General features: G+C 59.4%; 7 protein-coding genes across 10 annotated transcripts in view; 2 read left to right on the forward strand and 5 right to left on the reverse strand.

Moving 5' to 3' along the window:
* The first annotated feature begins 976 nt into the window (after positions 1 to 976).
* Positions 977 to 4,595, forward strand: GCGR (glucagon receptor). Its single transcript, XM_032429818.1, has 13 exons — positions 977 to 1,033; positions 1,113 to 1,210; positions 1,692 to 1,804; positions 1,885 to 2,006; positions 2,095 to 2,201; positions 2,285 to 2,441; positions 2,530 to 2,689; positions 2,760 to 2,820; positions 3,111 to 3,180; positions 3,476 to 3,564; positions 3,681 to 3,819; positions 3,898 to 3,939; positions 4,254 to 4,595. The coding sequence occupies exons 1-13, from the start codon at positions 977 to 979 to the stop codon at positions 4,449 to 4,451; spliced, it is 1,413 nt and encodes a 470-aa protein (XP_032285709.1). The 3' UTR covers positions 4,452 to 4,595.
* A 4,701-nt stretch (positions 4,596 to 9,296) lies between these two features.
* Positions 9,297 to 15,164, reverse strand: MCRIP1 (MAPK regulated corepressor interacting protein 1). Its single transcript, XM_032429839.1, has 5 exons — positions 15,114 to 15,164; positions 11,355 to 11,410; positions 11,139 to 11,257; positions 10,385 to 10,486; positions 9,297 to 10,204 (listed from the first exon to the last, which is right to left on the reverse strand). Exons 2-5 carry the CDS (start codon positions 11,360 to 11,362, stop codon positions 10,140 to 10,142), a joined length of 294 nt encoding a protein of 97 aa, XP_032285730.1. The 5' UTR covers positions 11,363 to 11,410; positions 15,114 to 15,164; the 3' UTR covers positions 9,297 to 10,139.
* Positions 15,165 to 18,295: 3,131 nt separating this feature from the next.
* On the reverse strand, positions 18,296 to 19,418 carry PPP1R27 (protein phosphatase 1 regulatory subunit 27). The gene is made up of 3 exons (XM_032429835.1): positions 19,115 to 19,418; positions 18,871 to 19,021; positions 18,296 to 18,554 (listed from the first exon to the last, which is right to left on the reverse strand). Exons 1-3 carry the CDS (start codon positions 19,302 to 19,304, stop codon positions 18,431 to 18,433), a joined length of 465 nt encoding a protein of 154 aa, XP_032285726.1. The 5' UTR covers positions 19,305 to 19,418; the 3' UTR covers positions 18,296 to 18,430.
* Positions 19,419 to 23,967: 4,549 nt separating this feature from the next.
* P4HB (prolyl 4-hydroxylase subunit beta) lies at positions 23,968 to 34,123 on the reverse strand. The gene is made up of 11 exons (XM_032429826.1): positions 33,906 to 34,123; positions 32,859 to 33,065; positions 31,412 to 31,545; positions 31,102 to 31,239; positions 27,001 to 27,105; positions 26,695 to 26,820; positions 26,369 to 26,569; positions 25,939 to 26,059; positions 25,649 to 25,830; positions 25,478 to 25,564; positions 23,968 to 24,853 (listed from the first exon to the last, which is right to left on the reverse strand). Exons 1-11 carry the CDS (start codon positions 34,054 to 34,056, stop codon positions 24,773 to 24,775), a joined length of 1,533 nt encoding a protein of 510 aa, XP_032285717.1. The 5' UTR covers positions 34,057 to 34,123; the 3' UTR covers positions 23,968 to 24,772.
* A 5,114-nt stretch (positions 34,124 to 39,237) lies between these two features.
* ARHGDIA (Rho GDP dissociation inhibitor alpha) lies at positions 39,238 to 43,283 on the reverse strand. The gene is made up of 6 exons (XM_032429856.1): positions 43,190 to 43,283; positions 41,527 to 41,742; positions 41,322 to 41,405; positions 40,968 to 41,044; positions 40,820 to 40,883; positions 39,238 to 40,619 (listed from the first exon to the last, which is right to left on the reverse strand). The coding sequence occupies exons 2-6, from the start codon at positions 41,714 to 41,716 to the stop codon at positions 40,420 to 40,422; spliced, it is 615 nt and encodes a 204-aa protein (XP_032285747.1). The 5' UTR covers positions 41,717 to 41,742; positions 43,190 to 43,283; the 3' UTR covers positions 39,238 to 40,419.
* A 12,909-nt stretch (positions 43,284 to 56,192) lies between these two features.
* Positions 56,193 to 60,062, reverse strand: ALYREF (Aly/REF export factor). Its single transcript, XM_032429617.1, has 6 exons — positions 59,803 to 60,062; positions 59,221 to 59,352; positions 57,553 to 57,700; positions 56,881 to 56,944; positions 56,612 to 56,786; positions 56,193 to 56,518 (listed from the first exon to the last, which is right to left on the reverse strand). Exons 1-6 carry the CDS (start codon positions 60,037 to 60,039, stop codon positions 56,504 to 56,506), a joined length of 771 nt encoding a protein of 256 aa, XP_032285508.1. The 5' UTR covers positions 60,040 to 60,062; the 3' UTR covers positions 56,193 to 56,503.
* A 67-nt stretch (positions 60,063 to 60,129) lies between these two features.
* Positions 60,130 to 65,053, forward strand: part of ANAPC11 (anaphase promoting complex subunit 11) — a 5,675-nt gene continuing 751 nt past the window's right edge. Inside the window, exons 1-2 of one of the 4 annotated variants that reach the window (XM_032429583.1) lie at positions 60,130 to 60,202; positions 61,231 to 61,350. In XM_032429583.1, coding sequence (XP_032285474.1) covers positions 61,242 to 61,350 — 109 coding nt within the window. In that variant the 5' untranslated portion in view covers positions 60,130 to 60,202; positions 61,231 to 61,241. Of the gene's footprint in view, positions 60,317 to 60,772; positions 60,915 to 61,230; positions 61,351 to 65,053 lie in introns of those variants that run through there. The other 3 variants (XM_032429581.1, XM_032429582.1, XM_032429584.1) reach the window with 3 other exon arrangements.

Below are 65,053 nucleotides of genomic sequence, written 5' to 3' on the forward strand. Positions count from 1 at the left end.
TCACTCCTAGAGGGCTCACACCCAGGCCCTAAAGGGCCCCTCCCTGCTGCCCCATGGAATTCAGTCGGAGTCAGAGAAAGCAAGAAAGGAGAATTGATAGGGCTCTGCTGCCCCAGATCTCCACTCAGACCTGGGCCAGGCCCAAGGCAGCCCTCCCACCAGCACCACCAGGGCAGGGGTCCCACCCCTGGGCCCCTGGCAGCCTGCACTCATCGTCTCAAAGCAGTGTGCTGCCAGCCACCTGTGCGACGTGCCCTGGGGGACCCAGGAAGCCAGGCCTGAGCCTTGCATGGGGCCCAGAGGGTGCACCTAGATACTCCGGTCCTCGGAAGGGGGCCTGTGTGTGACAGGGACCATCCTGAGCATGTGCGTGCACTCCTGGTTCCCTGGGCAAGGCTGGGAGCTGGCCTGGGGCCACCTCGATAACCACGTTGCAGTGATGGATGGCCCTGGCATCCTGTCCCAGCCTGGCAAGCTGCCTTTCCCAGGGGCTAAGAATAGGTGGGAGGACGGCAAGGGCCGAAGGGAGGAGGTGGGTCGCTAGGGAGGCTGCTCCCCCCAGCAGGCAAGATGGTGAGAGCTGCACGCAGGGGTGGGGCTCCGGGGCTGTCAGAGCAGAGAGAGCATGAGCAAGCGAGCCGCAGGCCGTGGGAAACCCAGCACCACCCAGGGAGACGCGAGGCCTCCAGGACCCTCGGCGGCACCTCCCAGCACAGGGCCAGACCCCAGCCCCATCACTGGCAAAGACAGACGACTTCTGGCGTCTTCTCTCCCAGCTCCCACTTCCTCAATAGGATCAGAGGCTCAGAGGGGCGGTCACAGCTGGGCCCAGAGGGGCCTCCTCACTTGGGGGGGGGTCCCTCCACAGACCCTGCTGCTCTGACCGGAAGTCCCCAGAGGAGCGTGCGTGCCCACAGGACCCCTCTGCCCCAGCTGTGTAGCCCCAGCCAGATGTGGCGGGTGGCCGCTCAGAGGCATGCACCCCACCCGGCCACACTGCCCCCAGCTCCTGCTGCTGCTGCTGGCCTGCCAGGTGAGCGCTACGCCCACTCCCCATCCGGCCCGCGGCTGACGTGGCTCTGTCCCACCTGTCCCTTCATCTCTCCCCCCAGCCTTGGGCCCCTTCTGCCCAGGTGATGGACTTCCTGTTCGAGAAGTGGAAGCTCTACGGTGACCAGTGTCTCTACAACCTGAGCCTGCTGCCCCCCCCCCACTGGTGAGCCCCCAGGGGAGGGAGACGGGAGACGGGCCATCCCTGGGAGGACTCGAGCAGGGACAGGGCAGCCCCTTCTGTACCAGCTCTGAGGGTCACTTAGGGGGCAGCAAGAGATGAGAGTAGAAGTAGCTGCCGGGAGGCCGAGAGCCATGTCCGCTCGAGGGAGGGGGCCTGTGCTGGGCAGAGGGAAGGAGGGGCTGTGGGCCACAGAGTTTGTGCTGGACCCTGGAAGGAAGCCAACAGATAGGGGTTCCGCCCCCAGAAAAGGAGGCACTGCAAGGGGGGCACTGAGAGGAGGGGTGAGCCCAGGTGGGTCTGGGGCCCTTTGGAGACGTGAGGTGTGCAAGGGTAGGCGGCTGGTGGGCATCCAGGGAGGTCTGGGGGGCGACGGCATGCTGGGGAGCAGAGGATGAAGCCCAGGGGCTTCTCGGAGCAGCCCAGCCCTGCTGAGGGGCACCTCCCGCCTGCCCTGCCTCACAGAGCTAGTCTGTAATCGAACCTTCGACAAGTACTCCTGTTGGCCGGACACCCCTCCCAACACCACGGCCAACATGTCCTGCCCCTGGTACTTGCCCTGGCACCACAAAGGTAAGCACAGAGGGGAAGCGGGGGGTGGCTGAGGGGGCCCAGGCTGCGGGTCGGGTGCTGACCGGAGCCCGGCCCCCCAGTGCAGCACCGCTTTGTCTTCAAGAAGTGTGGGCCTGATGGGCAGTGGGTGCGCGGGCCCCGCGGGCAGTCGTGGCGCGACGCTTCTCAGTGCCAGATGGACGAGAAGGAGATCGAGGTCCAGGTCAGCCCGCGGCAGGTGCAGCGGGAGCCGGGGGTTGGGGGACGGGGGCAGTGGCAGCCCGGCCCTGACCAGCCACCGCACTTCGTAGAAGAAGGCGGCCAAGATGTACAGCGGCTTCCAGGTGATGTACACAGTGGGGTACTCTCTGTCCCTGGGGGCCCTGCTCCTGGCCCTCGCTATCCTGCTGGGCCTCAGGTATGCCCACCCACCTGTGCCCCCCCCCCCCCCCCCCGCGGCGGGCAGGACGGCAGGCAGGCCCTGACTCCCCGTCCCCGCAGCAAGCTGCACTGCACGCGAAACTACATCCACGTGAACCTGTTCGCGTCCTTCGTGCTCAAGGCCGGCTCCGTGCTGGTCATCGACACGCTGCTCAGGACGCGCTACAGCCAGAAGATCGGGGACGACCTCAGCGTGAGCATCTGGCTGAGTGACGGGGTGAGCACCCACACCTGGCCTGCGGGCCCCCCGGCCCCAGGGCGGCGGGGGGCCGTGCGGCCTGAGCTCATGCTGCGCCCGCGGCCAGGCCGTGGCCGGCTGCCGGGTGGCCGCCGTGTTCATGCAGTACGGCGTCGTGGCCAACTACTGCTGGCTGCTGGTGGAGGGCGTGTACCTGCACGGCCTGCTGGGCCTCGCCGCCTTCCCGGAGAGGAGCTTCTTCGCCCTCTACCTGGGCATCGGCTGGGGTGAGTAGGCTGGCGCGGTGGGGGGCAGGCTGGCTGGGGCCACCGGACCACAGCTGCCCCCTCCCCGCAGGCGCCCCCATGCTCTTTGTCATCCCCTGGGCGGTGGTCAAGTGTCTGTTTGAGAACATCCAGTGAGTATGAGCCGACCGGAGGGTGGACTTGAGGCAGCCAGGGGCTCACCCCTCCTGGGCACAAGGTGCTGGGTTGGGTCTATGGGGAGTAGCCGGACAGCACTGGGGGGGGTGCGGGGGGCACCCTCCAGCCAGAGGTAGTGGTGGGTGGGGAAGCAAGACTGCCCCAGGGTGGGGGTCATTTATGACCATCTTCCTTCCTTTCCCAAGGCACTGATTAGATCCCTAGGATGTCAGGGGGGTGGGAGGCCGGGGGGGCTGGCAGGACGTGAGCAGGCCCCGCCCCGCAGGTGCTGGACCAGCAACGACAACATGGGTTTCTGGTGGATCCTGCGCTTCCCTGTCTTCCTGGCGATCCTGGTGAGGAGATGAGGCACCTGCTGGCCCCACGGAGAGGGGTACTGAGGTTGGCGGGGCCTGCCTGCCAGTCCCCTCCTTCCTTGTTGGCCTGTGGGGCCTGAGGAGACCGATGACATCCTGCCTGGGCAGATGAGGAGGGAGGCCCTGGCACTCAGCCGGGACGCTAGCCAGTGTCCTGGGCCTTGGGCTCGGCTGCCCATCCCTGGCTGGGTGCCCAGCAGCCCCAGGGACATGGGAGCCAGGAGGGTCAAGTGGGGATCTGGGGGTTGCCCTGAGCTGTGCTCTCCACACACAGATCAACTTCTTCATCTTCATCCGTGTCCTTCTCATTCTCATGGCCAAGCTGCAAGCCCGCCAGATGCGCTACACCGACTACAAGTTCCGGTGGGTGCGGGCAGTGCACAGACCCAGAGACCCTGCAGGGGCCAGGGGGGTGGGGGCAGGACACCAGGGCCCCAGTGGGCAGGGTAGACCCTGGCGGCTCAGGCTTCCACCCACAGGCTGGCGAAGTCCACACTGACCCTCATCCCCCTGCTGGGGGTCCACGAAGTGGTGTTCGCCTTCGTGACAGACGAGCATGCCCAAGGGACCCTGCGCTCTGCCAAGCTCTTCTTCGACCTCTTCCTCAGCTCCTTCCAGGTGCCGCCCTGCCCCCTATAGCCACCTGCCCCCCCCCCCCCCCCCCCGGGTGCTGCCCTGACTGCCCCCCCTCTCCAGGGCCTGCTGGTGGCTGTTCTCTACTGTTTCCTCAATAAGGAGGTAGGTGGGGAGGTCCGGTCCAGGCGAGCGGCTGGGCTCCCTGTTCTCACCCATGCGGGGGGTGAGCCCTTCACGCCCACCTGCATTTACCCGCGGCGGTCGCCGTGATGCTCGGTGCTGCCCCCCCCCACCATGGCCAACCTCAGCCGGGTCCTCAGGGAGCACACGGTGAAGGGGGAGCCGGGGCGCCGAACCCCCCGTGTTCCATGCTGGAGCCCGCCTCGCTCTACACCCAGGGCGCCTGGTCGTCCCCGGAGCCTGGGAGGCTGGGGACCCTGGGACTGGCCCGACGCCCCCCCCACCCCCCGCCCCAGGTGCAGTCGGAGCTGCGACGGTGCTGGCATCGCCGGCGCGCGGGGGCCTCACTGCGGGAGCGACGCCACGCCAGCGGCCCCCCCAGCGAGAAGCCGCTCCTGTGCGGGGCCGGCGGCAGCAACGGAGCCGGCCGGGGCCCCCCCGCACACCCCAGCCCGGTCGGCAGCCGCCCCGCGTTGGCCGAGAGCCCCTTCTAAAGCCCGGGGAGCCCCGGGAGCCCGGTTGGGGCCGGACAACCCAGAACCTGACGCCCGCCGGCGGCTGGAGGGGCGCCACGGGGGCTTCCCCGTCCACCTGTCCGCACGGCGCGGTGGTCTGGGGGCGGCGGCTCCGTGCTGCGCCGCGGACGGGGTGCGGGGCGCCCCCGCTCGAGGACACGCGTGTTCTCCGACAATAAAGGGTTTGAGCAGTCCCTGCCCTGCGCGGCCTGGAGAGCTGAGCTGAAGGAGGGGCGCGGGCTGGGGCTCCCCCTTTTACAGATGAATCGGGGCCAGAGCCCCGCACAGGCTCGGACGGCACGCGGCGCCTGGCGGTGCGCCCCCCGCCTCCGCTGCTTTAGGTGCGGCTCCACACACCCTGCGCCGGAGTGGGTGGCCCCGCTGGCTCTGGCCCCCACCCGCGGCACAGGCCCGCGATCGGGGTGGGTGGCGGCTGAGGGAAGCCGCCAGCCCCTCGAGAGGACGGCGACCTCTCTGCCTCGGGCCCCGTCAGGACATCGCGGGCCGACCCCGAACTGGAGGCCTTCTCCGGCCTCTACCCGATCTGGCTCTAGCCACAGCTTGCCGACCGCGGAGCAGATAAAATGGGGAGACGCCAACCCCCAAACTGAAGTGACCCGAGTGACGGCAGCAGTTTTCCCAAGACCTCTGCGTGGTCCTGACGCGACCACTTGGCAGAGCGGCCCGACCCGTGACACCCCACTCCAGCGTGTGGCAGGACAGCGGAGTGCAGCGGTGGGCACCCTGCGTGGCGGGCAGCGAGGGCTGGTGCCCACCAGGAGAGAGCAGAGGGTCCCCTACAGGAAGAGCCGGGCGGCGCACTGGGGTGGGGAACCCAACTGTTTGGGGACGCGCCCTGAGGCCCACGCTGCCATCTTGGGGAGAGCGCGTCTGCTGCAGAGGCCGGAGCGGGGGCTGTGCTCACTCCAGAGTGCCCCGGGACCGTGCTGTGACGCCTGTGGGGGGGTGTCGGGGAGGAGGACGCCATCGGAGGAGGGAGGAGCCAGAGCGAGAGCACAAGCTCCAGCGGCCTGCCGGGTGTCCCTGCTTCACGGAGCTGGTGGGAGGTGACCACGGGGCTCTGGGGGGTGGGCTGCCCACAGCCTCCGCAGGCCACGTGCGCTGGAGCTGCTCAGGCAGAGCCAGGCTAATTGGAGAAAATGAGAGGACAGAGGGCCTCTCAGGAAAGGTAAATAAAATTACTCACCCACCAGGCACCGGGGCCTCCTGAGGCGGCCTTCACCCTGCGCTGCCCACACCCACTGCAGGCCCGGATGTGGCAGGGAGGGAAGGGAGAGAGGTGGGCAGGGAGAAGGGGGCGGCTAGTTACAGGGGACGGAGCTCTCTTGCGGCCCAGGCGGGTGTCCAGCATTACTGTGATGGACAGTCTGCAGAGCAGGGAGGCCTTACCAGCCATGCGGGGGGAAGACTGAGGCCCCTGACCTTGAGGCTTCAAGCTACCTCTTCTCCCAGGCCCTCCCAAGCCCCTGCCCACAGGGCAAGCCCCGCCAGCCCTTGAGGCCTGGAAGCCTATGTGGGCACAAGTTAGCACAGGGAGAGCAGTTCTCCTTCACGCTAGCTGAGCTCAGGGGTGGTGACTGCCTTGGGGGGTGCACCACTCACCTAGTGGCCTCCTGACAGCCCTCCCTATCCTGACTCCCTCTGCCCTTCTCCTTCACCCTTGTCCCTGTCACCAAGGGAACTGCAGCAGACCGGCAGAGCTGAGGGTGGAGGCAGAGGCCTGGCAAGGGCTGGACTTGCCCAGCCAATAAACATTGACTCTGACCAGGCAGCCCTGCAGGTGGGGAGGAGAGGGGATGGGTGGGGGAACCCACTTTCTCACAGCCCAGCACCCACACATCATCTCTCTGTCCAGGAAAAGGAACACTCCAGGCCCTCTGCCTCTCCCCCATCTCCACTGCCGTCCTTGACCTCAGGCCCTTCCCCAAAATATACGAGTACTGCCTTGCATGTGTGCACATGCATGCGTGTGTACGTACGTGCTACTAAAATGAGTGTGAAGAACAAGAAAGAGGAAAACCTGGACTACAATAAACAGGGATCAAACCTGGGAGAGTTGAGAGGTCATACCCAGGACGGCCGCCGTGTGCCAGGCAGACTGCATCACTGGGGGAGGGGACCTCAAGCAGGGCAGAGAGTTACAGGAGGGACACCCTTCAAGGGGACCAAATGACTAAACACACTGAGGGGAAATTCAGATGACCTGGTGGAGAGTTCAAGACTTAATTAGTATTAATACATAGAAAACTAAGCAAATGAAAAAAGAAGGCCATTAGGAACTTCGAGGAAAACAAAGTTGGGCAGAAAAAAACAATCACAATTTACCACATGGTTCAGCTCTAAATACAAATATAGACATCATAATGTAAATACTCAACACTGACATAACCAAAGTCATGAGAGAAAAGAACTGTCTAGGGAGGATGGTGGATGGGAGGTGGCAGTGGGGAAGAGAATGAAATAGAAAAATCACGAAGGAACAGTGTGTGTATGCTACTAAGAAAGAGAAATACAGCTGAAAGTGGTTGTCTGTAGGTGGGGCCAGGAGAAGACCACCAAGGCTGGTCCACTCCCTGACCTCCACCTCTTCCTGGACACTTTGGCAGCCCTCAGCCCCAGGTCCTCCTCCCCCCACCCCCCTGCTTGCTTTTTCTCTGACCTCACTTTCCACTGCTCAGCCCTTTTTCCTGCTACCTCCTCCCCTCCTTGACTGTAGTGCGCAGGGATCAGGCCACCCTCCTCCCTTACTGGTATGTGAAAACTATCAATATCTTAGGTGATCTCCCAGTCTCATCTCCAGCCCCTGTGGCCCTCCCAAATCCACGCTTTAGACTCATCCTCCCATGCAACCCCTCCAATTCCACACATCCACATAGAGCTCCTTACATGCTCCCCACTGAGCTTCCTAGAGTTCACTGAGGTAGCCCCATAGGTCTGCTTCTACCCTGCATCTGCCTACAGCCTGTTCCCAAACTAGTAGCCAGAGCAATCATTTTACATCCCACCCAGCCTCCGTATCTCACCTCAGCTTACAGAAATGCAGGGGACAGAGGAGCCTGCTAACAGAAGGAAGTGACCGGCCAAATCCAGAATGCAGGACACTCCATCTTGAAGCACCCAAGGGGTCTCCAATATATAAATGGGAGGGGAGGTAAGACTTAAGGGACAAGTCAGGCAGACAGATGCAGCGGATACACCCTGCCTTCCCATCCTGAGTCCATAACCCACCTAGAATATAATTAGATGTTAATGGGAACATGGGCTGGGAATTAAAAGTTTGGGGATTACTATTCATGCTCAATACACATAAAGATGCTCAGAGTGCATGATCAGTATTTACTAAATCAAAATTTTGATAAAACTAAAACCCTAAAATTTGAATAAGGCCAGTCTCTGAAAGGAGGTAAAGGTAGGGTAATAAAACTTGCCCCATGGAGTTGTCAACATTGAATGAACTAGTGATGTGCACATGCGCAGAGTACAACGTGATGGAGCAATGGATGCATCCCTGTTCCACCAAGATGCTCACTGCCCTCACTGTACCAGAGGTAAGGGGTCTCCCCAGCCACTTGTGGGCAGCCACACAGCCCTGGGGAAGATCCCCAGGGCCTCAGATTGGGAGAAAGCAGCACAGCTGGGGCTGGGCTCAGACCAGAGGGCCCATGCCCATCTGAAAGCTGGGCCAGACCAACCGGGAGGACCTCCCCATTAGCTAGCATCCCCCCAACCCCATTTCTGCCCCCTCCCCCTGGTCCCCAAGACCCCCTTTATGACCGCTCAGAGTCCTCACCCATTAGGCAAAATCTCCAAATGGGACACATGGACCCCAAGTTAGGGAAGGGATGGCTCCACGCCCAGCCAGCATGCCTCCATCCACCCCCACCCATTTCCTGCCCCCAGAGGCTCCACCTCCAGTGCCCCCATCTGAGCTCCACCCTCCCTCCTAGCATGTGGCCTCTTCACCACATTCCCACCTCCGAGGTGGTCTTGGCAGAAAGACCACAAGCTGAGGGCCTCCATTTCACACAAAAGCTAAGTTGGCAGGGACCCGGAGTGAAAAGCCCCTGAGGAATCTCCTGTGGGCCACACAGTGGTGGTCGGGTGAACAGGTCCCCGGCTATCACTGCTAGTGCAGGAGGCCAGGGAGGGTAGCCGCGGGCATTCAAATGCCTCGGCCAAACACGCCACAGGTCCCCGGGAGCAGACAGGCCACGTGGTTAGAGACTTGGCTCAGGGCCTTGCACCACCAGCACCCGCTGGCCGCAAGCCAAGGCGGCTGCTTATTACATGACCTGTCCTTCCCGTGCCCTGTCCCTGGGGAGCCCCCCCCGAAGAAGATGCCTCCTGGAGTCACCTGTAGGCCCCAGAATACTCTTCCAGGAAAGGATGTTCCCAAAATAAATTCCAGTTTGGCGTCTCTGGGCTTGGCCTACCAGGGCTTTCCAGGTTTGAAGGTCAAATGCACTAGGGTCTCTCTCAGGCCCCAGCGGCCACCCCTTCATCTGAATGGCGGAGATGCCACTCCCCCCTGGGTCCAGTGTGTAGGTCCAGGGCTGCAGAGGGAGGCTATTGCCTCCAGGGCCCCCACCCCTAAGGCAATGGTCCCCTAAAGAGCACAGGAGAGCCACCTCAGCCTCTCTCCTCCAGAAATCCCCACCTCCACCTCCCACAGCACCGCCCCCCCGAGGCCTGAGCCCCACTCAAGGAACCCAGGGATCCGACGGAATTTCTGGGTTCAGGGGTCTGACCTTGGATCTTCAGCCCTGCGTAGGCTGCCGGGACAGGGGCCTGACAGACCAAGGGGCCGATCCAACGCCACCTGCCTTTATTCACTGGTCCTTGGGCTCCAGTCACAGACACTTGGCTTTTAGAGGACACAGGAAGAAAAGGGGACCCTGGTGACCATCCCAGCACATGGTACAGGGCCAGGGTCGACCTCATGCCCCTGCCCGAGGGGACTGCTGTGGCCACAGGGCCGCAGACAGCAAGGGGCTAGGCCTGGTTGCCCAAGACCCTTTGTGAGGGAGTGCTCGGTGGCATCCCAGGCCCGGAGAGCTGGTGCCATCCCGAAGCTGATGCAGGGAAGGAAGGGGCCAGGCTGGACAGCAGGGTGAAGAATTAGACGCTCCCCAAGGTGTCCAGCCCAGAAAAGCAGCGGGGCTTGGTGGGGGATACACAACAGGTATGGGAGGGGCCGCCCGCCTCCTGCCTCCTGGCCACCTCACGGACAAGCCCAGTCCCACCAGCCTGGGAGACAGCAGAGGCCCCCCTGTCTCCCTCCTGACCTTGGAAGTGGCTGGGGGGGCAGTCAGGGGGTGGGGACAATGGAAGGTGGTGGGAAGTGGAGAGGAGTCAGTCAAGGCCCTGGGGTGAGGGCAGGCAGAGCAGGCGCTCCAGAGATGCAACTCCGGGGGGAGCAGGGGCTGGTAGGGCCCAAACCCCTCTACCCCCAGTGACAGGGCAGCTTGAGACCCCCTGAAAAGAAAGGAGGGGGCTCGGGGAGGAAGGGCGGGCCTTGGCCATCAATCATGCCCCTCCTGGTCCTGGGGTTTACAGCCCCTCCCCCTCCCAGGACCGAACCCGCAGGAGACCAACATCAGGCGGCGCCTGGGTCTCCCAGAGGCCAGGGGAGGGACACCGCGCGCTTCAGGACTTCTTGGCGTCCGGCGTGTTCCGGCGCTTCAGATCACTCAGGTCGATGGGCTTGAAGGCTGTCGGGACAGAGCGCTCAGTGGTGGCATGGATGGAGAGGCAAGGTCTGGGCCCCCCATCCCGCACCTGCCCCTGGAAGCCCTGGGACCTGGTCCACTCTGCCACACTGCCTTCCAGCCCTCCCCCCAGCACAGCCCCCCCGGCCAGCCCCTCCCTCCTAGGTCATCTCCTCTACTCACTCTTCAGACTGGGGTTAGGGACCTTCTCCACGTACTCCTCCACCAGGCCCCGCTCGCTGCCTGACATCTGGCTCCGCAGATCTCGCTCCACGCCCTGCCAGGCTGCGAAAAACAAGGGGGTGGCGTCAGAGCCCCCAGCATGGCTGGGTAGTCAGGCAGAATCCAAGTGATCAGTGCCCTCATCCCTCCCCAGCCCTCAGAGCATCCTGGTAGCCCCTCCCCCATCCCCCAGCCCCCTCCTTCACGGCTTTCAGCCCCCACCTGGCCTGCTCTTGACCTGAGGTTGTCTTCAGAGCACCCCATTTCTGCTCTCTGCCCCCCTGACTTGGCTCTTAGCAGGCCTGTCATTGTCTGCACCATGACTAGGGCTGCACTCACAGAGACACGTGGGACCCATCAGCTCTCGATCCTCTGCTCAGGCGCCCCTCCTTTCCCACCTCCGGGCACACGTGTCACTCACGGACACGGGTGCACGCATGCTCACACACCCCGGCCACACCACTTCTCGACACGCCCGGGTCCTCCCGGAGCGCACCACCGTCCCGTCTTCCACAGCGGTTCCCCCCGGGAGTCAACCTGACCCGCTCCGATGCTTCCTCCCCTCGGAGCTGCCTGCCCCCCATGACCAGAACTGGGCCTCCTCACCAGACACGGCCCCTAAAGGCGGGGGGAGAGCCTATACCCTGGAACGGCAGGAGGGGGGCTCCAGGGAGTTTCTCGGAGCCCCAGTCCTGGCTGGGGGTGCCCCACGTACCTTCGTAAATGAAGCGCACATTCTCCTCATGGGCTGGGGTGAAGATCTCACTGCTGCTGGGGGGAGAGCGAGGGCTACTGTTCCTCTTGCCGTTGTAGACGACTCTGGAGACAGGGGAACTGGGGGGGGGGGGGCAACATGTAAGGAAGGGATGCGGACAGAGCGGGGCCCACCCCCTGCCCCCCGGGGGAGGCCACTCCACTGCCTAAGACCCACCTGGTCATTGCGGGAGTGTCTGGTCCTTGCGCTCCACTGGCGGGTCCCCTCGGCCTCTAAAAGGGAAGCCCAGACCCTGGGAGTGGGACAGAGTCACCCTCTCCGTGGGGGCTTCAGAGTGGGAAGGGGCGTGGGGCCCACCTTCTCCCTCAAGCGACGCCAAACTGCTGTGGGCTCATTGCCTACCGGGTATCCCCTCGGGGGTGAGGCCCAGCCACAATCCAGGCAAACCAGATGGAGGCTGGGGGCCAGCAACCTGCCCCTGAACTCAGAGCACCTTCATTCCAGGCAGCCCCCAGCCTCTGGACCACCGCCACCCAGGGAGCCCCTTCCCCCCCGTCAGGTGGCTTGGGATGGCACCAGGAGCAGTGCCCAGATTCCCTTTCCAGAGTCATGGAACACCTCTCAGGGAAGTCTGGGCCTGCAGGGGAGAGCTGCAGCGCCCCAGTGAACCCTGACTCTGCCCCCCCTGCCTGCAGGGCCTGGCGTGCTGTCTCCGCTGAGCCTGGTTCCCATCTGTAAAACAGGGACGGACTTCGTGGTGAGGAGCCCAAAAGAGTATGAGGCCCAGGGGGTGCAGGGAACCTGCCCAGCTTCCTGGTCCCGGAGGCCAGGGCACAAGCGAGTCAGGGCCCTGGATAGGACCCAACAGGGCAGGAGGCTAGAGGGAAAGTGTGAGCCTGCAAGAAGCTCCTGGGCCTGACCCAGGCACCAAGACCCCAGGGTGCTGCCCGTTACAGCCTCTCTGTCAGCTCAGATTTTATAGCCCTGGGGGGCGGGGGGGGGGGCAGTATTTTTTTTCCTTTTAAGATTTTATTTATTTATTTGTCAGAGAGAGAACACAAGCAGGGTGGGTGGCAGGCAGAGGGAGAGGAGAAAGCAGGCTCCCCACTAAGCAGGGAGCCTGATGTGGGGCTCGATCCCAGGACTCTGGGATCATGACCTGAGCCGAAGGCAGACGCATAAAAACGGAGCCACCCAGGCGTCCTGGGGGTCGGTATTTTTAGGCTCAGTCTCAAACTAGCTAGGGAACGCTGTCCCCTCTCTCTGGCTGACAACAGAGCACAGAGTAAGGAAGCCGCCTACACAGGGCCAGTCCCAGGCCTGGCCCCAGAACAGATGACCCCAGGTACCGGGGGCAGTGGGAGGGAGGTCTTGAGCACAAGAGCCTCTGCCCCCCTCCCTCCTGGAGCCCAGAGCATGGAGATGCAGCCCTTCCCAGAGGGCCAGAAGGGTGGGCTGCTGTGGGTCCTTGCTCTCTGGTTTATTCAGTCATGTCATCAAGGATCCAACCTTTGAACACCTGCACAGATAAACACAAGCCCAGGGAGCAAGACAAGCAGCACAAAAGAGCATAAAACCAGCTTCCTGGAGGACACACAGCAGCCCATGTCCCACCCCACCCCACCCTGCAGAAGCCCAGCCCCTCACAAAGGGACTTCTCCTTCCTTGAACTCAGGGGTCTCACTGCCCATGGTCCTCTTTCTCAGACATCAGCCCCCCGAACACTCAAGCAGAGGGAAAGCCCTCTCTGGCCTAAGGACACCCTGGGACACTCAAGGGGCTGTCAGCAGTGGGACAAGGTAGAAAGCTCCAGTTATGTGACACACGACAGGATGGAGAGACCAGGAGGACCGGCCAGCCGTTGCCTGCCCTCAGCCAGGCCTGCCTCTCCTCCCGCCCAGGTGCTCTTAGTCCTCCTGCAGTTTGTCCTCCTCAATCCAGAGGCCCCTGCTGCAGGGCACCTGCCCTCCCCACCTCACCTGCCCTGCTGTGGGCCTCTCCCCGCAGGGCAGCCTTTGGAGATCACCCGGCCTTTGTGGGCATGTGGCCTCATCTTAGGGTCCCCTACTCATCCTCTCCAGCTAACTCAGGTGTTCACCCCTTCTCGGCTCCCGTCACCCTACCTGCACACACATAGACACCTCACCTGCTCCTCTCTGTCTCTGCAGACCCCAGGCCTAAGCTGGGCTGGCCCCAGAGTAGCCAGCCTGCAGGAGCTGTGCCTGTGACCTGAGCCCCGGACCCACAGAGCACTCGGTCCCCACACTGAGGACCCAGCCCCGCTGCCCACTGGGCTTCCCGCCTAAACCAGCAGCACGATGAAGTCCCTGTCCCAGGCCTGTACATTTGTCAACAAACGCCCTCCCGTATGGACATCCTACTTCAGTTCAGGTTTCTGGTACCCTGGACAAACTGGACAGGGAAGCGCCTTCACATCACACATTCAGCAGCTTTTCACAGGCTGGAGGCTTGAAGAACAAATAAAATGACATTTTAAAAAAGAGCCACCTTCTGCCTCCTTTCCCAGCAGCAGATCATAGCCCACCAGCCTGTCTTCCCAGACCGGAGAAACCCCTGCGCCCTCCCAGCCCGCCCTCCAGCTCAGCCTGCCTTCCCTGGGCCTTTATCGCCAACATCTTGTACTGGCCCCACCGCCCCCAGACCCCACCACCTGGCAGGACTCAGCGGCACCAGGAAGCTTCTCCTGGAGAAGAAGCCTCCTGAGAGGCCAGAGGCCTGCTGCTCGACAGAAGGGACAGTGCCCTGCCACTCACTCACCCTCCTCACCTCCTATGGTGATTGGGCCTCCAATCCTGACGCCAAAAAAAGTTTCCATTAAAAAAAGCAATCAATATGCACCCCCTGACAGTGACAGCCATCCCAGTCCTGGGTATGTGCCCGAGACAAGGGCCATGCAGCCGCTGGGAGGGGCACGGGAGCGGCCAGAGAAGCACCCAAAGGAAGAGCCACTAAAGAAAGGGGTGTATGTCGAGCCTGCTCCTGCCACCGAAGACGACTCAGCTGGGAGCCCGAACCACAGCAAGCACAGGCAAATCACAGCACTGAGGCTGAGCAAAAGGAACTGACCCAAAAGGACAGAGGATGGAAGCCTGGGGACACAAGCCCACTGGGAGCAACCCCCAGCAGAGGGCCAACCACAGAGGCTCCGATGGGAGAAATCTAAGGGGACAGCTGGAGTACAACCTGGACCTAAGCAACCACTGGACCAGCATGACAAAATCTCCACTGACCTCAGCAGGAAGGGTCTCAGTGGAGTAAGGCGAGGAAGTGGGCAGTCAGCCAAGGTCTGCGTGTCTGTGAGGAGCAGCTATGAAGGGAGGCATGAGGCCGGGATGACCACGGGGCATGTCTGCTGAAGCAGAGGGACATCTGAGTGTGTTTACCGCTGGGGGAAAGTGCTGAGCAGGGCCACGAAAGAGGCAGGTGTGGAGGGGCCAGGTGACCAGAGTGCTGGGGAGAGTGGCATGGGCCTGGAGGAGTGCCAAGGACACCTAGCAAGACAGGCCGAGCCATGGAGGACCACGGAGCCTCCAGTCCAGCAGGATGGGGACCTCGTGCACAGATGAGGGGCAGGGGCAGCAGCCTAGGGGAGGGCAGGCCGGAGGCCCCAGTCAGAGAGTACTTGGCCTTCACCGCTTCCTAAACCACCTCCCTCCTTCCCCTCATTTGCTTTCCCTCTTCTGCTCACAAGGACTAGAGGCACAATTATTTCCTCAGCTCTGGGGTACCTGGATGGCTCAGTCGTTAAGCGTCTGCCTTCGGCTCAGGTCATGGTCCCAGGGTCCTGGGATCGAGCCCCGCATCGGGCTCCCTGCTCAGCGAGAAGCCTGCTTCTCCCTCTCCCACTCCCCCGCTTGTGTTCCCTCTCTCACTGTCTTTCTCTCTGTCAAATAAATAAATAAAATCGTAAAAAAAAAAAAAAAAAAAGGTAATAGGATCACATCTGGCAATTACCAGCACGTTGATGTTTGCAGCATCCTTCCAGTCTTGGTGACCATGATGTGAAGGGCAGCTCAGTCACTGGTGTCTCAGATCTAACGACGCAACGACGGTCTCCCCTCAGCCCACGATCCCACCATCGGCAAGCCCAGGGCCATCCTTCCCAGAGCCTCCGGTGTGCTCTCCAGCTACCTCTTCCCATTTCCAGCCACCGCCTGTCCGACCACCATCCCCCCAACAACAGCACAGCCTCCTGCACCATTCCCCCTACCCCAGTCCTGACACCCCTCCCCAAGTAATTCCCCCGCTCTGCACACCCTGGACCCTCTAATGCAATCAAGCCCTCAGCCTGGCCCAATCTATTCCTTCAGATGTGTCTGACTGCTGGGCTGCAGCCCACCCCCAAACATAGTCTCTGAATCAGAACCACCTGTGCCAGCTGCCATCACCACAGAGAACCACTCGCTGCCCCCGCGCTGTGCACTCTGCAGGGCTTGACCCTTGTCCACGGCTATCGAGCTCATGGCAGCTGGTGGCTACGTGCTAGGCACACGGCAGGCAGGGTCCAGAACCATTCTGTGGCTGGAGGTCATCCATCCTTGCTCTGCTGCCCCCAGGGAAATCCCTTCCCTCTCTGGGCCTCAGAGTACTCATCTAAGCCAAAGCTGCCCCCAAGGATGCTCACTGGGCACTTCTGGGAGAAGCACGGTCTAGGACAGTGCTGGGCACCCCAAATGCAGAGGCAGCCCATTCACAGGGAGGTGGAGGCCCAGGAATGTCCAGGACATGTGAAAAGGCAGCAGTGCCACCTGCCACAGCAAGCAGTCGCCATCCAGCAAAGAGGGTCTGAATCCCCAGTGACTCCCAGGATCTGGGCCTCCAGGGCTACAGCAGGCAGGGCCAGGCCCAGACAGCTCAGCTGACCTGAGCACCCCAGAGCCCGCCGATGCCCTTCCTGGCACCCCTTGGCAGGTCCCTGGACAGCCCTGACATCAATGCGGTTCTGCTCAGAGACAAGGAGGGAGTCTCTCGAGATGGATAAGGTTTGTACCTTGCTCTTGCGCAGGAACCGAGGACCTTCCAAGACCTCCTGGGGGGAGGTAGGGCATGGGAGGAACCAAAGCCCAGCCGTCAGTCCCCCAGTCTCAGACTCTTTCCCAACACACAGCCATATGCCTAAGAACAGGAGAGGAAAGGACACTCTGTTGTTCAGAAAAGTGACAATGAGTATTCTGGAGTTAGAATCAGTGATGCAAATGATGGTCGTTCTGTGTTCCTTTGGAATTTCTGATACTCATGTTTTCTTAGATTCCACTTTCCCATGATACTCTGTGTCTTTGCGGTACTCAACAGTTTCAGCCATTAAGACTTCCAGAAAATAATCTACTAACCAAGCAGGTGCCAGAATACTGCTGTACTGGATACCCAACAGGGGCATTCCCCTGAAGACCCCCGGGGCAAAACCTCTAAGTGCCGCACCCTCGCCCTCCTTCCTGCAGCTCCCATCCCAAGCAACAGCCCTGAGTGCACGTACCCACCACCACCTGGCCCAGAAACCTCACCATCCCCTCAGCTCACCCCAAATCAAGCTTATGTCCTGCCGGACATGGCTCCTGTCCTTTTCCTCCCCACCCCACTCCTCTCTAAAAGCTCTCTACCCAGAACTCACTCGCTGCTCCCCACTGCCCACTCAGGGGCCCTTGCTCAAGGTGTCCCCTCCGCCCAATAAGGTCTTACTCATCCTTGAGATTCAGCTAAAAGACCGCCTATTCTTGAAAGCCTACCTGGGGCTGGCCCGAGGACAGGATGTGTACACCTCCATACCCCCTGAGCTTTGTCACAACCCAGGTTGCTTTTGTAATTCGAAACAGCGCGCGCGCGCGCGCGCGCGCGCGCACACACACACACACACACACACACACACACACACACGGCTTCCGCCCCATCGGCCCTGCACTCCTTGGTGGCACTCTGTCCACCACCAACGGTGGCAGCCCCCGTGGGCGGACCAGGTCCTGCAGCCCAGTGAGCTAGCTCCCTGAGGGCCGGGCCCATCTTACTCCCTCTCCACCCTGCACCTAGCCCCGCACCACCTGGCCTGCGGAGGCCGGGACTGTGGGAAAGGCTGGATAACGGAAAGAAGGAAAAACTGCGGGGGGGCCTGGCCAGCTGCGTTCCAAGAGCCAAGAAGCAGCCCCAGGAATGTTCCCTTTGGAAAACGGGGAACGCAGGACATTTGTCCACCTCGGCGGCGGCTGCTTCAGAGACTGAAAAGGGCGGGCCCCTGGCTGCTCCTTCCGAGCCCAACTCCCCGGGGGATATGGGGCGCCCGGTCACCAGACCCGGCGCGGACCGACCCCGCCACGTCCCCACGCCCCCTCCTCGCCGCACCCTCCGCGGCGGGATGCGCGCCCCCCAGCAGGCCCAGGGGCTCGGGCGCAGCGAACCAAACGGGTCGCACGCCCCCGGCCCTCCGCGACCCCGCCCCGGCCCTCCCCTCGCCAGCCGCCGCGCCAGGGCGGATCCCGGCCGCGCCCGCCCCGCCCCCGCCCACGCCCCCGCCCCCGCGTCCGCCTCACCTCGCCCGCTCGGCCACCGCCGCCGCCGCCAGCTGGGGCCCGGCCGGAAGTGACGTCACCGCAGCGTGCGCAGGCGCGGGGAGCGTGAAGGCCACGTGACGGCCGGCGCGCGCATGGCGGCGGGGGCGGGGCCTCGGGGGCGGGGCCTGAGGCCGGTGGGGTGGGTTACGGTCCCGGCGCACCCGGTTGTGCTGGGCCGGCGTGACGCGGAGTAGGGCGTGGACCGGGCCGGCGGGGTCTGAGGAGCCCGGGGGCGGGGAACGCGGGGGCAGCGGGATGGGGTCCGGAAGCGGCGGTGTCTGGGGTTGCGGAGCCCTGGGGAGCGCAGCTGAGGGGCTGGGGACGGCGGGGTCCTGGGGGTCCGGGGCTGGCGCGGTCGGAGACCTCAGAGCCGGGAGCCCCGAGATTCTGGCTCCCTGCGCTGGCGCTGTCCTCTGGTCCCCCAAGCCTGGCATGGATAGCAGGGCCTGCTGACCACCGGAAGCGGGGGAACTGGGAGGGTCCCGTCCCCAGTAATCAGGCTACCACCAGGGGCTAGGGAATGACGTTTATTGAAAAAGTAAAAAGTGTCACAATAAAAAATTCACCTGGAGAAAAAGCCAGGCCAGAAGTGTGGGGGGTGGGGGTTGTGCCCAGGTACGGGGGTCCTGGCCGCCTGCCTGCCCTACCGGTGGGGCAGGTCCAAGCACCTGGGGGAGGTGGGCACCCAACTACTTTAGGGAGGGCCAGAGCCCTGGGAGGGCAGGGCTGGGCTCAGTCCATCTTGGTCCCTTGGAAGAGCTCCACCAGGTCCTTGAAATCTGGGTCGATGAGGTCTGAGGGCAGGTCTCCATCGTTGTTGGCTGCGTCTCTGTCTGCCCCCAGGGAAATGAGGTACCTGGGGTGCAAAGGTTGGCAGTGGGGAGGTGGCCCGCAGGGTGCTCTCACCCCATCCCCAGGGTCGCAGGCTGGAGTCCTGAGGTACACGTTTTTTTTAATTTTTCCAGGAGGGGTGAAGAGGAGGAAACCTGACCCTCCAGAAACAATGGCTGACTTTTCCAGTTTGCTCTAGGGAAGAGGGCAGAAAGGAGATTCTAGAAGCTCTTAGGGTTCTTTCTTAGCTGTACTCCCAGGGCCATCTTTTCGAGACCACATCCTGGAGGCCACTTGAGGCCAGAGCGTTTCGGACGAAGCCCCTGGCCTAAGCCTCTCACCTGGCTATGTCTGGGTATCCATCGCTGCAGGCAATGTGCAGGGGTGTCCACCCAGTCTCGTCCCGCTGGTGGATGTCAGCCCCGTACCTGACCAGCAGCTTCACACACTCCAGGTTTCCAGAGAGCACAGCCTCGTGCAGGGCGGCCAGGCCTGCGCAGGGCAAGGCAGAGCAGGGCAGGAGGGGTCAAGGCTGAGACCTTCCCCTGACCCCGTAGACACTGCGCTGGCCCCACAGGCACTCACCTGAGGGGTGGATGGTGTCCAGGGCGACTTTCCGAGCCCGGATAAAGCGGCCTACCTGCTCCAGGTCCCCTTGGCGGATGTGGTCTAAGAACAGGACGTCGTTGGGGAAGCGCACGCTGCGATCGGCTAGCAGCCGCCTGCGCCGCTGCCGTGGGCTGTATCTGGCGTAGCGGCTGGTCCTGCTGGGCATCCTGGGTGCTGTGGCGGGTCCACCTTGTGGAGACCCTGCTGCTCGGGGAAGGGACGTGTCCGGCTCGGCTCGGACAGCGCATGCAGTCTCCTCCAGCGCCGGCGCCGCCCCTGTGCTGCCTGTGACCCGGCACTTCCCCCTTATATAGGACCCGCGGTGCTATATAAAGCTGTGCAGTCATGCTCCTGCCGGGAGGGGTGAAACGGAACAGCTCCGGCCCTGCGCTCAGGATCATGTTTAGTGGCTCATCTTTCAGCCCACCTGTCACTGTGCCCCGGCCAAAGGGGTCAGATCCTTCCCGGCCACTGCTGTCTGCCCCACAGCTGGGCCTAGAAGGTGCCTTATAGAAGGTAGGAGAAGGCACTAGAAGGACAGGACCCCTGAGGAAGGCGAGTGGGTACCAAGGTCGTGGGGAGGGCCCAGGCATCTCCCCAAGGCCTGGAAACTCAGGGAAAAGGCCATGATGTCTGGTGAGGGTGGCTGCTTCCACCTCCTGGAAAGCAAGGGGGCTTCCCACAGCGGAGGAGGCACAGGGCCCTGACCATTGCCAGAGAAGGCCCCGCCCTACCCGTATCCCTCCCGGTCACTTGTCACCTTCTGTCGGGCCTGCGCCACTCTGCCCTCCTCCTCAGAAACTTCATGGGTTAGGATCTAAATAAATGTCTCCGGTCCCACCTGCCCAGCCCACGCTGCCCGCCAGGAAGCCCTCCCCACAATGCCCCTGTTTCCCTCCAGCCCCATGTCCCCGCCCCCCACCCTTCCCCTGCTTCCAGGCTCCTGCCACTTTCTGCCAAGGGCACACGTGCTCCCACTTAAGAGAGCATCCAGTCTGCTCCCCCAGATGGGCCATCATATCCCGTGGGGCGCGCTCTGCTGGCCCAGACGCCTGTAAGAGCGTAACCAGTGGGTGCTACGGAGATGCCCAGCAAGCTGAGCCAGCGGCAGCTGCCTCCCCGCTGTAGCCACCGTCTGGAGGCGGCTTTGGCTTCAGTGGAGAGAAGAGGCAGGAGACATGGGCGCGCACACCCAGGAGCATGCCCGCGGCGTCGGGGACAGCCCCCGCAGCACGTGTTAGGGCTGGTGTTACAAAGTACCAGACTGGGGACTTAAACAAACTTTATTTTCTTGTGGTTCTAGAGGCCACAAGTCCAAGATCACGGTGTCAGCCGCTTGGTTCCTTCGGAGGGAGAATCTGTTCCAGGCCCATGTCCTGGCTTCTGGTGGTGGTCCTGGGTGTTCTCTGGCTCGTAGACACATCGCCCCATCTCGGCCTTCACGTCCACATGGCCTTCTCCCCGCGTGCGTGTCTGTGTCCAAATTTCCCCTATTATAAGGACACCAGTCATCAGATTAGGGTCTCCTTATGCCAGCATGACCTCATCCTGACTGATCACATCTGTGACCACTGTATTTCCAAATAGGGTCACGGTCTGAGGTTCTGGGGGTTAACACCTCAACACAGGAATATTGGAGGGATGCAGTTCAACCCGTGACATTGGTGAGATCCCCTGGGTGCTCACCCAAGTCCTGAACGAGGACACAGCCCAGATTGACGGGCACTGGGAGGGGCAGGCAGCCTGCTTACCAGCAGCCTTTCGTCACCGGGCTGGTTTTGATCCAGCAAAACCGAATCACCAAATGTATTTAACACCCTCTAGGTGCAAAGCCTTGGGCCAAATGCTGTGGAGAAACAGGGCACTGCCTAAGACAGCCTCCCTGCCCTGAGAAGGGTTCCCCAGCCTGCCTCAGAGCCCCCACCTGCTGCTGGCCGGTCCAGCCCCATGGGAACCCCCCTCCCAGCCCAGGCCCTGCCAGGGCCCCCATACAGGGCTGGTGCCCAGTGTCCCTGTACTCCAGGGCTCAGAGGATGGTGCCAGGTGATCTTAACTCCTGGTCACTTGGGAGGAGTCAGTGTAGCTTCTTCTGGCTGGTTTCCAGGAGACAGAACTTTCCTTTGATGAGAAGATTGCCTATTCTGGCGTCATGGGAAGTTCTGTCTGCCCTCCCAGAACCCTGGATGAGGCTGCCAAGGGTGCAGCCCTTCCCGAGAGTGACCCGGCTTTGGGCTAGAGACAGGCCAAGCGCCAGCCTGTTGGCAACCCCAATGACGCACCCCTTGGTCCATCTGACTAAGGTGAGCTGAGAGCTTGGGGGTTTGTGGGTTTGGCGTTTCCATTTGGATCAGAGAAGGGACGGGTGCCCAGAGCCCCCCAGTCACAACAGACCCCCTGAAAGGTACTTAATGTGCTTTTTATTCTAGCGAGGACATGGGACTGTCCTCTAAACCACGGGCATGACCTGAGGCATCTCATTTGGAAACCTTCCGTCAGAAGCAGGGGTGAGCATCTGACCTGAGATTGTTCGCAAAGTCTCTCTCTCATGCGACCACAGTGGAACCAAACCTGTATTGATCCAGCTTGGTCCCTGACGCCCACGTGGACTCGTGGAGTGACCTGGTTTGTACAATGTTGGGCTTCTGCCTTCTAGAGGACTAAAGCAAACTAAGACAATGAATCCAAAAAGCTCACTCTGAAAAGTCCAAGGAACACAACTAGTCAGGCTTTGCATCCAGCAGAAGCCAGGAGCCGGAGGGCCCGTTAGGAGAATGGGTGCAGGCCCACAGCAGGCCCCTTCCCTGCCAGCAGGCTTTGAGGCCGGGGCACCTCCAGGGGCTGGTGCACTTCCGGGACCGAAGCTTCTAAGCACCTGGAGAGAGCAGAAGAGAAGGAGGGAGGGGGAGAGGAAGACAGGGAGGTTTGGGATGTCCCGGGCTGTTAAGCCTTAACTGACCACCCTGAGCGTGCAAAGTTGCCTGCTAATCCACCAGCCCTGCTAGGTTTTGGACTCCACCCCACAGCCTCCCAGCAGATCCAGGCCCTGGAATGTGCTAATCAGCTGCCTCTGCAAAAGAGGGAAGGTATGGGTGACTCACCGCGCCCCCCCCCGGAACACATGACGACAGTGCTGGGCAGCTGCGCCTGGTCCCCGCTCTCTGGGTCCTCAGGGTCACCCACACCCGTCGCTGGGGCAGAGAGCACAGGATGGGACTCAGCCTCCCACCCCAGCTGTGACTCCTGATGGCCTTGCCCTGTGCTGGCTGCCTCCGCGGGAGTCCGTGTGTCCCCCGGGGGGAACAGCTCACATTTTGGAGGGCAGGGCTGCCATCCTCCTCCTACAGAAGCTAAAGTGCCCAAGCTCACCTTTCCTTGGAGACGTGTCTCATTGTGTCGGCACCACACGCATGAACCCTGGAGCGGCGAGCTGGAAGCCAGCGCCGGCACAGGCCACCCAAGGACCAGGGCCGCTGAGCTGGAGGAGGGGCAGAGGGCCTGGCCGGCACCGCCCGGGGTGCTCACACTGGGTCCTCCGGGCACACTGGCTGTGGACCGCTCACCTGGGCTGCCGGCAGCAGGGAGGGCAAGGGCAGGCACCTGGGCCTCTGGCTGGGAGAGAACACTGGGAGAACCACGTTCCTAGCACATCTTCCGGGCGCGTCTCCCGGTGCGCACCGGCCCCGGGAAGCCCTGACCGGTTCATGGGCATCAGAGCTGGGGGGCCGGGGATCGAGCAATGCGTATGTCCTTCCTATTCTGGGGGCAAGTCGGGGCTGGAGGGTTTGGTGGGACTCGTGCAGTGGCAGGCAGGGCTCCTTGGAAACCTAGCTTTGTGCACTCTGTCCTTGACCTAAGGTGGACTGTATGTCCACGTCCATTCCCTCCCAGGATGTCAGCCGGCAGCCCTCCGGTCCCACCTGCCACTGTAGACATGCTCAGAGACCAACAGATGCAAAGCCCCAGGTGGCGATGGTCGGGCAACCACGGGAGTCCTGCCAGCCCCCGTGCGGGGCTCCTGTCCTGCTCTCAAGAGGGACTGACAGGTGCCGCCAAGCTCCCCAGGGCCCCCAGGAGTCACTAAGTCAGGCTCACAAGTGCCATCTGCCCAGCCCAGCAGCTAGACTTCCTGTCTGTAGGAAAACCAATTCCAATTGTTCTTTTCTCAGCGTGAACTACAAGCAAGCTGAGGTTCTAGAAATCAAATTACATTTTATTTTTTTTTAAAGATTTTATTTGACAGAGAAAGACACAGCGAGAGAGGGAACACAAGCAGGGGGAGTGGGAGAGGGAGAAGCAGGCTTCCCGCCGAGCAGGGAGCCCGATGTGGGGCTCGATCCCAGGACCCTGGGATCACGACCTGAGCCGAAGGCAGACGCTTAACGACTGAGCCACCCAGGCGCCCCTCAAATTACATTTTAAAACCTGTGTGATTTAACACGTGACCCTGATTTGTGCAGGCTCGGTGGTAAGCGTAGCAATGCTTTCAATTCACCCATTCCTGAGCTCACACTGCCAATTTCTCATCAGGCCCTGCGGTGGCAGGAAGACAGGGCAGGGCGCTGGCTGGGCGGGCTCCACATGGGACCACGTGTCCCGATGCAACGTGGAGCAGCACCCACATAGTGGCCGCTACATGCCCCGGGACAGCACCGGGACACCCATCCCCATCCAGCCGAAGCAGCCTGGCCGTGTGCGCTTGGTGACCCGTGACACGCTTGTGGCTCCCGTGGAAGCACCACAATCCAAGGTGCCCCGACTAGGAGAGGCCTGACCCCAGCCCATTCCCCGTGGCCCAGAGAGCTCGTACAGCAGAGACAACAAGAGGTAGTAAAATTTCAACTTTATTTGGCCAATGTGTTCAATTCCAATATCGTGGTAGAAATGGCTGAAGAACAGCCCACGCGTGGTTCGGCTCAAGCACCCTTGGCCGTTTCCCAGCCTGGAGATGGAGGGTTCTGGTTCTGCCTGCTGCAGGCCTCGGGGGCGCTGGAAGTCACAGAGCACCGGGGGGCCTGGCTCGGGGAGGCAGGGGAGCCGCCCGGGTCTGTCCTGGGCTCAGCCGGCACCCCCCACCCCCTGCAGTCGTACAAGGCCCCCTGTGACGGAGACCCCGTGTCTCCATTTAAGCCAACAACGTGAGACCCACGCTCCGTCACGGCGACACCGGCATGAGGTGAGAGGGACCCGTCCAGCCTGGCCCGGCCCCTCCCCACGCAGGGGACAGGAGTCTCCAGGGAGGCCCTGACGTCCAAAAATGTCTCAAAATCCCACAAATGGAATTTTTTAAAGTGATAGTATAAACCTAACAGGAAGGAGACTTCACCTGCATGAGATTCCAAGACATTTTAACGAGAGCTTTGGACAAAACCATGTACGAAAAAGTACATCACAATTTAAAAAAAAAATCGGCCCACCAAGGTGAGCTCGCCTGGAGAGAAATCCCTTTCCAAAAATTGAAAAGCAGAAATAAGAGATGGGTCTAAATTTACACGTGTTAGGATGAAGTGTTGTTTCAGAAAAATTCCCTGCATTTCCGGTTGGTGTTCCCTCCTGCCTGTGAGGGTCCCCGGGCTTCCGGAGGCCGCGCTGCTGGGGCGCACCGCCCACGGGGCTGTTGTGTCTGGGGCACCCAGGTCACAGCTCATCTCTCACAGCTTTCTGATCCTCCTCCTCCTCCAGGTCAGGCTCTTCTGCTTCTTCCAGATCTTCCAGATCCTGGGGTGGGGGAGGGAGGACACAAAGAAACCCGTCAGGGAGGGCCGTGCGGGGGTGTGGTCGGGCCGGTGGCACAGCCCGCCCCGTCACCCACAGCCTGCACGGCAGGACCCAGCCGGCCATTCGCACAGGTCTCTAAGAGCAGATGTGCAGGGGAGCTTCTGCAGACAAGACAGGGTGGGAGGGGGGCCCAGGACCCCAGCCTCCAGGGACTGTGGGGCCAGTGACAGCCCCAGGACCCAGCAGCACGAGCGGGTCCACCCCGCCAGCTTCAGCGTGCGCTCCCTCGGCAGGCCTGCTGCCGCTTCCGGGCGGCCCCCGCCCCCACCCCAGCAGACGCTCTGGCCTGGACGACCCCCTGCACCGCCCCGGCTGCCCAGGGCGGACGTGGACAGGCCTAAGCTGCTGGGCGGCGGGACACCTCAGCCAACCGGCTGGGGAAGAGCTTCTGCGTCCCAGCTAGCAGGGAGCCTGATGCGACGAGTCTACGGTGCTGCAGGCAGACGTCAGCATTTCAAGACCCTTCTAAAGGCCTCCACCCGGAGTGTTCCTCAGGGAGAGTGGCTCTGCCCGGCCCAGGTACACACGCATGCCCCTCCAGGGCGCCCACCGACCCCCACTCACGTCATCGTCCCCGGCCCCGTCCTGACCACCGCTCTCCAAGAACTTCTTAAAACCGTCGAGTGTCCGCTCCCCGTTGTAATCAATGACCTGTGGAGAGGGAGAGGGAGAGGGAGGGTCAGGCAGGAAGCCGGGCGGTGGCACACACCCCCCCCCCCCAAGCCGGCGGCGCACCGTCCTGTCCGTGCTCGCAGGGAAGAACTTCAGCGTGGGGAAGCTGTGCACTTTCACGGCCTCCACCTCATTAGCCGTCGAGTCCATCTTGGCGATGAGGATGTTTTCATGGTCCTTGTACGTCTCTCCCAACTTATCCCAAATGGGAGCCAGCTGTTTGCAGTGCCCACACCATGGGGCATCTGAAAGAGAGCCGTGCTGAGGTGCCGAGCCCAGCGCCGCTTTCCGCCCGCCCCCAGCGCACACGCCCTCACAGGCCAGACCAGGGAAGCTGGAGGGGCTTCACTCACAGAATTCCACAAAGACATTCTTTTTCTCGTCAAAGGCAACTTCTTCAAAGTTCTTCCCAACCAGCACCTTGACAGGCTGCTTGTCCCAGTCTTCAGGCAGCTCCTGGCTCATGAGGTGGGGCTGGAGGGCAGGCGGAGCAGGGTCACGGACGCCTCGGGCCCCCACCGGGCCTCGGGGCCCCCACCATGGCTGGGGCCCCCACCTGTCCTCAGAGGACAAGAACTGCTCACGGAACCTCGGGAGAGGGCCGTGCCCACGAGGTCGGGGCTGCTCCACGCTCCCCAAGCAGGGGGACCAAGAGGGGGCCCTGTCCTCAGGGGTCTCCACTCAGGCACAGACATCCTCCACATGTGGCCACAGGAAGCCTGGGACCCTGAGGGCCCCGAGGCCAGCACAGGCCAGCCCCACGCCAGGACGCAGCTCCCCCACCTTGATCTTGCCCTCCAGGAAGCGGTGGCAGAACTCCTCGATCCTCTCTGCCGTCAGCTCGTCCGACTCCGGCTTGTACTTGGTCATCTCCTCCTCCAGGGTGATGAGGCGCACGGCGGGGCACTCCTCCTTCTTGAGGCCGAAGAACTCGAGGATGCGCTGGTTGTCAGTGTGCTCGCTGTCGATGAAGATGAACAGGATCTGGGGGCAGAAGAGGCAGGGTAAGCAGGGCAAGCGGAGGGCTGAGGCAGTTTCTGGTCCCCACTCACCGGGCCCCCCCGGGACAGTCCTGGGGCTGCCCTGCAGCAGGCGTGGGAGCAGCTCACCTTCCCCTTGAAGCGCTCGGCGGCCTTCTTGAAGTTGCTCAGCTTACTGTCGTAGTCAGACACGCTCTTGGGCAGGAACAGCAGGATGTGGGTCTTGATTTCACCTCCGAAGATCTTCGGGGCTGTCTGTGTCGTAAGCATAGGTTACCGGGTGTGAGCCGTGAGCCGAGCCGTGAGCACAGGATATTCTCTCAACCGCTACGAGGCCACCGATGCAACACTCCGTATGTGGGGGTCCCGAGGCCGGGACCTCGGGGCTCTCCCGGGCCACCCCCTCAGGGCGCAGGACCCACAGGAGAGCCGCACCTGCTCCGTGAACTCGATGACCAGCGGCAGCTGGTTGTGCTTGATGAAGTCCAGCAGCTTCTCTTTGGTGACGTCCCCCTCAAAGTTGTTGCGGCCTTCATCAAACTGTGGACGCAGAGAGGGCTGTGAGCACCTTGGTGCTCCCAAAGCCTCCCTCAGCACCCCCGGCAGCCCCGGCTTGGCAGTCTGACAGCCACCCTCCTGTCCGGGCTTCTGAGAGCAATGGGGGAGGAAGCCACATGCCTCTGTCCACAAAACACAGCCAGAGGAGGGCTGCAGAGAGCAGCATCTTCCCCGGCCCCAGGCAACAGCGACACCAAGGGGAGAGCGGGGGCCTTTCAGAGCGGCTGCAGTTTCCTGCTCACGCTCAGAACACGCCCTCTCCCGAGCGTGCTGTGCCCTTGGATGGAAGCAGAGTGATGAGGGACGTCCTGACAGGAGGTCAGCCAGGGATCCCTCCACCAGGCAGACGTTAGTGACTGGCAGAAAGCGAACACTCTCACCACTCAGCTGCAGTCATCTGGGAAAAACCAACTTTCACAAGACTGTTACTTGTGATTACAAATAACTTATTTTTTTTTAAAGATTTTATTTGACAGAGAGAGACAGTGAGAGAGGGAACACAAGCAGGGGGAGCAGCAGAGGAGAAAGGAGAAGCAGACTCCCGCTGAGTAAGGAGCCGAACGTGGGGCTCGATCCCAGGACCCTGGGATCATGACCTGAGCCGAAGGCAGACGCTTAACAATGGACCCACCCAGGCGCCCCAACTGTTGTTAATTTGAATGAACGAGGTTTAAGTTGCCTCCACACCCAGCCTGGGACTAGAACTCGCAACCCTGAGGTCAAGAGTCACCCCCTCCACCGACTGAGCCAGCCAGGCGCCTCTGGATGAACAAGGTGTTTAAAACATTTCTTAGGGGCTCCTGGGTGGCTCAGTTGGTTAAGCGTTTGCCTTCGGCTCAGGTCACGATCCTGGGGTCTTGGGATTGAGCCCCACGTTGGGGGGTCCCTGCTCAGTGGGGAGTCTGCTTCTCCTTCTCCCTCTGCCGCTCTCTCTCTCAAATTTTTTTTGAAGATTTCTATTTTATTGAGAGAGAGAGAGAGAGAGAATGACAACATGAGAGGGGGAGGGTCAGAGGGAGAAGCAGACTCCCCACTGAGCAGGGAGCCTGATGCGGGACTCGATCCCGGGACTCCAGGATCATGACCTGAACTGAAGGCAGACGCTTCACCAACTGAGCCGCCCAGGCATCCAATAAATAAAATATTTGAAAAAAAATTTTTCTTCTCAGTTCTAATTTCTGACCCAATAAAAATCAATAGGAATAATCTGCGACCACAGATTGGATCCCCGATAACAGGAAGAGTTTGAGGAGTCCTGGGGCCCAAAGGTGGAAGGCTGCGGTTGTTGCCCAGAGAGGCCCAGGGGGGCCCTGCAGCCAAGCCACAGCTCTGGATGGGGCGGCGCAGACACCACTCCAGACGCAGACGGGCCGATGCTCTGCCCGCGCCTGCCCAGGTGAGGGTACATGAGCCTGCGGCCATCCCCTCTGAACTGCCAGATCAGACCCAGGGAGAGAAACTACTCTCCTTTTCTTCCCAGTCATTTCCCTCTACGCTTCCCCAAAGGAACTTCTAGAAGAGCAGGTGGCCGCTCCCCGCTCCCGCCATTGTTCCGTCAGAGCCGGAGCTCCAGCCTGACGACAGCGGCTGTTACGTCAGACCGCACGGGAGGCTGGGCCCTGGGAACCCCCCCACAGATGAAGCTGAAGCCTGCTTCCTCCTCCCCAAACCTGGGGCAGAGGAGAGGGAACGCGGGCAGAGAGGCCAAGGCCAGGAGGCCCGGCTCCAGCAGGCGTGCTCGCCCAGGCGCGCTGTGAGCCCCGACAGAGGCACTGTGTCCAACTGTGTCCACCCCCACGCTGTGAGCGGTCTGCCCGATTTCACGCTGAGGCCCGAACAACAGCCCTGCCCCATGCCATCTGTCTCGAGACGCAACCTTCTCAGTGACGGTGCCACATCCCACCACGTTCACGTCTACTTGGGGGAAAAGCAGCCAGCCCGCCCTCACTCAGCTCGGGACAGCAACGGAGGCTGGCTCCCTCAGGCCCCGACAACAGACGTCCCCAAAGGCTCGACGCCGCAGGCAGTGGAGGAGAGGGCTAGCCCCACAGCTACTCCTGACCCCGCAGCTTCAAAGAATAAAAAAGAAACAGTGACAAAGACAGAAAGTAAGTAGCTCTCAAACCAAACGTCCACCGGCAGTGACCCACAACCCAAGACGCCATCCTTCCAGCGAGTGGCAACTGGCCACTCCTGGGAGCCCACCTGCCCTGTCCTGCTGGGGAGGCGCCCGGCTCAGCGAGGCCGCCCCTCACGGCCCCGGGCAGACAGGAAGACCCAGCGCACTCGGAGGAACTGGGCTGAACAGCCTGGACGAAGGGGGACAAGCAAAGATTGGGAAAATGAACCGGATGGTGGCGGGGAAGAGGGGAGGCAGCAGGGCACGAACTCGGGAGCTGGACCTGAGCCTCCGCCCTCCTGGCCGTGGTGCGGCCTGCGGGACTGCGGCTGTGGCCACCACTCACCTGCACAGCACCAAGTCCCCCCAGCCGCCACCAGACCCAAGGGGGTCGGCTGTGCCCGGCAAGCACGGACCACAGGAAGGAAGTACACGGCGGTCAGCCCAACCGCCACGCTCACGTGGAGCCTCTGCAGACCTTCAGGGACACATGAGCACCAAGGGTCCTCCGTGAAAACTGGTGCTCTGGATCTTCGGGGTGACAGGGGAGCAGTGTGTGGACGCAGGAGGGTGTACGGCTCTCGGTGGCCTCAGAGAAACTCCTTTCTCTGTCAGCCTCAACCTCAGGACCTAGGACTCTCACCACCCCCAGAGGCCCACCTCACCCACACCCCCAGGGGCTCCCATGGGCTCCCCCCATCACACACGTGACTGGGATTTCCTGGGCCCCCGGGCGATGACTACTGGCTAATCTAGCAACGCTGCTCCCTTTGAGAGTGAAGACGACGTCTGGAGTTCTGAGAAAGGACGGACTACAGACACAGCGGGATGGCAAGGACACTGGAAGAAAGCCACCCCGAGCCTGGGTGTCCCCGGTCCTTCGGCACGCGGCTGAGAGACACCCTCGCCCCCCCTGCCAGTGCCTGGCAAGGCGTCAGATGCGGGAGTGAGCACAGAGAGCTGACCGCGGCCCGGCTGCCCCCCCACGGGGTGCACACACAGGGTGGCCCCAGCCCAGGGCCCGGCCCTTCAGAGCACACGCTGTATTGCTTTGCTGGAGCTCTAAACCTGCCCTCCTCCCACGCGGACTAACCAGGATAAAGAGGCCCCATCTCCACCCCCGACGACATGCCTCTGTCCCCGCTCTCCTGGCTCGTTCTCCCTTCCCACCGCCTGTGCCATCGGAACGGCGCGGACACACTACCGGCCAGCGCAGGACAGCTGTGCTCCGAAATCACGGGGGTTCAGCCAGCCCACCTGGCTGTCTAGTGGCTAAAACAAAAATCAAGAGACTCCTGTGACCCCATGGTAACGCTGCCCACGTGAGCCAGGCCACGTCCCAGCAACGGTGCCGGCAACCGAAAGGCACGTGGCCCCGGACCCGTGCTCGCCACACTGTGGAGGCCGGGCTGGGCCAGCGGTGGGGACGCTCTCCCAAGAGCCAACACTCCCGAGTCCGTTTCTGGTGAGCAAACGGGAGCGCGCTTCACATGGCAGTGTCCACGTTAAGTAACGCCACGGACTTACAATCCTATGCTCAGGACCAGTTAAAATAGCACACTTTGCTACATGTGTTTTACCAGTTTCTTTGAGAAGAGCTAACCCTGCAGAGCGGCTGTGCTTGAAACACGGCCCCGGAGCTGCCACACGACCCAGAGCAAAGGGCCCACGGCGCAAAGTCTGAAGGCCGTTGTCTAAGCGGCTCCTATGATCTGACGCTGCACGACGGGCCCTCGGTAGGTCCAGCTGGCGGCGCGGCGCTGCCCGGGCAAGGTCCTCAAGCGCTGGGAGCAGTAAGGAAAGCAGCCCCCGCCGCAGCAGCTCACCGCCCGGGGCGGGGCCGCAGCAGGGCCACTCACCTTCTTGAAGAGCACAACCCCGTCCTTGTCCAGCTGGTATTTGGAGAACACATCACTGTTGGATGTGATCCCAAAAGGTATGTCATCGATGGCTTCTGCCGCCAGCAGGAACTGCTTGGCAAAGTCCGACTCCACGTTCTACAGAGGAGAAGAAGCAGAGGTGGCCACGCACCCTGACACCGAGGATCCCTGCCGGGGTCAGCAGCAGGACAGACCGCGGTGCCCAGGCCACGGGGAGCCCTCCTCCCACGACGGGGGGGTGGGGGGGGTAGAGGGGGAAGGCCCCAAGATGAAATTCCAAAGCCTCTACCTTGAAGAAGCCAATGACGGTCACCTCGCTGGACTCCAGCAAGGCCTCTGCAGCGGCCCCGTCGGGCAGCGTGGTGGCAGCAGGGCCCGTGCGCTTCTTCAGCCAGTTCACGATGTCCTCGGCCTCTCTGCCGGCTGTGTCCAAACACATGCGGTTCCACTGAAAACCAGGGCCCACCCTCCCCGCCATTCTCCTCTGAGCTCGCTGCCTCTTTCCACACACCTGTGCAAATCCTAGGGCTAAATAAAGCCTGTTCTGTGCACCCGAGAAGCTCTGATGGCGTTTGGAGCAGGGGAAAGGCAGTGCCCACTTCTGGGCAGTAGCGGGACAATTCATTTTCCTTCTCCGGTCCCTCTGCATTTTCTGAATTTCCCTGAATTTAAACTCATTAAACACACACACATACACTTTCCCCCAGTGGCCTCACTCGTCTTAATTAAAGATGTAATAGAATTTAAAAAAAAAAAAAAAGGCTGGTTAGTAAGCCAGCCGAACACCAGCTTTCCCTGTGAAAACAGGCTGAGCTCCAGCTGGCCTTGGGCACCCAGGCCGCTCAGGTGTCCCTGTCTGTGGGGTGGCCTACCCCACAAGCCTCCCAGCCTAGCAGGCGAGAGCGATCCTGCACCTGCGTACCACCCAGGGCAGATAAAATGAAAAGCTACAAGTCTGCTCCTCCTGAGACTGAGGCCAATCACTTTCTCCCCTCAGTTTGGCTACCTGGTCCAACGTGAGGAAGTTGCGGAAGCTCACAATTAAAAGGATTCTCCTAAGTGGCAACTCAGAGCTGAGTCATCAGTTACAGGTGGAATTAAGAGGAGCTGTCTCCTTCGCCAAAGCTACGTGTCAGTGATGGGATCATGGGAACTGCGCACTTCCTGTTCCAAAGTGAACACAAGTGAATGTGGGAACAATAAAACAGCAGCCTGGGAAGGAGACCAGAGTCACTGGCGTCAGGATTAACTAGGCTGCTCCAGAGCATTCTGACACGAGAGCCACAGAACCGGTTCTGTAGACAAAAGTCTCTCCTCTCGTCAGGACCTACCAGGCCCCAGAGGGGCCCAGCCCCAGGAGGCAGCCCCAGAGGCGGCTGGCCACGAGGGCTCCTGCCGCACAGAGCTCCGCCGCACAGGTGAGTGATGCCGGCCTGTCACTCGGCGGCACGAGGCTTGGCGGCTGGCACACCCGAGTGCCATCACTACACTTGTCGCTCTGTGTGGTCCCAAGGGCCCCAGCCTTCCTCTCCTCACTGGTCAACCTTACGACAAGCCTCAGCTTGCTATCCACCCCTGATGGCTGTCCCTCCCCACCCACGAGGTCCTGCAGGGATGGGAGAACACTCCTCACGAGAGCCTGAGAGGCTGAACTGGACCGAGGATGGGTTCCCGTCCCCGCCCCTCAGGCACGTTCCACGGCCTGCAGGCAGTTACGGGCGGCGTGGCAGTCGCACCTGTGTACTCCCTGGGAGCAGCTGTGTCTCCGTTCTTGAAGAACTTGATCGTAGGGTAGCCACGGACACCATACTGCTGGGCCAGATCAGACTCTTCCGTGGCATCGACCTTTGCCAGCCTGATCTCCGAGCCTTCTGCCTTCAGTTTCCCAGCAGCTTTGGCATACTCAGGGGCCAGAGCCTTGCAGTGGCCACACCAAGGGGCATCTGAAAAAGAAAACGGGGTGCTAGAAGGCGGCCCTGACCAAGCTGCACGGCTCCCCGTGCCTTCTCCGCCATACCTCCTTCCATAAAAGCCTTATCTCCTCACAAAGATAACCCCCTGTGAACACACACAGCTGAGCTGATATCTCGATGCTCTTAGGCAACATCGGGACAGAGGCCACGAACGGCAAACCGACACCGACACCCCCGCTGCTCTCACAGCCAGCCCGGGACAAGCCTGACGAGGGGCGCCTTCCTATCACCTGCAGGCAGCAAGGGCAGCCGTGTCCCTGGGACTGCCCTCTGGGAACACAGGGAGGCCAAGAAGCTAGCGCCACAACGCCTGTCCACGTAGCCAGACCCGTCGCGAGCGCGAGCCTCGTCCGGGCGCACCTGCCCCAGACTCGAGTTTAGGGGCGAGAGCTGCCTCTCTCTCCCCTGAGGTCAGCAGCCGCCCTGGGCTCAAGCGTTCCGCCCCAGACGGGGTGTCAACACTCACAAACACAAACAAAGCTTCCGGACGCTGGTGACAAGCCGGTGGAAGGCGGTGCGGCCGGGAGCGGGGCGCTCTGGGGTGGGTCCCGGAGGGCAGTGCGGGGTCCGCCCGTCCTCCCGGGCTAACGGAGGGACCCTGCCATGCGGACGTCAGGCACGAAGGCACGGGCCGGCCGTGGGCCTGCGGCCACCGCCAGGGTCCGGCGCGGGCAGGAGGGGCGCCCCGGGACGCTGACAGCAGCTCCGCGGGCTGCCTTGGCCCCGCGGAGGAGCCTCCCGAGCCCTGGAGCCCCCCGCCCCCGTCCCCGCCCCGCGGCGGCCCGGCCCGGCCCGGGCGGCGGCACTCACAGAACTCCACCAGCAGGTACTTGTGGGCCGCTAGCGCCTCCTCGAAGTTGCCCTTGTGGAGCACCAGGACGTGGTCCTCCTCCTCCGGGGCGGCGGCGCCCGCGCGCGTTAGCGCGGCCAGGGCCAGGCAGAGCAGAGCGCGGCGCAGCATGTCGGCAGCGGGCGCGGCGCTTCGGTTGGCGCCGCCGGGACACCGAGGCCACGAGAGCGCGCGCTGGCCGCCCCGCCCCTATAAGCCCGAGCGCCGCCGCGCGCGCGCCCGCCCGCACCCGCGCGCGATTGGCTGACGGGCTCCGGGGCCCGCCTCCAAAGCGCTCGGATTGGCTATCCGCACTGGGCCCCCGACCCCGGATTCGGAATCGCTGTGGTGGCTGCCCTCGCCCTCGCCCGGGATTGGCCGAGGAGCTCGCGCTCGCACTCTTCCCGGGTTTCTCATTGGCTTCCGGTGGAGAACTTTCTCTTCCTCGACTTGTGACTGGTGGCTTTCTCTTACACCTTCCGCGGGTCTGGAATGGCTGCTGCCTTTGGAGGCCCGGGCTCTGCGGCTCCTGATTGGCCAGGAGATGGGCGCATCCCCGCGCGATCCTTCGTCGAACGTGGCAGTGGGGCGGAGTTCCCAGATGAGGGGCGGAGCTGCGCCTGCGCCTCTGAAACCCCTCGTGTTGCATTCTGATTGGACGGCTTGTTCGTAACTGACACCGCCCCCCCGGCTCGGCGAGCCGGAAGTTGGTGTAACGCAACTTCCGGTACAACTTCCGGTGCCCGGGAGGGTCTGGCGGTACCTGCCGAGGATCCTGGCTAGGGGCGTGGACAGCGGCACTCGGGGCTCGGCGGGCCGGGGCGGGCTCGACGGCGGCGGGTCGGGGCGCCGAGGAGGCGCGCGGGTGGCGTGGGGATGACCGGGGCCGAACGTGCTCGGGCTGGAAGGCGGGCGAGGAACCCTCCCGGAGTGGGCGCAGGAAGAGGGGGAGGTTGGGCCGTTCCACCTGCGGGTCCGGAAACGGGGACGCGGCCCCGAGGCCTGGGGGCAGGCGGCCCCGGAGCGCTGCTCGGCGTCCGGCCGGTGGAAGGCTCCGGGGGGCGACGCGGGGCCTTGCAGGTGCCGCCGCCCCTCCGTCCCCGCCGGCTGCCGACCCCTCGCAGCTGTCTGGTGACCCCCGCGCGCTGCCCCCGAGATTGCTGAGCACGGGCCGGGACTTGGTTCACTGAGTACGGGAATTCCCGTAATTTTTTAATATTGATACGTTGCATTGATGTTTGAATGCATTGGGTTAAATGAAAGTACTCAATTTTAGCCATGTCCTTTTTTTTTTTTTTTTTTACCGAGCTTCTAGAAAATTTAAGATAACAGGTGTGGCTCACATTTTAATTTTGTTGGCACTGCTCTAGACCGATCAGCTTGTCCCTTTCCCTCACTGCTCAAAGCCTCTGCACCACCTCTGCCTTCCTCTGGCTGCCCTCCCCACCCCCACTCCTTGAACACCGTTTTTCTCCAGAAAACCTTCCTCTTTATTTGTATTCACTTCCTTTGTTACGAAAGGCCAGCACCACTAGTTTTAGGACTCATCATCAATTTAATAACTTGGCAGGAAGAAAAGAAACACACCCACATTAAATGTACACGTTGGCTGTAGTAACATCCTCATTTCAGAAATGGTACGGCATAGAAAAAAATGCTTTCGTACTTTTGAGAGTTTGCATTTGATACATTGCATTTGAGGGTGTGTTTTCCCATCTCCTATGTGGGGCTCCCTCAGCTAGAATATGAATTCCTTAAGGTCAAGACCAGTTTCTCTGTGTCCTTCCCCCAGTGCCAGCAGAGCAAGGGTCAGCAAAGGTGGTTGTATCCATTGTGATATGTCTTCACAGGGGTAACGTGACAGGAGTTGGGACTTTGGGCACAGAAGGGCTATGAACATGTGCCTGGCAGGTGCCGGCCTCCACCCCAGCTTCCGAGGGGCCCTGGCCTGGTGGTTCAATGGATGAATGACAGCTCTTCATAACTAATAATTGCAAGCAAAGTCCCCTTTGCTCTCTGGGAAATGGGGGGCAGTTGCTTCATGGCTGCTTTCCTAACTCCAACGTTTTTGTAATTGCCATGACCCTTATTTTACAGACCACAATTTGGGGCCTGATGTAAGGGATATTTGTATCTTGTCTAGATTTCAGAGGCGCTCATGAGACCAGTGTTCAGATGCCTGCATATTGGGGCTTGGGTTTTTTCTGCTGATGGGGACAGAGTGAAGAGATTTAAATTGCCATGATGTTCATTAGTTTGTGACGATTTGGAGTAGCTTCACCCCAGAGCATACAGTCTTGACAGAAGATGAGAATTTTGGGATCAAGGGGAGAACAAACCAGACAAGGATCCAGTTGTGGCTGTGAATGAGCCTTACTCTCTTTTGAGTCCATGCCTCCATGGCTGCAGCAGAGTGTAGTGGACGCACCTTCATGCAGGTGATGACCGTGCAGCCCGGGTGGCCACAGCGGGGCCTAAGCAGGGCTCTGGCCTGAACGGGGCACGGTATCTTGGCATCTTGGCTGCACTGATGTGCCTTCTCAAGGTGCCTGCTCATCTTGAATTGGCCTCATGTACCAACCTGTGCAGGAGCAGCAAAGTGGGGTTCTCAGCTGGAAGGAGGGCTGTTTTGGGGAAGGTCTGAGATCCCCAGTTTCTGTGGGGTTGGTCCCAGAACACAGGGGGGTTCACTGAACACCTCTGCAGGCCTCAGCTTTGAGGGGAGGGCTGGCATCCACCTCCTCCTTCCTAAGACCCACTCACATACCTTCCAAAAGCATCTCCAGGGGGAGGCCATGGGGCTATGTTCACCTTGTACCCTGGGCCCTGAGCTGGAATGTGCCCTGGGAGGTCAGCGCCGCCCCCCCACCCACCCCTGTGACTGTGGCTCTGGCGTCTCGGGACCAGCACCGCTGCTTCACGACAACCTCCAGGCGTCTCTCATTCTCTGAGGAGGTACCCATTAAATCTCATGTGAACTACTTACTGAGTGATAAGATGTTTTGATAAATACTGTTCTCAAAAATAGAGTTCTTGGGTTGCTTGGGTGGCTCAGTCGGTGAAGCATCTGCCTTCGGCTCAGGTCGTGATCCCGGAGTCGGCTTCTCCCTCTCCCTCTGGCCTCCTGCTCGTGCTCGTTCTCTCTCTCTCTCAAATAGATATAAAATCTTTTTTTGTTTTTTAAATAGACTTCTCAGAATAAAACTCCTTTCCAATCTGTGATAGGATAGGAGGTGTTGAGGGAGTGAACAGCAGGCTCATGGGCACGCTGGGCTACTGAATGACAGCTGTGCCACAGGGTCCCACTGCCAGGCAGGACCACACAGCCCTGCACACATGCATGCTGGGGCGCAGTGGGGAGCTGTGGCCCTGTAGGGGGGGAGCGGAAGGGGGTCCTGATTATGGAGTGGGACAGTGTGGGGCATGAAGTTTATCATAAATCACAGTAATTGGTGATTAATCAGTCACATCGGAGGTCCTGACCTGGCATCCACTGGCACCTCCTTGGTGGAAGAAGGGCCCATCTGGGAGTAGATGAGGAGGGGGCAGCTTGGGGGTTCCTAGAGGACATGGACAGAGGGCAGGGTGGAAGAGGACCACAGGCACAGGCCCCCAGGCTGTACGGATAGGCTCAAAGTGAAACCAGGAGGATCGGGTTAGACTTGGGACCCAGGAGACACGTCCCAAGACAAGTCCTGCAGGCACCACCCTATGTGGCCCTTCACCCGGGGAGGGGACCCAGGAGACACGTCCCGCAAGTCCTGCAGGCACCACCCTATATGGCCCTTCACCCGGGGAGGGGCTGGAGCAAAGTCCTGGCTCTTGGCAAGGTGCCCGTACAACTCAGCACTTAGGGTCCGAGTTCACGTGTGTGACTAAAGCTGGGAAAGTCCACGGCCTGACGGAGCCTCAGAAGGCCCTGGCCCGCTGAACTGTTGATGGCACGATTACCCTGGGTTTAGATTTTCACCGGACCTTTGAGATGTGCCGGGAGAGGTGTGGCAGCGGCCGGCCCCAGAGCCGCGATGGGCCCGCTGAGCTGGGAGCTGCTGCCTGCTCACACCTCTGGGGGCGGGGGTGAGTTTCAGAGGTAGCTGGTCCGAGTTCGGTGGGGAAGGCGCCCAGACCCAGAGCCCAGAATGGTGCAGCCCCACTGGCTCTCCCTGCCTGAGCCCGTGCCACCTGACTTGGGGCAGGCCCGCTCTCTGCCCCTGTGGCATGTGGAATCGAGAGCCCGGGCCTCGGCTGCTTGCTGTGGCCGCTCTCGGACCTGTGTTTGGGCAGGAAGTGCCACTTCACTTGTCACCCAGCAGGGGGCGCCGGTGAGCGGGGCCGAGGCAGTGGCCAGCCCCGTGGAGGCGGCCCTGGCACAGGCTGTGGTCACTGGTCCACCCCAGCCCCAGCTGGCGATAAGGGGCTGGCAGAGCACACCCCGCAGGTAAGCACTGGCAGGAGGGGCAGGCCCCCAGCCTCTAAGAGAGCAGCTTCCCGTCCCCACCAAGTGTGGCACAAAACCACTTTTCTAACCCACTCAGACGGCGGGGAGAGAGGTTTCACAACAGGCATCAGGCCAGATGAGAGGGTTTCTGGAGCTTAGGTTCCCCATCTGCCTTTTCCGTCCCGGGGCTGGGGAGGGGGCACATAGTTGCTAACGCCCTGGGGTGGTGCGGGGGGGGGGGGGCAGTGTCATCCTTCTCCCGCACCCCCCACCCCCAGGGTCCCGTAGAGGCCATGCGGGGCAGTGGGACTGGCTGTCCTTCAGGAGTCCCCCTTGCTGCTCTTTTGCACCTCTAAGCAGTGAGGGTCCCCCAGTCTCCTCCCGGCTACCCCACTTCACCCATTCCACCTTTGGACCCCTGATCCCGTGGGGCCCTCCAGAGCCCTGCCGCCCACAGCGCTGACTTCCCGGCGCCCTCCTGCCTCCACTGCAGGGCAGCCCGGCCACACCATGCAGGGACCCTCTCACCCCCTCCCTCCACGGACTGCCTCTGGCACAGGTCTCGTCTCCAGCGAGGTTCCCCTTCTTCAGGGTTGGGGCATTTCCTCCGTGGAGCCCGTGCTCCAGACTCCCAGAAAGACCTGTGCACCCACCCCCCACTGGCCAAGAACAGTATAACCTGGGCAATTTGGGGAGACACCAGGCCTACACCCAGTGAAGCACTGGCCAGATGAAACTGGTATGAAAGCCTTCCATTCACTCTCTTCCACAGCCACAGGTGCAGTGGCTGCGGCCTGGGGGGAAGCCCCAGCACCACCCCATGCACCCCAGCTGCCCCCCACCCCCCTCCGGAGACAAGCAGCAGACACCGTGGCTCCTTTGGGGGAGTTTATTTCCCGGTCAGAAAAGGAGAAGCAGGGTCAGGCTCCTGAACATTCTAGGCCCGGGCCTACCAGGGGAAGCAAGGGGAGGGGAGGCACAGGGGAGGGCTCCGACTGTGCGCGCTTGGTCCCGCAGTTGTCCTGGCTGGGTCCAGGGAGGGCCTGCCGGGGATGGTGGCACCGAGCCTGGGGGCAGAAGTGGCAGGCCAGGGGGCCCAGAGGACGGCACGTATGGAGGCAATAAATACTGGCAGGCCAGGCACGCGACTCCAGGCCGGCAGGCCCCGGTGGGACAATAAGGCTCGGCCGCGGGCTTTGTCCGCCGCGGGCTCTCTGCTGGGGCTGTGGGCTCCGGCACTGCCCACTGGGACAAAGAAGGCAGAGGTGTGAGGACACCTGGCCTCCCAGATGGGAATGGAGGCAACTTCAGTTTTGGCAAGTTAGCTTTCCCCCAGCCCCTGGAGCCATCCGCACAGCCCTGGCCGGGGGAGGGGGCTGGCCAGGCCCTGGCAGGCGGGGGGGGGGAACAGCAGCACACCCCACACACCTCCCCGGGCCACGGGGACTGCGGATGGGGCAGGGACCGGGGGGGACCACATGCTCATGCAGACATGGGGGGGTTAGAGGTTAGTGACGGCCCCCACAGCACACGTTCCACATGTTAAGGCATCATGGTTAGACAGTTACTGACAGCGATGGATGAACTGACCGGGGACAGGTGAAAGCAGGAGGGTGGCTGGCCCCCAAGAGGCCTCGAATCATGCACCCCACCCCACCCCCACCCCGGAAGAAGAGAAAGAACAGGATTCAGGGCAACTGCAAAGGCCCACAGGGACCTGAGCACCCCATGAGATTCCCTTGGAAAAGCCAGGGCCTCAGGTCGGGTTAGGACAGGTGGGGGAACCTGAAGGGGTACGGAAGGGGAGGTGGAGGCCTGGCCTGGAAGCTCCCTTCCCCGTCTACCCCCCCAGCACAGGCAGAAGCAGCAAGGCGAAGACCACCGAGGAGGCTGGGGCCTGCGGGGCAGGGCCAGGAGGGATGGGTAGGGTCGGCCAGGGGGGCAGACCCATCAGCACTTTGGTAAGGGGTTGGGATGGGGTGGGGGTGGTAGGGGTGGGGCACGTCAGACAGGTCCGTCTGTCTGTCCGAAGGCCTGCCCGCCTCCCGGGCCAGGGCTCAGTCCTTCCATTCCTTTTTGATGGTGAGGTTCCACTCCCAGGACAGGTGGTCAGTCTTGTCATCGTCTGTGAACCGGGACTTGATGTTGTAGCTGCCTCGGGCCAACATGCCCTTGGGCGCCTCCTCCGTGGGCGTCAGAAACTCATACTCCTCCGCCCGCGGCCCGTAGCTCCCCACCATGTAGTCGGTCTTGTCAACTGTGTACAGGGGATGAGCCGGTCACCAGAGCTGCCTGACCCACCCAGGGCCGAGGGCACACCCCGCCTTCCTCCTCTCCCTCCTGGTCCCAGAGCCCTTGGGCCACCTCCACCTCGCCCCTTCCCACAGGCCAGCCAGGGGGCAGCCACCCCATCTTGGAGGCAGGGTCAAGCACCGCCGCCCCCTGCCCCCCACTCACTCTTGACGCCTTTCCTGTACGTGTGCTGGATGTACTTCATGCCGGACACGATCTCCCGGTTCACCTGCGGGGAGAGAACCCAGGCAGAGCTCGGTGGGGGCCCTCCAGGCCCAAGGCCTCCCAGCACCTCCCGCAGCGTCTGCCTTACTCGGAAAGAGATTTTTATCCGGTACTCCACGCCCTCCTTCAGTACAAAGGACTGCTTCTTGAAGCTCTCCAGGTCGCCTGCGCCCAAGACAAGAATTGCGCTAAAAGGCTCAGCTGCAGGAAGCTGCTCACCCCAGCGTCTCCCGTCTGCAGCCGCCCCGACACTCCTCCCGTTCCTGCCCGGCCCCACAAGGCCCCACAAGGCCCCACAAGGCCCCGCCCAGGACCCAGGCCACTCCGAAGCCAGGGCCTGCAAACTTCCTGGTTGCACTTCTTCCGCGCCCCACAAGAGGGCACCCGCACTCTGAGAAACAGCAGGGAGCCAGCAGCCAAGGACCTCAGTGATGCCACTCACCTGTCAGGTCCAGCTCCAGGGGGCCGGGGGCCGTGCTACACACCAGGGTCAGGCGGGTCACAACAACATTGGGGACGCTGGGGTCTGCGGATAAGAGCAGGTTAGAGCTCCATCCCACCCGACTTGCCGTTGGCGGGGAGGGGGACTGGCAGCAGAAACCCAGAAGTGACAGGTGTCCCTCTTGGTGCCGCCTCAGCCCACTTACCAGCAGACACAGTTACGCGGCCCAAGAGGGCCTCCTTGTATTTGCGCAGACTCTCATCATCCTTGTCCAGCTCCTGGATCTCCTGGATGCTCTTCTGGGCGGGGGGCTTATAGTTGACTGAGTGCTCATCCTCCTCGTTCTCGGCTGCGATCTGTGCTAGCTGCTCAGCTGTAGGCTCCTGCTCAGCCATGCTCGCCTCTAGCTGGTCTGAGACACCTGTGGGCAAGGACAGGGCTGTGGCAGCCTGAAAGGACGCAGCGTCTCCCTCTCCGGCCCCTCAGCAAGCCCCACCGCCAGCACACGTACAGTGTATTGACAGACCCTCTGCGGGTAATTGGACCCCATATTTGGGCCCAAGGGAATGTATGCCTTTTGGAGAAAAGCAACTGCAGACAGAACTTTGCAAAAGTCCCAAACACAGACTCCTGAAGCCCAGAAAGTGCCCACCTTGGGGACCCGCTGGAAGTCTCGGTAGAGCATCCAGAAGTAAGTAGGACCTGCTTAGTCCTGCTCCCCAAGAAGACCAAACATACATCTCCCACACCTGGGGGAGGAGACAGCACCCCCAGCCCCTACTGACAGGGTGGGGTCACCTCCAAAATCCCGCGATTCTTTCGAAGCTGCCCAGACCCTCTGCCAAGGAACACCTCCTCCTGGGTCTCCCTGACCAAACACACTCACTGGGCTCTGTCCTAACAGTGAAGCAAGGCCCCATCCTGCAAACGCAGGGTTCTCCTGGAGCTCAGATGACCGGGCCAGCCTGAGTCCCACAGGTGGGTCCCAGACGGGCATGAGGAACCCTAACCATCTGCCAACCTTCTTTCCAATTTGTGAGAGTATGTGACCTAGAATGTGGGAAGTGCTGCAATGCCTACCTGGTCTCAGGACCCTCTCTTCCTGGATCCTGGCCCCAAAGAGCTTGGGACAGCGCTGGGGGAGCAAGGAGCAGTGCAGGAGGCAGCCCACTGGGCTCCCTAAGGTTAAGGATCCCCATCGCACCCCGCTAGAGTCGCCGAGGAATAGCTGAAGCCCACTCAGATCCTCTGGCCGGCACAGAAGTCCACGCTAGACCTCAGCGTGCCCCGGCAAGATAACCAACACCTCTCCCCACGGCACCGGGCTGGCTGCCTGGAGCTGCCCGAGCACCAGACCTCACAAAGGGCCGCCGGGAACCCCGAGCCGGCCGGCCGGCCGCCACAGGTGGGGTGGGGCCCGCCCGCTTTTCCAGGCCTCCCGGCCGCTTCCTCTGGAATTCCTCTACGAGGCTCACGCCCTGACGCCACCCAAGTGTGGCCGCAGGCGCCAGGCTCCTCCGAGTGCGATGGCCGCGGCCCACACTTCCTTCCGCAGGGCTCCGCAATCTGGGCGGGCGGGCGCACCGCGCGGGGTGGGGTGCTCGGGGACCACGCCGCTCGGGCCGGGCGCCGCGCCCGCATCCCCGGGGAGGGGGCGCCAGGCCTGGGTCTGGCCGGCGCGCATCTGCGCGGGCGGGGGCGCCGCGGGACACGGGCGGCGGCCCCTAAGGAGGCCCGCGCCCACCCCCGGCGAGCGGCGCGAACAAAGGCGCGGCGCCCCCAGCCCCAAGGCGCCCCCCTCCCCGGCCCCGCCCCGCCCCACCCCACTCCATCCCACCCTGCCCACCGCCGCCACCGCCGCCGCTCACCGGAGGGTCGACCGCGCCGCTCTCGCGCTCCCTCCCGCACGGAATGACGAACGTCGCCGCCCCGCCCGCGCGCGCCCGGCCTGCCACTTCCGGGGTCACGCGACTTCCGCTCGCGCCGGGCGGGCGGCGGAGGGCGCATGCGCGCGCGGGGGCTGCCGGGAGCGCGCCGCCACCATCTTGTGGAGGCGGCCTCGTGGGCGCGTCCCGCGAGGTCGGGCGGGGTTGGGGCTCTGCGCGCTCTGCTGCCAGTGTTTTCTGGTCGTGGGCGTCCTCGGGGCACGGCCGCCAGCCGAGGGCAGGAGGCAGTTTCACGGCGTCCCCCGTACGTCGTGACCTGTCCCCGAAGTGCCCTAACGCGCGTCTGTGAAGCGCGGGACTAGCGGTCTTTGTCGTCCGACTGCCCACCGGCCGCCCTGGGGTCCCAGCGCGGCGAGAGGGGAGCCTGTGCCCGAGGCGCTCCTCGCCCCGTGCCTTCGGGGGCTCCCCGGCGCAGGTGGCCCGGTCGCTTCCGTCCGCTGTCCCCCGTGCACGATAGAAGCCCCCGGCTGTCGGCCGGTGCCCGACGTGGGCCGCGCGCAGACCGGGGGACCCTATGTAGCCCCCAGCAGGTCCTCGCAGGTCCCCAGCAGACCCCCAGCAGGCCCCGGGCGCCTGGCCACCTGCGCCGCTGCCCTCGGCCTCCGCCCGAGCTGCGGGGCCTGGCGGGGATCGCGGCCGGCACAGGCGGCGCACAGCCCATTGTGTGCAGGGGGGCGTTTTCGGTCGCGAACTGAATGCAAAATAGGAACCTGGCCATCTTTGGGAGATTTTTTAATATTTGAGGAATATTGCGGATTTTGTGTAACCTAGGAGTCGCGCCGTCCGCTTACTGTGCAGCACGGTTCGGTGTGTCGCTTGTGAGGCTTCCTGTCGTAAACCCGGAACCCACAGCCCGCTGTCCTGCGTAGCCCAACTGCAGGTAGAGGGAAAGTCTGCTTTCAGATTACCCAAGGGCTTCATTTATTTAATTTTTATTTATTCATTAGAGAGAGCGCACAAGCAGGGGGAGCAGCAGAGGGAGAGGGAGAAGCAGACTCCCCGGAGCAGGGAGCCCAATGTAGGGCTCGATCCCAGGACCCTGGGATCGTGACCTGAGCCGAAGGCAGACACTTAACGACTGAGCCACCCAGGCGCCCCCCCTAAGTGCTTTTAAAAAACAAAACAAAAATCAAAAAACCCTATTATAGAAAATTTCAAACATAGATTTTATTCGGAATCAATTACTGTGTAAAAACATGTACCCTTCATTTAGCAGCTTAAGACAAAGTTACTCTAGAGTCCTGAGGATCAGGGAGCTGCTTGGCAGGCGGTTCTGGCTCCTGGTCTCCAGAGGTTGCAGCAAGCGGCTGGCCAGAGCGGTCGCCCCTAAGATCCGCTGGAATTCCAAGCTCTTGCAAATGCTGTGAGCAGGAGGCTCAGTTCTTCGTGGGCTGGAGTGATTTAGTGCCCTGGCCACCGACAACTCCTGGCCCCTCCGGAGGGCTGCTCACAGCAGGGTAGCTGGCTTCTCCCCCGTGAGGCCTCAGAGAGAGATGGGCATAGAGCAAGAGCCAGCGAAACAGCAAGCACTCAAGACGAAGCCACGCTGTCTCTAATAACCTACATCTCAGAAGCAGGGTCCCTCCTGCACTCTTCTGGTCACACCAACCTGCCCTAGTACCGTGTAGGAGGGGACCACAGGGGTGAGAGCGCCAGCAGGCGAGGCCGCTGGGCCTGTCTTGGAGGTGGCCCACCACATGCACCAAAGTAGAAAGAACGGTATTATGAGCCCGTGCACCTGCCGCCTAGCTTCAGCAGTTACCAGCCTAGGGCCTGTCTGGTTCCACTGTGCCCTCCCTCCTCCCCATACACACAGCTGGTTTGAAGCAAACCTCAGAGGGTGTTTGCACCGTCACTATTTGAGCACGTATCTATCTCAAAGGACGGGGATCCTTTCTGGGGAGAAGCAACAACCATGGTACCATCATCCGCCCTGTTCGCGCATCCACTGCTGTGTGAGGGACCACTCCAGAATGCGGTGGCTTCAAGCAGGGATTCACAGCTCTCTCTGCTCTTCTCGGGCTGAGTGCAGCTGCGGGCAGATCAGGTCCGTGCTGGAGCCCCAGCCCGAGCCTTCCGCACGGCTGCTGTGCGATTTGGCAGCCGGAGTCCAAGAGCCCATGTTCTGAGAGGCCTGTTCACAAGTCTCCTTGTGGACCCACAGGGAAGTGCCAGGAGCCAAACTCCTGCAGCTTTTCACTGGCCAAGCCCTGAACCTGAGCCAGCCCTGGTCTAAGGGCAGGGAGTTAGAGTCCACCTCTCTTGAAGGGAAGAAAAGCATAGAACGTGTGGCCCGCACATTCCCCTTCTGTAAACACGCTGCCTCCCAGGACCCCCAAAAGTCTCCTCCCATCTTGGCTTCTGCTCGGGGCGCAGGTGAGAGCGAGGCGGGGGTGTGGCTTTTCTTAATCTGAAAATTGGGGCTCACAACCCAGAAGCCCTGCCCCACAGCACCAGATAAACCATCCCATCCCCCTGCCTGAACTGCACCATCTGTGAGGGTGATAGAGAACCACATTTGCTTCCCACTGGGTTTTGGGTAATTTCTTATGGAGCGGTCAGCATCTGGAATACCAACCAGGAACAGTCTCAACAGTCCTAAGCATCATTAGAGATTCAAACAGTATTTTCCTTGATTGCATTGTGAGTTCTTTCACTTTTTGGTGGACTCGGAATCAAGTTAAACTGCAGGCATTGCAGTTAGAAGTATGCTGGTGTCTTAATCCATAGAATCATCCTCTCTACGCTCCACGTAGTGTCCTGTTGAAGGACGCTGGGGTCCTGTAGAGCCCCCCACGGCTGAGACCTTGGGGGCAGCACCCAGCCCAGCGCAGAGCCGTTCCTGTCCCCTGTCCTTTCTGTGGGGTGGAGAGCAGACCCGTGGGAACCAGCCCGTGGGGAATGTGGTGTGGTGCTTCCTTTAGTGTTTGCACCATCACAAGGGGGGCCGTGACACTATTTTGAACTTTTTATCAAATTAGCAAAGAACCTAAGAGAGGCGAGCGTGCAGGGTAACAGCATGGCCTTCCCTGACACGGGGGTGGCTGGTGGGGCTGGGAGCACGCCGTGAACAGACACCTTACACCGTAACAGTGTTCAGATGGTGTGTCTCAGCAAGGACCCGTTTACAAACGTACCCTGAGGAAATCACCGTGGGTGGGAGCAGGGGTTTGGTGACAAGGTTTACTGCAGCATTTTTACGGCATCGAACATTTCCTCACATGCATCTGAAAAGCGTGCAACAGCCTCAGGACAGACCACCGAGGGGCCCCGTGCTCTCCCATGTCACAGGAATATCTAAGAGGTAATTAATAAATGTTAATGCACAGTACTTAAAAAACCCTGTGAATTAAAACTTTTCACAGGATTCAAATAAAATAGTGAATGATATAGACAAACTAATTTTTTTTTACAGCTTTATCAAGGTATAATTTACAAAATCCATCCATCCAAAGTTTATAATTCAATTATTTTTTAATAAATGTGTAGAGTTGCAAAAACATCACTCCAAACTTTATGTTGAGCTATTTGTCCTTGTTGCCTGTTCCCAGCAGCCCATCTCTCCCAGACCCTGACGACCACTGTCCTGCTTTCTGTACCTATAAATGTGGAATCACACAACCAACAGTCTTAGGATGTCTTGTGATCCCCCTAGAGTGATGTTGGCATAGAATGTGTATTTTGTCCTGTTTGTTGTATAAGTATAGCATATTTTCTTTGTACTCATTCGTCAATTGATGGACTTTTTGTTTCCTTTTGTCGATTGTGAACATTTGCATTTGTCCTTGTGTGAACGTATGTTCATTTCTCTCGGGTACCTTCCCAAAAGTGGAATTCCCCGTGTTTTCCAAGGTGGAGGTACCATTTTACAATCCTGCTGGCACTATCAGAAGGTTCCAGTCAGGCACACCCTCGATGATACTTGGCATTGTCTTTTTGATTAAAGCCCAGTATGACATGGTGTCTCATTGTGGGTTTGACTTGCATTTCCCTGATGAAGAGTCTTCCTTGGAATATCTACTCAAGGCTCTTGTCCAGCTTTAAATTGGGTTGTCTTATTCAGGTGTAATAGTATTTATATGTTCTGGATATCTTTGACCAGGTGTATGATTTGGAAATATATATATTTTTAAGATTTTAAAGTCATCTCTACACCCAACATGGGGCTTGAACTCACAACCCTGAGATCAAGAGTCACATGCTCCACCTACTGAGCCAGCCAGGCAGCCCTGATTTGACATATTTTCTATGGCTTGACTTTCATTTTCTTTTCTTTCTTTTTTTTTTAAAATTCTATTTATTATTTATTTGAGAGAGAGACAAGTTGGCGGGGGGAGAGATAGAGGGAGAGGGACAAGGAGACTCCAGGGAGCCCGATGTGGGGCTCGATCCCAGGACCCTGGGACCATGACCTGAGCCGAAGGCAGATACTTAACCGACTGAGCCACCCAGGCATCCCTTGACTTTCATTTTCTTTTCTTTTTTTTTTTTTTAAGATTTTATTTATTTATTTGACAGAGAGAGAGAGAGAGGACAAGCAGGGGAACGGCAGGGAGAGGGAGAAGCAGGCTTCCTGCCGAGCAGGGAGCCCGATGTGGGACTCGATCCCAGGACCCTGGGACCACGACCCGAGCCGAAGGCAGACGCTTAACGACTGAGCCACCCAGGCACCCTTGACTTTCATTTTCTTTCCTTTATTTTTTTTAAGTACTATATCTTAATTTATTTTTAAAAATTTTTAAAGATTTTATTTATTTATTTATTTGACAGAGAGAGACACAGCGAGAGAGGGAACACAAGCAGGGGGAGTGGGAGAGGGAGAAGCAGGCTCCTTGCTGAGTAGGGAGCCCAATGTGGGGCTCAATTCCAGGACCCTGGGATCATGACCTGAGCCAAAGGCAGACATTTAATGATTGAGCCACCCAGCCGCCCCAAAGATTTTAGTTTTAAATAATCTCTGTACCCAACATGTGGCTCAAACTCATAACCCTGAGATCAAGAGTCACACACTCCACTGACTGAGCCAGCCAGGCACCCCTAAAAGGGCATATTTTCTTGTTTCTTTTGTGAACTGCCTATTTATGTTTGGTTTGTCTTAAATTTTTGGAATTTTTTGATTTATGTAAGTTTTTAGAAGTCCTCCCTGCCCTAAGTTTTTAATTTTTTTGAGCTGCTTCTTTTTTCCATTTCACCTGCAAAAATAGGGATTCTTATTTTCAATATAACAATACCATTAACATACTTACCAAAGTTAACAATGCTTTCTTAGTATTATCAAATACTAAGTGTTCAATTTTTCCGTCTCAGAACTCTTGTTCAAGGGACGCCTGGGTGGCTCAGGGTGGATCTTCCTGATCAGACCCTCCAGGGGTGGCGTGGCGTGTTCTTCTACCGTCTTGCTGGGTGAGCCCCAGGTCAGCTTTCAGAGGGCTGTGGGCTTCCCACCTCTTCACCTCGGGGGCACTCTGCTCGTCCCACCTGGAGTGAGGTGTAGCTGGCTCCAGGACATCAGGCTGGCCCCCCTGTCATCAATTGCCACATCGACCTTTCATCCAACGTCTTCAGCAGCCTCTAAGGATTGTTCTCAACATGTATTGTTTTATTAGGCATCATAAAATGGTGATTTTCTAATACTTCTGCATTTCTTAGCTGGAATTCTTTAAAAAAAACCTGGAGTCATCGGCTATGTAATCCCTTCAAAAAACAATTTGTATAGAAAAAAAAATTTTTTATGTCTATCTGCCAATTTTTAGAATACATTAGAGGCCAAGTAACCTCCAATGATGAACATTAGATTTTTTTTTTTCTTAAGTATCAAGGGGCGCCTGGTTGAGCGTCCAACTCTTGATTTGGGATCAGGTCATGATCTCAGGGTCCTGGGATTAAGCCCCATGTCGGGATCCCTGCTCACCGAGGAGTCTGCTTCTGCCTCTCCCTCTGCCTCTCCCCCAGCCTGTGCTCTCTCTAAAATAAATAATCTTTTTTAAAAAAAGGTATCATTATGATCACCTGGATGTGTATATATGTGACAGGAACAACAACAAAAGGAAATGGTAAAGTCTATAAAATCATTAATGGTAACTCGAATGACTTGTTTGTGATGGATTTGTACACTAAAAAACCTGGCACGCTCCCGTTAATTAATTAGCATGCTAAAACATTTTATAATTTATTTTTACAACTTGCATAGATTACATAAAAATTGGCTCTGGCCTAGCTTAGGCTAAATGATCACAGACAAGTTGATATATTTTAAATTAATGAGCTTATTTCCTGGTACTCTGATGGTTTTATTTTTGCATTAAAATCTTTAACTACATATTATTTATTGCTGTTTTCCTCCAATGGTCGGTTGATCCCAGAGTGAGTCATTGATAACAGCCAATTAGTGTAAGTCAGATAAACATTTATGAACATTACACAACCATGTATAATTCTGTAACAACTAATATATTTAAGTTACCCCCCCCCAAAAAAAATCCCCCAGGATATGTGGGTAAGCCACAGTGGAATACAAAGTGTAACCAATGAACCTAACTATGGTACAAATTACACCAAAGGGCAGAGAAGAAAAGGACTCACCAAACAGCTTTGGAAAACAGTAATTTTTCACTAGATACTCCATAGCTCAACACAAAAGTAACAGAACTCAATACCGTGCGTACCCTGGTCAGTAATCGTTTCTTACAGGGTTCTCGGTTAGCAGTTCTGAAACTAAGGTAGGTAAACACTCGTTTTTTTAAAAAGATTTTTATTTATTCATTTGAGACAAAGAGATACAGAGAGAGAGCACAAGCCGGGGGAGCAGCAGAGGGAGAGGGAGAAGCAGGCTCCCCAATGAGCAGGGAGCCTGAGGGACTCGATCCCAGGACCCTGGGATCATGACCTGAGCCGAAGGTAGACGCTTAACGTCTGAGCCACCCAGGCGCCCGCACAGTAGGTTCCTGATGGCTGAAGCTAAAACAGACTAAGCAACAAAGTAACAGCTACCAGGTTATGACTCATAGAATCAAATAAATATCCTTGAGTCTATGCTGATATAAATAACCAAATAAGTGGTTAGAAATCTTCTTGCTTAGGAAATAATTCCAATTAAAGTTGAAGGGGGCGCCTGGGGGCTGAGTCAGTGAAGCGGCTCAGGTCATGATCTCAGGTCCCCTCATCGGGCTCCCTGCTCATCGGGGAGCCTGCTTCTCCCTCTCCCACTCGCCCTGCTCGTGCGTGTGCGTGCTCTCTCTCTCAAATGAATGAATAAAATCTTTTAGAAAAAAAGTTGAAGGAATGAGGGGAATGTAAAGACACCATGAGGGGCGCCTGGGTGGCTCAGTTGGTTAAGCGAGTGCCTTTGGCTCAGGTCATGATCCTGGAGTCCCTGGATCGAGTCCCGCATTGGGCTCCCTGCTCAGCAGGGAGCCTGCTTCTCCCTCTGACCCTCCCCCTTCTCATGTACTCTCTCTCTCTCTCATTCTCGCTCTCTCAAGTGAATAAATAAATCTTTAAAAAAATAAAGACACCATGAGACAGCATGGTGACAATGTTTGCCCAACAGGATGCTAAGAATACTGGGCAGAACTTGGAGAAACAGGTATTCACTTAGTCTCACTGTCTCCGTCAAGATAATTGTGGGTCACGAAGTGGAGAGCAGTCACTCTACAGCAGAGACCCAGGCAGCTCCTACCTGGACCAGTGAGCAAGGCCACCTCACCGATAACTAGACAGACTGCCGTCCTGTACCCCATAGGACGCGCTGGGAACAGCCCATCTGTGGTATTCTTACCAGGAATACGTAACCCTGGTCTAGTCATAAAAAAGTGAGACAACCCCTGATGGGATCAACCTTCAAAAGTGTCACACAAGAGAAGGCAGGGCTGAAGACAACCACGGACGCCCTGAGGTCAGCGGACAGGGCACTGCTTTCCATGCAGACAGGAAAAGCATGTAGGACACAGGCCAAGTGGCTAAACTGAAGCAGGGCTGCAGTTCAGATATGGCATTGTGTCACAGTGTCTGATTATGTAAAAGAATATCCTTGTGGTTTTTGTTTTTTAAGAGAGGGCGTGGGGGAGGGGCAGAGGGAGAGAGAGAACCTCAAGCGGACTCCGTGCTGAGCGCAGAGCCCGACACGGGGCTCGACCTCACGACCCTGAGATCATGACCTGAGCCGAAACCAAGAGTCAGATGCTTCACTGACAGAGCCACCCAGGCCCCCTAAGAATATCCTTGTTTTTATTTATTTTTTAATTAATTAATTTTTTTGGGTAAAGTGATAGAAGTTTATTAAGTGAAGATACAGAAGAAGCTCTCAAGAGTGGGAGGGGTCCCAACAGGGTTGCCCTATTTTTTATTTTTTGAATATCTTTGCTTTTAAAGAAATAGATACAGAAGGATTTGGGGTAAAGTGGCCTCATGCTGCACTCACTCTCCATCAGTTCAGATTTAAAAAGTGGAAAATGCCAGCATTTGGGGAGTCTGGGTGAGAAGCCCGCAGGAACTCCCCATACTATTCTCACTTTTTTTTTTTTTAAGATTTTATTTATTTATTTGACAGAGACACAGCGAGAGAGGGAACACAAGCAGGGGGAGTGGGAGAGGGAGAAGCAGGCTTCCCGTGGAGCAGGGAGCCCGATGCGGGGCTCGATCCCAGGACCCCGGGATCATGACCTGAGCCGAAGGCAGACGCCCAATGGCTGAGCCACCCAGGTGCCCCTATTCTCACTTCTTTCCTATAAATCCGAATATCAACACTACAAAATAACACCTAAGGACATTCACAGTTAAACAGAGAAACGGGCTGACGTTACTAGAAATGATAAGGCTAAGACTGAATAGAAATTGGTAGCTGTATCACCTTCAGGAATAGCTTGACATGTCTGAGACTATTTCCGTAAAACTTACATGACACGAAGCACTGCCGAGAGACGAAATGTGCTTCGTCACACCCAACGAAACCAACCTTTAGTGACTCTGCCGAGCGTGGTGCACGCTGCTAGCAGGACACTCAGCTCCACCCGGGCCTCCAGTGCTCCCAGGTGGAGTCCAGGGAGGCGCATCTTATCCGTGATCACTATTATTCAATCCAGATTTTTTTTTAAAGGATAAGGATAATAAAGAAAACAAAGTGCAAGCGAAACCACAGGGAGATCCCTCTTCGCACCTGACCGTCTGGCTAAGATAGGGTGGACAGGGCGAGCTGGGAACCCTGCGCCTGGCCGACGGGCAAGCGTGTGCTGGAGCGGCCCTCTGACCCAGCAACTCCTGTCCTAGAGACACATGTTCACGGAAGACCCAGCAGCCCCCCGTGGCAACAGCCCAAAGGCGGGTCCACCGCACAGTGCGGATAACAAAGCCGTCCATTGTCATGGAGGGTCAGGCAAGAAAAACACTGAAGTGTCGATTCGTGCCAGCAAACGGGTCAACTTTGAAAACGTGATGCCAAGTGAGAGAAGCCTGACACAGAAGGTTCCGTGTGGTACGATTCCATTTATGTGCCACGTCCAGATCGGCAAATCCGCAGACAGAAAACAGGCTCGTGCACGCCAGGGACTGGGGGAGGAGAGTAGGGACTCACTGCTAGTGGGTTTCTTTTTGGGGTGATGAAAACATTCTGGAATTTGAATGTGGTGTTGGATTATGAGCCTGTGAATACTGTAAAGTCACTGTAAAATTAAAATTCTACCTTCCAAATGCGCAAACTTTATGGTATGCCAATTACATCTCACTAAAGCTGTCCTTTAAAAAAAGCCCTGTAGGAGCATCCGGCTGGCTCAGTGTAGAGCACGTGACTCTCGACCTCAGGGTTGCGAGTTTGAGCCCCACGTTGGGGGTCGAGGTGACAAAAAAATAGTAATAAAAATAAAAAATAAGTAAAACAGAGCGCCTGCAGTATCAGGGTCTGGAGAGCACTGGGGAGTCAGTTCTATTGGTGCCATCACCCTCTGTGTCGATTGAGTATGTTGTTTTTTTAAGCTTATCTTTTTTCTTTTTTTTAAGATTTTATTTATTTTATTTGAGAGAGAGAGGGAGAGCGCGCACAAGCAGGGGGAGGGGCAGAAGGAGAAGCAGACTCTCTTGCTACTGAGCAGGAAGGACCCTGAGATCATGACCTGAGCCAAAGGCAGATGCCCAACCGACTGAGCCACCCAGGTGTCCCTATTTTTTAAGTGACTCTATCCCCAACGTGGGGCTCAAATCCATGACCCCAAGATCAAGAGTCACACGCTCTGCCAACGGACCTGGCCGGGCACTGCTGACATCCTGTATTCCCCTTCCCGCCGCCAGTCTGTCCCCCATCAGAGCGGACATCTGTGAGGGCACGGATTTCTGTTTCCAGCACAAGGGGATGCCGCCTGGCACGTGGTGGACACTCACGCATTTGCTGGATGAGTAAATAAATTGTTTTCTTTAAACTCAAAAAATAGAAAGATCCCTTCACTAGGTTCCTGGGAGGATGAATGAGATCTGCACGAAGGCCCGCAGTGCGAGAGGTACGACCTTCGACGGCTAGTAGCCGGGGACGAAAAAGATGCTGAGGCTACGTTCCCACACTTACTAGACTGTATCACAATTTCTCACTTTTGTCTCCCGCGTTAGACTCTCAGCTCCCTGAAGGCAAGACCCAAACCGTGCTCACTCCAGGGATGTGCACAGACACACAGTAGGTTAGGGGGCCCCAGAGGGCGTCGGACAAGGGCAGCCATCGCTCATCGCATCCAGGCCCCCGGCTCCTCTGTCTCCTACAGTCCTCAAGCAGAGAGGCCTGCTGCTTCTCATTCCAGATTGCTCCATGACCACACGCATCTTCGCTCAACTAAGGAACAGCCAAGAATGCGCTCGGCAGCTGACTGGCTCCTCTCCTCCTGAGCCACCTGAGGACAAGTCAGGCCCAGGGCCTCCCATCCCTGCAGGCATCCTGCCGCTCCTCCCCGGGGCTGGCTTCCTGCTCATCACGTGAAGACTAACTCAGACAGGCCAAGTGGATCACGTACCCACTTCTGGACCCACCACTGAGCTTCCACGCGTACCGCCAGCCAGGAAGAGGGCCGGACAGCGTCCCAAGTCCAGGCTAAGGAGGCAGCTCAGTCCATCTGGGTGGCTGTGAGGGGCGCTGGACAATTGCAGTTCAGCGTCTGAGCAGAAAACGTGCAGGAGAAAAACATGTAAAACCACCAAATATTATCTCATCTTTCACTCATTTAACGATACTTTGGGGGACAAAGAGTGCTGGCCTTTGCAGGGACACCTAACACTGTCCTTTCGGTGGCCAGATGCCCAGTTTGCCTTGGATCATGGATGCCGTCTCTGCATACACAACAGCCCCCCTTTTCCCTCTCAGGAGCATCCCAGCATAGACAGAGTTACAGGGTCCTCCAACTCCTGAAATAAAAGGTTTCTTGTTTCACAAATAAGGAGTTAAGGTTCAAAGCGATCGAGGCCGCTCCCGGCTCATAAGGAGTCTGCATGGCTCCATCCACCCCACTGGACTCACGAAGCCTCAGGGTCATTTCCCCCCGCCCGTGGTCTCCCCAGCTCCTGTGATGTCACCCCCTCCAGTTTCTCCTGTCACCTCCAAACCTCCCTGGGCCACACCACCTGCCGCTGCTTTGCTAGTGTCCACGTGTCTACAGCTGCTAAATTGGCGACGTCCAGCTCCGAGCACTCGTGGGACGCCTATCCGCGTCTGGTCTCTGCCTGCCTCCTAGATCCCACACTGAGCGTCGCCCCTTCCCCTGCTTTCCTCTTGGGCCTTTCTCCCCGCGCATGGCACCCTCAGCCACAGCTCCAGCGCCTCTGAGCCGCCACCCCACGTGCCCCCATCCCGGTGGCCGTCAGTCTGAGCGCCTGTGGCCTCTGGCCTGGGCCCACCGTCCCCCTCCAGCAGGTGTTCTCTTCAGGCAGCCCCCCACCTCTCCAAGGGCGGTCTCCCCACCCGGTGCGTGGCTGCTCAGCCGGACACCACCACCTCCCAGGGACACCGCCCCACTGTGCCCGATCACCTGACCTCGAGCCCGTCCCTCCCTCGCGGCCACAGCAGCCAAGGCCGGGCACATTCCGATCCCTTCCCGTGACACTGGGCTCCTCCAGGGCTGAGCCAGGTCGTGCCAGTCACCTTTCCGTCCAGCGCCTAGTGTGAAGCAGGCCGTTCAAGCGGCAGCCGCCAGCTCCGCAGTGACAGCAGAGGACCGGCAGTTAAAGGCACCGCCGCCGAGCCGCAGGGTGCGTCCCCGCCGTCCCGCCACGAGGCTCTGTGCGCCACAGCCCACCGCCTTCCCAGGTCTCTCTGTCCACGGCCGCCACCACCTGCCACCCGCTGCTGCACCCTAGACCGGGCCCGGGGGCCACAGATCCAGGGCCCTGAGGTCTCACTGGCTTTTGGGCACAACTGGCAGCACCTCCGGAGGGGGAGGGAAACCCTGAGGACGTCAGCGGGCCTCCCTGCCCAGCCTCCCGCGGGGAGCTTGGCCTCTTCTGAGCAGCACGGCAGGGCGAGTGCCCAGAGCACATCTCTGGCCTGCTCTCTTCTGTCCCAGAGCGAGTCCAGATGGGGCAGCTGTCTACCAGCCCCTCCAGGTCTGTGCGCGTCACTGGACTGCCACAGCTGCCCCTAGCATTCCACCGGGACACGACTGAGGGCACACTTGCTGGCTGGTGCCTGCTTTGATGTGAGAGACAGAGGAGAACAGGAGGGGGTTATGTTACAAAGTCAGAGCTGCTAATCCCTATGTCTGAGCAGCAGAGCACCAGGAGGAGAGGGACAGCCCAACCCGGCCGTCCGAAACCCGGCAACAACATGCGGTGCCCCATGCCACCCCTCGCTCCACACTGCAGGTAACGGGGGCGGGACGGGTGGAGCAGAGACAGGCGGGACTGCTCCCCACGCTCCCGTCAGGCCCAAGCAAGGACTGCAACAGGGGACGAGTCACATGGCTCCAGTTCCACACACGTCTCTGTTTTATTATGGCAAAGGTGAAAACACCACCTTCCCCACAACGGCAACCGGTAACATTTATCCCAAAAATAACTCGGTACAAAACAGGGCTGCTTCAGAATTTAAAAAAAAAAAAAAAAAAAAGAGGAAAGAAAAAAAAAAACCTTTACATGAGTTTTTAAATCCTATTTTAAAACACAAAAGAAACAAATCCATCATTGGCTGCACAGCCCCAGTCCACGGCCCCCTCCCACCAGGGAGCTCGGAGGAGACATCTGGGTCCTGCTCCACTTGAGGATCTGCTGCTCTCTTTAACTGGTGTCCATCTGAAATGCACACAAAAACCACTCACTCAACAGGAGGCCCCCGCTTCCGGTCAGTCCTGGTCCACCCCGCGGTGCCCCTCGCCTGGAACTTACTCTCGCGTTGTAAGCGTCCAGCTGCGCATCCAACTCCTCTGCAGAAAGCTGCTGCTTTGAACTCCGGCCGGTGCCTCTGCCTCGGCCCCGGCTTCCTCCACGAGTGCCTCTCCGGGTGCCGCCGCCGCCGAAAGCCCCGGAGCCACGGCTTCTAGTCATCCCGCCTCTGTTTACACTAGCAGGGAAGAGGGAACCCACTCACGTGCCGTGGAAGGGCCTGCAGGATGAGTGCCCCAGGCCCACGCAGCGCCCCCAGCCCCGGAGCTCACCTCTGCGCGGGTCTCCGCTGCGTGTCAATCTGTGACGTGACGAGCTGAATGTTCATGGGGCGGCCTGCGGCAGAGAAAACAAGAGGCGCCCCGGTCAGAGGGCCCTGACGCGCACCATGGGGTGCCGCACCCCGGTCTCCATGCAAGCACCGGAGAGGGGCTCTGTGTATCTGCAAGGCTCCCAACAAGGGGAGCGGCCGAGCGATACCGGTGGGAGAACGAGATGCTGCCGGTGACAACCCCACCGAAAACCTCCTCACTCCTTCTCGGTCCGGGCTAGGTGGGTGTCTGGCCAGGTGTCCGGGGTGCTCATGGGTGGAAAGGTGTGGGTGGCCTGACGGAAGAAGAACCGGTACCTTTGTCTTTACGACTACAGCCCCGCACTCAGAGGTGTACTATGGCGGTTCTGAGAAGGCTTCACAGAAGTGAGTCTTCCGGAAGGAGCTGAAGGAGGGGAGGGATGTAGCTTGCTGGATGGGGGTTCACAAGAGGTTGGTCCAGATGTGTGGGGCAGCATGAGAGGTGGCAGAATGGAAGAGAGAGACAAAGGGGCGAATGCAAAGTGTCCTCAGCCACAGGATAAGCCATACTCCTGCACGGATGGCTGCCAGCCCCAGACTCCACAAACGAGCCGCAGCCCCGCCATCATCCTGGGTCCAACCTCAGACGCACCATCCAGGGGGACGCCGTTGTACTGTTTCATAGCTTTCAGGGCATCTGCCTTCCGTTCAAAGTGCACGTCAGCTGTTCCTAAACTGCGCCCGGAGCGGTCATAGTGCACAGCCGCCTTCTTCAGAGTCCCAAATTCAGCGAAGAGCTCCTGGAGGCCGGGAAGAGCAGCTGTTAGCGAAGGGGCTTCCCCTCTGGTGGCCCAGGGCAGTTCCCTGGCAGTGTGAGCTGCTCTGGGGTCATTTCCCTGGGAGGCAGACACGTATGGGGGCAGGGCAGTGGTAGTGGAAACCAGGGGAAGGGAGGGGCGTATGGGACAGCAACTTCCTGGAGCAGCTGGGCCTGAGGGCTCCTGCCAGTGCGGGGACCTTACATCTGTCCCAGGATGCAGGTAAAGGACCACAGAGCCCACCAGTGGAGGGAACAAGAGTAAGTCGCTATCTTCTCCAACAGCGGAAAATTGACAACACACCCAAGGACTGTACCAAGAAACAGCAAAGGCCAAGATCGCAGAGCAAGGGATGCTATCCGACATGCGGAGCAGCTCCCAGGGCCCGGCGGTTTGGGAGCCCTGACCCAGCCCCTCCCCCAGGGCAGGTTCTGGCTCACCTTTCCCTCTCCTCCTACTCAAGCCTGCCGCAAAGGCTGAAGTCAAGCGCTGCCATGGAAACCGCCCTGACCTCAGGCAGGCTGGGAGTTGGAGAGGGAACCCGGGGTGTGGGGCTACTCCGGCCGCAGGCACACAGCGGGAAGAGGAGTTCACCAAAAGCGGTTTCCAGTGGATGCCAGAAACCACCTTAAAAAAAGTGTTGAGACACCGTGAGTGCTCACCGGCCTTGCTCTGTCCTCCCACGGTAGTCAAACAAACAGCTGGGCTCCGGGAAATTGAACCCAGGAAGGCCCAGCACCCTGACCCAGCCATCTCTGGGACTGATCCCCAAGATGTCTTTACTTAATCAGAAAACAGGTTTATATGCCTTTGGAATTCAAACAAAAAACCAAAACAACAAAAACAAAAAAAACCCCGAAATACAGAAACAACCCCCCCAAAAAAAACAGAAAACAAAAAAACCCCAAACAAAACAACAAAAAAAGAAACTTCAACCAAAGTTGAGTTTGAGAATCATGCCACTAAAAAGACCACGAGAAAAACAAGGCACAAGCTCCGTAAGACACGGAGCTTGGGGCTCAAGGCCAACGGAGCAGGAAAGATGCCCAGCACCATCCTACTTCTGTGCTTTGCCTATAAATTTCCACAGAAAAAGATCTTTTTCTTCCCAACAAATCATTAAAACAAGTACAAAGTAAACAAAAACCGAACATCCTAGGTGAGTCGATAACACAGGACACGCTCACATTAGGCCAATCTTTCGCGCTAGGAAGTGAAAGCTCCGGCAGAGGATTTTCATCTACAGGACACGTCTTAGGAAGAGCAGCAGCTCCTCACGCTAAGCCGGGGGCCTGTCTGCCCACACACTGACCTACTTGTCGGACTTTCAACTGTAGTGTGACCTCTGCTTCCATTCCTGCACCCCTTAGAGGGGACAGGGGTGGCCCTTGGGTGCCCGGGAGGGCTCACTGTCCTAAGGTGGCAGGGGATTCAAGACCACATCCCGAACAGGACCAATTCGGCGAGGGTAAAGTGCTCACCGGGAAACTCCCGTCCCTTACCTGAATATCAGCGTCGGACACTCCAAAATCCAGATTTGACACCAGCAGTTTCCCCCCAGTCTCCACGCCTGCGCCACCCCCAAAGCCGCTGTCGAAAAGGTCATGCTGCCACTTGTCAGGAAGTTGTTTCGGCTGGAGAAGAAAGAAAACACAAGAACAGACACAGACCCGTGAGTGTCTCTTCGAGACTCTCCCTCGCCCTCACAGGCAGGCCACCCTCTCCCCGCCGGGCCGGGAGGGAAACGCAGAGACCGGTAGCTCTCCCGTTCCCGCCCACGCCGCGTCAGGCCGCAGCCGACCCAGCGGGACCCCACGGTCCCGCAGCTCGTCCGTTCCCTCCAACCAACTTCCCGCCGCCCGCGCGGCCGCGCCCAACGTCCCCTCGGCCGCCGCCGCCACGAGGCCCGGCGCCCAGCCGAGACAAAGGCCGGGAGGGTCTCCGCCTCCCGGGCCCGGCCCGCGCGCGACCTGGCTGCCCGGCAGGCGCCCGCGCCCACCGGCCCGGCGCAGCCCGCCGTCCTACCCGCCGCGCGCCGCCCCTCCGGCCCGCCGCCCACCGCGGCCCGCCGCCTCCGCGCTCACCCTGCTGTAGGGCGCCGGCCGGTTCCTGCCGCCGCCGCCCGCCGCGCCGCGGGTGATGGCCGGCCGGTTCCGAATGGGCCCGCCGCCTCGGTTCACTCGCGCGGCGGCCTGCGCTCCGCCGCCACGGCCGCCCTGGGAGCCGGCCCTGCCGCGGCCCCGGCCTCCGCCGCGGCCGCCTCGCTGGCTCCGGTTCAGCTTAATGATGTCGTCCAGAGACATGTCCATTTTGTCGGCCATGGCGGGCGCGGAATCGGCCTCGGCTCGAGCCCGCGCGTCAGCACGCCGGCGCGTCACTTCCGGAGCCGCGCGCTGTCTTCCGGTGCCGAGTCCTTGGAGAGGCCGGGGATTGGCTGCGAGTGGGCGGTGAGGGCAGGGCGGCGCGTGCGCGCTAGGGAGAGAGGTAGGCGAGCGCTGCTGTTAAGGTGCCGGGCAGTGGCCGGTCGTTTTTATACCTTCCCGCGCGGGCGCTGCCAACGGAAGGCGGGCGGGGCAGCGCGAGGTTAGGCCGGCGGAGGTGCGAGAGCGCGGGGCGGAGCGCGGCCGTTGGGGCGGGACGGGCGCGCCGCCCCTCCCCCGCCCTGGCTCGCCCCGTGCCTTGAGCCCGCACTTCTCCCCCGCGCCCCACCCTCTCCCCAAGCCGGAGCCTGCGCCCCGTCCCGCGCCCCACCCTCTCCTCGCGCTCCCGCGCCTTCTCCCTCACCCTCTTTCCCCGCGCCCCTGCGCCGTCCTGCACCTCACCCCTCCCCCGCGCCCCCACCCCACCCTTTCCCCGCACCCCACCCCTCCCACGCGTTCTCGCGCCTCCCCCCGCACCCTCTCTCCGAACTCGCGCCCCGCCCCCCCTTCTCCCCGCGGTCTCGCGCCTTCCTCGCACCCCACCCCTTCCCGGCACTTGACCCTCTCCCCGCGCCCTGGTCCCGCCCCGCATCCCCCTCCTCCGCACTCTTGTCCGGTGGTGGTGGCGGCGGCATTCGCCGACCAGATCTTCGCTGACCAGGACCGCAGGCTGAGCGGGCTGGGTGGTTGTTCCGTGGTGTGCACTCGTAGTCAGCTGGGTTGGGGTCTCCCTGTGAACCCTAAGTTAGTCATAACCCTTTGAAAAGCACCGTACGGTACGTTTTTGCAATTATTGGTGAAAGCCCATGCTCCGTTTCCTGGACGCAGGGCAGACCGTGCAGTCTTTGTAGATACCCTGAATGTGTAGGGAGCCTCCGTCTTGGGGCACTCTGTCCCCCCAGGGGCACCCGGGCCCTGCCCCGGCCGTCCGTGCTGACGCATTTGTGCTTGTCCGTCCGGATTTCTCAGAGCTCTGGCAGCAGTCCCAGCCCGTGCTGAACCTCGGGCTCAGAGCCGCGCCCCTTTGGTGCCCAGATGCTGTAGCTGCGCAGACTAAGTGTAGCTCCCTGACCTCTTTCCCTCCGCCTGTAGGCTCCGCGGCCATGAAGGTGAAGATTAAGTGCTGGAATGGTGTGGCCACTTGGCTCTGGGTGGCCAACGACGAGAACTGTGGCATCTGCCGGATGGCCTTTAATGGATGCTGCCCGGACTGTGAGTGTCCCCGGTGTTCCCTCCCCGTTGAGCGTTGCCTGCTTGCCTGGCTGTGTCATCTCCCCAGAAATACCTGCACAAAGAGCTTGGGTTTTGGTGTCCCTTTCCTCAAGAAAAGTTGATAGGAGAAAACCAGGTGGTTTGGGCCCATGTTCGTATAAAGAGCTCATCAAAAGTTTTCTAAGAAAAAGTGATGTTGCCTTTTATTGTGGTCAAAGTCCGCGGGCCATAAAGGTATGTTAGAACTCTGTGTTTGAAGATTCTCAATCGAACAAAACCCAGAATATTGTAGGGCTACCCCTCCCCCCACCCGGCACACAGGATCACAGCGGCTAAGGGACCTTTCCATCTTTGCTTCATGGTTTGGTAACTGCTAACTAGGACGCCTGGTTCCATTTCAGCCGAGTCTCTAAATGTAACTCCCGACTTTTTACGGGGAGTGCTGTCACATCAGATGTGACGTGACGATGAGTCCCTAGGGTCACCCCCATTCCTAGTCCTTGCTTAGATTTTTCCTGTTGTCCATAGATGTCTCTTCACTGTGTGGTGTGAGCAGGATCCACGATTGCTTGCTTTGCTCCGCCCTGGCTGTTCAATATTAACATAGAACAAGGCCTTCCACCCCGCTTGCAACTTTTTCAACGTGTCTGACCAGGTTTTATCAGATTTCTTTGTGGTGGTTTTTGATTCATCTTTGTTCCCATTATGTTCTGTGAAGTAGAAACACTTAGAGTATATTTTTAAGTCAAAAACACATTTTTGCACCAGTGAATTTTGTTTTTAGCCAAACCGAAGTGAATTTGAACAGAAGCAAGTTGACCCTTGGGGGGACAAGGGCGGTCCCAAGAGGAAAACGGGACATGGGGAATACTGAGGGGCCACTCTGTCCTGTGAATGACGAGGCCTCTTTTCTGGGGTCAGGTGAGTGCCCAGGATAATAATAGGGCTTTACTTTTTTTTTTTAAAGATTTTATTTATTAGAGAGAGTGAGAGAGGGAACACAAGCAGGGGGAGTGGGAGAGGGAGAAGCAGGCTTCCCGCGGAGCAGGGAGCCAGATGCGGGGCTCGATCCCAGGACGCTGGGATCATGACCTGAGCCGAAGGTAGACGCCTAACAACTGAGCCACCCAGGCACCCTGTATTCTAGGCTTAATCTTTACATTGGGTTTGGCTGAAAGGAAATCTCATTTCCTAGGACTTAATCCGTCCTGATTTACTCAAATGGGTGGATGTAATCTTAGCAGATCACTGACTGGTTCTAGTTGATTAAGTTTTACGTAGTCTCAAGATCTGGTTTTATTGAATCTACTTTAAATCACTCTTAAATGCTTCCTTAGGGACACAGCAAAGGCTGTGGGATCCTGGATGGGCACCTAGAGAAGTCCTGCCTAGATTGGCTGTGGGAGAGTGAGTGGTGTGGTCAGGATGGCACGGGCGCACAGCCTGGGCGCCCAGCTGCTGCCGTTGCAGCGAGGCCTGTGGCCGGCATCTCTGCACCTGCCAGTGTGCCCAGGTTTTGTGGAAGGGGGTTGGCCACAGAGTAGGGGGTTTAGAGCCTGATCTTCAGACCCAAGGTCAAATTTGAGAGCAAGTCGTAATGTGCCAAGTGTCTGATAAGCTTAGGTGCTCTTTACACGGATGAGGTGACACTGGGTTTCTCTTGCTAAAATTGAGCTCTTGTGAGAAAGCCAGAGTGACTGAGGCTGTAATAAATCCGCTCCCAGTCCCAGAGAGCTTTGGGAGTAAAAGTCTTGAGAGGTGTTTTCATGATGAAGGATTTCCATCAAGACACAAGCAAGTGCTTGGGTGAGTCACTGTCACTGCCCCTGTGCTCATTATATGCCTCAGGCGGGCTGCTTGCTGGTGACATTACTGGAAACGGCTCTTGCCTCAGATGGACCGTGTGGCCTGCGTACTTCCCCATTAGCGGCCACCAGGGCATCCCCTGCCCCCCACCAGTGTATCCTCTCTTTGCAGGGCACTCTGATTCCAAGCTGAGTTCTGCTGGGCTCAGGAAGGTCCTGGGGGTGAGGGGGATGTAATCTCAGGTGTCACACCTAGTGGGCTCTCCTGGCACAGGGTCTCAGGCCCCCCCCCGCCCCGCCCCGCCTCGCCCCGGTGGCTGGGGAAGCAGAGTGAGTACAGTAATTCTGGATTAGCCAAGTATATAATTTTCTAGTTGTTCTGTGATCAAAGTTTCAGAGAGACAGTGATGTTTTGTTATAAAAAGGATTTTTTATTTTTAATTTTTTTATTTTTAAAGATTTTATTTATTTATTTGGCAGAGAGAGACACAGCGAGAGAGGGAACACAAGCAGGGGGAGTGGGAGAGGGAGAAGCAGGCTTCCCCCTGAGCAGGGAGCCCGATGCGGGGCTCGATCCCAGGACCCTGGGATCATGACCTGAGCCGAAGGCAGATGCCCAACGACTGAGCCACCCAGGCATCCCTAAAAAGGATTTTTTAAAAGATTGAAGAACCCCACCCCAAACGAGTGAATAAAAAGCTGTAGTGGTAGCTGTTCTGACTTGGTGGGCTGCAGGCGCCCCTGCGGGGCAGCGACTGCTCGGGGTTGCGGAGCTGCGTGCTTTCAATAGACGTGGAAGGGTACTGAAGAGCCCACGTGTGTTCCTGACCTGGCGCCCGCACGAGCCAAGTGGCTGGGATGCTGCCCTCTGGAAGTGGCAGGTGCCCCGATGCACTGCGTGCCCGGGCCTTCTGTCCAGCAGAGGGGTGATGTGGAGGTTTCCGAGCGCGGCTAGGTTGGCTGAGATCACCACAAGGTTCCCAGCCCCTCGGTCAGTGAGGAACAGGTGCCAGGTGGAAGCATTGTGTTTTCTGTGGTATTGTTCGCAGGATTGAGCATCCTGTGTTTGGTGTGGAGGAAGGATGGTGGTTGCAGAGGTCCAGAGGCAGTGTCTGTCCTGCGAGGAGCCCCCAGCTCCTCGTGTTGACATGGAGCTGCTGCCGGGACGAGGTGTCCTCTATTTGTCCGACCCTGGCTTGTCGTCTGGTGTTTGTGCATCAGTGACATTGGGGGGACAGTTAGCGTTCTATAGGTGTAGAGGACCCCCGGGCAGCGATGGGGGGGATGGCACCCCCAGGAGGGGTGGAGGCAGCAAGCCACGGCACTGCAGTCCCTGTGGGGACCCTGGCACACGGCCTGAGGGAGGTCACTGTGCTCTGTTGGCACCAGCTGTTTGATGGGAATTTCTTGCTTCTTGAAATCAGAAGAAATCAGAGACTCCTCTATTTTTTTTTTTTTTTAAAGATTTTATTTATTTGACAGAGAGAGACACAGCGAGAGAGGGAACACAAGCAGGGGGAGTGGGAGAGGGAGAAGCAGGCTTCCCGCCGAGCAGGGAGCCCCATGTGGGACTCAATCCCAGGACCCTGGGATCATGACCTGAGCTGAAGGCAGACGCTTAACGACTGAGCCCCCCAGGCGCCCCTATCCTCTTCTGATTACGGGCAGTGTGGCTGTCCCCCCGTACCCACCCATGGAGGTAGCATTTCCATGCATGTGGAGTGGAGTGCTAGCAGCATGTGCCCTGGGCCCCGGAGGTGGGGCCCTTTGAGGCCAGAAATGAAAAAGAGGTGAAGGTAGCAGCATGCGGACTCCCGGCTGCTGACAGGTGGGGCCGCAAACACCACTCCCTCCACTGTGCTGGTCCCTGCTGCTTAGAAGAGGAACCTCAGTCCCAA

This window comes from Phoca vitulina, unplaced genomic scaffold (assembly GCF_004348235.1).
Source record: "Phoca vitulina isolate PV1807 unplaced genomic scaffold, GSC_HSeal_1.0 scaffold41, whole genome shotgun sequence".
Lineage (NCBI taxonomy): Eukaryota > Metazoa > Chordata > Mammalia > Carnivora > Phocidae > Phoca > Phoca vitulina.

Coding starts and splice junctions, on each gene's coding strand:
- PPP1R27 (XM_032429835.1), bottom strand. CDS start 19,304: ATGCCCAGCAGGACCAGCCGCTACGCCAGATACAGCCCACGGCAGCGG. Junction 19,022..19,114: donor GGACACCATCCACCCCTCAG/GTGAGTGCCTGT, acceptor TGCCCTGCGCAG/GCCTGGCCGCCCTGCACGAG. Junction 18,555..18,870: donor GGATACCCAGACATAGCCAG/GTGAGAGGCTTA, acceptor TTTGCACCCCAG/GTACCTCATTTCCCTGGGGG.
- GCGR (XM_032429818.1), top strand. CDS start 977: ATGCACCCCACCCGGCCACACTGCCCCCAGCTCCTGCTGCTGCTGCTG. Junction 1,211..1,691: donor CTGAGCCTGCTGCCCCCCCC/CCACTGGTGAGC, acceptor CCTGCCCTGCCT/CACAGAGCTAGTCTGTAATC. Junction 3,940..4,253: donor ACTGTTTCCTCAATAAGGAG/GTAGGTGGGGAG, acceptor CCCCCGCCCCAG/GTGCAGTCGGAGCTGCGACG.
- ARHGDIA (XM_032429856.1), bottom strand. CDS start 41,716: ATGGCTGAGCAGGAGCCTACAGCTGAGCAGCTAGCACAGATCGCAGCC. Junction 41,045..41,321: donor CCTGGAGCTGGACCTGACAG/GTGAGTGGCATC, acceptor TCTTGGGCGCAG/GCGACCTGGAGAGCTTCAAG. Junction 40,884..40,967: donor GGATAAAAATCTCTTTCCGA/GTAAGGCAGACG, acceptor CTCTCCCCGCAG/GTGAACCGGGAGATCGTGTC.
- MCRIP1 (XM_032429839.1), bottom strand. Junction 10,487..11,138: donor TGTGCGCTTCATTTACGAAG/GTACGTGGGGCA, acceptor TGTTTTTCGCAG/CCTGGCAGGGCGTGGAGCGA. Junction 10,205..10,384: donor CCCTAACCCCAGTCTGAAGA/GTGAGTAGAGGA, acceptor CTGTCCCGACAG/CCTTCAAGCCCATCGACCTG.
- ALYREF (XM_032429617.1), bottom strand. CDS start 60,039: ATGGCCGACAAAATGGACATGTCTCTGGACGACATCATTAAGCTGAAC. Junction 56,945..57,552: donor CAACGGCGTCCCCCTGGATG/GTGCGTCTGAGG, acceptor TCTCTGCCGCAG/GCCGCCCCATGAACATTCAG. Junction 56,787..56,880: donor CAGCGGAGACCCGCGCAGAG/GTGAGCTCCGGG, acceptor CTTCCCTGCTAG/TGTAAACAGAGGCGGGATGA.
- P4HB (XM_032429826.1), bottom strand. CDS start 34,056: ATGCTGCGCCGCGCTCTGCTCTGCCTGGCCCTGGCCGCGCTAACGCGC. Junction 27,106..31,101: donor GGGTTGTGCTCTTCAAGAAG/GTGAGTGGCCCT, acceptor CTGCGTCCACAG/TTTGATGAAGGCCGCAACAA. Junction 25,565..25,648: donor CTGCGAGCACGGACAGGACG/GTGCGCCGCCGG, acceptor CCCTCTCCACAG/GTCATTGATTACAACGGGGA.